Genomic DNA, 72,089 nt, shown 5'->3' with positions numbered 1-72,089 from the left:
ATTTGTCAGAAAGGGAAAAGTTCAGTCTCAGTGCCCAGTCAGGGTTTGAGCCCTTTACCAAAAACACGGTAAAACAATCAAGCCATAACACCAAACACCCCGAGGAGCATCTGGAAAACTCTCTGTAAGATACAAGACTGAGGAAAACAAAACTAACCTTGCACTTATGACTGTGTTTTGCCAATATAAGTAAATATAGGCAGAAAGAATCTAGGCACCTAGGAGGAAATCACTATAACGTTGAATGTTCAGGCTCATAATAAATACAGTGGGGTTTGAAGGCTGTATCAGATGCCTAGGTCCACACATGATACCCAGTGGTAAGCTGGTGTCTCATCCAGGTATTCTATATAGACATCATGCTGAGCAAATTGTCATCTATATACAAGGAAATCTGCAGGTTATAGGAAATACAGATTTTGAACCCTCTCTAGCATATCCTAATGTTCAACAAAAAGTGCTGGAAGGTTGTGTCCACTTGTTTAAGTAAACACAGCTGCAGTACAGGATGCTGTTAGGGAAAACCTGGCCACTATTCGGCCTACTCCCACCATACTCCCAGCACTCTGAGGGTACATCGCTGCCTACGGTTTCACAGAACTAGCAACTTCAGCATTACCTTCCAGAGTTGCAACTGCCAGTTTTGAGCTCAGCATCCCACATGCGTGGATTATTTTTTCTCTAGAGGCATTACTTTGCTTTAACAGAGTAATCTACATTGATGACGGTGTGCCTTTTTTTTTTTTTATTTCCCCACTCAGATCTGCGAGGTCCTTTTCGAGTTGCCTGCCGTTAGCGCAGCATTTAGCCACCCAAAGGAGCCAAAAGACTCATTAACTAGAAAGAAAATTTAAGGCTGCATAACAGAAAAATGTTGATGCTTATTAGTTAGGACACGTACTAGGGTAAGACCTGGGGTTTTTTTGGAATTCGTTTAAAGTCCTTCAGTACCTGGTTGAATGCAATCTGTTTCAATTTTAACAGAATTTGTAATAAAAATGTAGTCTCATTATCAGTGCACTGAGCCATTTACTTACTCCCACACACAAGTCAGATGCATGGCAAATCAGTTTGCAGAGATCATTTAATTAGTCATGAGTGCACCTAGGGCAGTGTATCCTAATTCTCATAGATTACCTATAGTTTCAAGTGTTTATTCAGAAGAAATGCATTTCAGAGGGTCAGAAGGGATCATTCATCAGCGGCTTAGAAATTGCTCCTCTGTCAGTTTTACATACAGCAAAAGGATACACAGTAATTTTCACACTTGCATCAGGTTTTACTATTTTTCTGATAATGAGCTATTTTTTTTTCCACAGGAAGAATAAATTCTCATTTAAAGGATTTCTGAACTAGTATATTCTTTCATATTGAATCTAGTACTGAACATCATTTTATGCAATCATCCTAGAATAAAAATATTTTTTTTCCTGACACTCAGAATTTGATTGCTTTTGAATGGCTACATTTTATTGCAGTACATAAGCTCTTCCTCTCCTCTAGGCTTGAGAAAGAAGACTAAGCTACATTAAATTTTGGACACTCCTGAAGTATCACACTATTACCCTGAACATAAAGAGAATCTAATTTTCAGCATTTTACTACAAGGATTTTACTATTTACAAGGATAGACATGTTTCCATGTGAATGAGAAAAATGAGGTAAAGGTCTTTCCCTTGTCTCTTCATCCAGGTATGTTGTGAATGACAGAAAGGCACGTTCTCACACTGTATGCTGGGAGCAGCCACGTGACTTGGGGTCCACCAACACAGGGCATCAAGTCACTTCAGTAAAGGTAGATGAGGGGCAGCACCACAGCTACAGGGAGACCCTCTGTGACCTCCTCCTCCTCCCACTTCCCTGCCACGGCTCTGCAAAGCCCCAGAGAACACATGAAGTTCCCAGTCTGCCTAACAGAGAAGGAAGAGGAGGAGAGGTGAGTTCCATGGCTGACCCACGCTCCAGCACTGTCTGCAGGAGAAAATTAGACTCTACTACAGCTTACACCTTACAGAGGGCATGATTTGCCCCAAGTCTTCCTTTGTATAACTGATGGGCATTGATTTTCACATCATGATTCATTTATTGCTTCTCTCTCTATAAACTAAAAGATGCAATAGTAATGACTGCAGTCTGTTCAGCAGCCAACTTCAGAGATGTGGTGTCCTGAAAGGCTGATACAGACAAAGACTCTTTGGCTTGGAATGTGTTTCAAATCTGCCCATCTCCCAGGAAACATTTATGACCTGCTTAACATACACTACTGTAAATTCAAGTATTTGTAAAGTCAAAAATATAGATATAGATTGGGTATAACTTACTCCTCCACTTCCCCACAAAAAGATTGCAAAATGACTGAGGGTTGAAATCTTCCTTTCTCAGTTAAAAAACATTATTCTGAAGCCCAAGATAAGCATGAATGTAAGCACTAACTATTCAGATTCCTGTCATTTCAGTGGCTGAAAACAGGAAAAAAAAAAAAAAGCTGAAATATGAACTCCTGATAATAGAAAAGCATTTGGAAGAGAGACAATGAAGAGGAACAAAAATTGAAACAGTACCAAAACCAGGACAGAAGTCATTGGGGCTCTTCCCTGAACTCACTGTCACTCTGCAGGACATATGTCATGACAAAGTCCCAAAGAATGAACAGTAATGCCAAGCCAAACTCTACCCTCATCTCGCCTGCAGATATATCACTGTTCTCAGTAAAACCTGACTTTGAACAGAGAACAGCATATACACGGACATGAGCCAGAATATAAATTGTTTGAAATGCGTTGTCTCTGCTGAAATATTTTGCATGACTTTTGGCTGAGAGAGCAGGACCTCCACAAATTTAAACAGAGAGTTAATAGCAAACTGCAACACTAACAACTGTGAGGTCTATCTGAGTATCTGCATAGCTCTGTGCCATATGCAAAGTCTGGGAACACTCTGAGAGGCAGACCCATCTATGGGTTGCTTGTCAGTGCTGATCAGTACTGCCGAGTGTAGAACTGCAGGTGCCAGGGATATCGAATGACCTCAACCTAAGAGCAGTGAGCTCTAATCTCCAAATAAATTTAAAGACTCCAATTTCCTACTGACTTAAAAAGTGATTCAAGAGTCTCTCCAGCTCCAGACTAGACTAGTAAGAAACGGCAAGACAGAAAAAATAGAGAATATTCCTTGCAGTAAGCACCAGCTCACCATTACCCTCTATCAGTCTGAAGATCCTGAGCAGCTTTAAACACCTTGTAGCAATTAGACAGACAATTTGTGGTAAAATGGGCATCTTCATTGGAACAAAACATACTTAACCAGCTAGATTCCAGCGTCTCACTTTCTGATTTATTTTTCTCCTCTTCGAACAACCCTAATAATGTAGATACTGTTTTCAAGGGTAAAAAAATTTAAAGTTGGCCCCAAAATTTAAAGAGTTTCCCCATTTTTTCATATTATTACTCCCTCTCCTAGACTCAGATTTTTTACCATTTCAAATTCTGCAGTTTGAACAGCTTTCCATAAAATTAATGGCAAGCCTTGCATTTTGCTTCACGTGACTGATTAGAAACAAATAGAGCCTAAGCTACAAAGGAAGAACTTTTCTTCTTCAGTTGACAGAAGGCAAGTTACTCTCAAACATGGATCTGCTGGTTTATAAATAATTTCCAGACAGTCAGTCAGTCAGTCACATTTAAGCCTCCCTAAAAGAGAATTGAGGGGAATAGACATGTTTGGACAAAATTGCTGTTCTGGATCATTTAACCATTAAATTGAACCAGAAATTCAATTATTTGGTTACACTGCATAGAAACACTGGGGCAGATATTTCCTATTGGAAAACAGGACACAATTATCCCTCTTGCATTTTTGTAATCACAGAATCATAGAATGATGACAATAGAGCATCACTTTGCCTGCAAGGGCAGGTATTATAACTGCATATGTTCTAATATTTTGGTAATTGTTTTAAAAATACCATTTATACTTGGTTTATTTCATATATTTATTTTATATTTGCATATTTTACTTGCTAAAGATTCACAATTAAACATTCATAATTGTAACTAATTTGTATTTTATTCAAAAGAATACAACACATATTAGAATCTAGCTGCTTGAAATTTCCTCCTGATGTCCATATTTTCCTGGAACAGCTTTAAAAAGTAGCTGTTTTCCTAGCTTTGGTGCTATTTTTAGGCATCTTTCTAGAGGTTAACTGTAACAGAGGAATACAGACAAGTTGGGTGCCCTGGGCTCACCTATGACCTTCTGTATTAATTACCTCCCGTTTGACCAGATTGAAAATACCTTTAGTGTTTTATTTGCACACTACTGGTGCCTCTAATATCAAACATAAAGCATAACAAGCAGGAAGGTGTCAGGAACACACCTTTGTGCCACTAGAGATACATATCCACCTATGCTGCATTGAGTATTGATATTTGTATTAATTTAGTTTCCTGCTGCTTTAACATACATAATGCAAAGACTAAGAAGTTGTTGTGCATCTGCATTCAAATAGGTACTTGTTATTTTATGCTATGCAACGGGACCAGTGACCAGCAAGTAATTGTGTTTGGCAGAAGGGTGACAGGGAGTGAAGATGATGACAAAGCCAAGAATGACATGAACGTAGCTGACTGAAGGTGTTGGCAGAGACTGACAAAAAATTTACTTGAGGTCCTCTATATTAAAAACATGGCTTAAATCAATACATTTAACATCACAAAGGAATGTGCTAAGCTGCCCTGAATCTTAGTGATTTCCACCTGAAAACCAGCCTGCTCAGTTTTTTGCCACTGAATAATTCCAATAATATGTGAAGTGGGAGGGAGAGGGGTACCAGGAAAAGTGGAGATTCTCAGTCTGGATACCCATGTCTACACAGCATCATGTCTACTCTTGCTCCCATACCAAACTGTCTTTATGCAGCAAGGTCATGTGCATGAACCACACAGAGAAAAATATCCACACAATTATGACTGACATGATCACACATTTAAAGATCAGTGTGTGGCTTCCAAGTTGCTTTGAAGATCTAAAGGAAAACAGAGAGCATAGATGCTTGTTTCCACAGGGCTATGCTCAGGCCTCTTCACTGATGTGGCCATCACTGTGACCCATTTTAAAACAGAGACACAGGGCACATCTCCAGCAAAGATCCTGAGGCTTCCCATTTCCTCACAGGATACCCCTGCCTTGTAAGGTACACCTTGGAGTAAAAAAAAGTCACTTCAAAAGAGAACACTGTCTCTCGGGTCATGTTTTACAAAATACTTTACACAGATGCACACATTCCCCGGGCTGTGAAGATTTTCTAACCTTTCAGGTTTTAAAGATTTCTATTAAACAACACTTAGGCGAGTGGGAATCCTACTTTCCAGTGGTAGTGCCAGTTTCCAGGGTGCCATGTTGCAATTTAATTGTGTCAAGTACTAGCTTAAATTTTAAAGCATGCTTTTAGCAGTTTGAACTGCATTTTCCACAGGACTCTTTCACTACAGATGCTCTGAGCTTGCTGTTACACAGTCAAAGAACCAGGTTTTGCGAACGTGTAAACATCACGATCAGATCATGACTGTCTGATATGATCACAGTTGCTGTACCATGTCTAGCAAAAATAGATTATGGAATGTCATAAGATTAGCAGAAATAATCTTACAATAACAGTATTTTTGGAGAGCTGACATAAACATTCAGAGCCGCTATCTACAGCTCCTCCAGCAAGCATAAGCGAGCATAAGCAAGCCAAGTTTTCCCTGAGGTTTTTTTTGTTGAGTGGATAACTCCAACCAGCCTTTTGTTAGCTTTGTTGAGTTCATTTTCTCTCACTCACCTTTATAATTATAGTAACGTTTTTATCTTAAATTTTTTTTATGCATTTGTTTAGGTGCCAGAATTCCACTTTTCTCTTGCTTTCTTTATACTTTCATTTAATTAAATCTTCCTTTATTGTTATATGTTTATTTTTAGCTTTTGTATTTTCATGGCAAGTACTCCCTCTGGCAAGGCTTACTGCAAGAATTACTGCACCATATTTCTTTCATAGCACTTCCGAGGTTTGTCTGTCCCCTTCCCATCTATGTGCTTCCTTTTAGAAATACACAAATCATGTTGAAAGTGCACTGAATAAATAATAAATAACAACCACAACAACACACACAACCACCACCATAATAAATAACAATAATAATAATGTCTATTCAGGAGAAACATCTCAGGAATCTGAGCCTCATTGCCTTTCTGCAACAATATATAAACAATAACTTTCCATTAGGATATCCATGTAGGAATACAAGGTTGTTGTTAATTACAGTCACCAAATATACAGCCCTAATGCTGGCAAAAGTGTCCAACAGAAAGAATACAGATGGGAACAAATAGAAAGGACTTGGGACTTCTACTCCATTCTTTTCACTGTTGCTGCCTATCCCACTCCTTAGCGGCCTCTCCTATTAGCTTCCATTTCTCTTCCCCTGTGTGCAGCACTGGCATCATCCATGTTCCTTAGGTATCACCCATTCAGATTTCCTTCTCTCCCTGGGCCTCCCATGCTGCTCACACCAGGCAATGTACCCCAAGCCAGAAAGCAATACCCTAAAGAAAGCAACCCAGAGGCAGGTTAGGAATGATCAGGATCTGCATCACGAACCCCCAAGCATGAAGAGCAGAACTCACAGTTAGAGTACACCTGAACATACTTCTGAAAAGCTCTTGTTATTCCTCAGTTCCCACAGCTGGGCATACTGCTCAGGAAGCTGCCACAGGTTCCATTCCCCATCTCCTGAATTTGCTTTCTAGCAACACTCTCCTTCCCAGGTTCCTGTCCCTCCTTTACATATGTAAATCCTCCAGCTACTACTGAGTGCAAATAGCCTCATAAAGCACATCCAGGTGATCTCACTTACCTATTTGTGCTGTTGCCAGGATGTAAGGGTCCTGCAGGTGAGGCAGCTGCTGGAAGATGTGTAAGCTTGGCCAGAGGGATTCACTAGGGTGATGCTAAGCATCAGCATGTCAACATTTTCACCAGGCTTTCTCAGCAGTACACTCAATTCAGCTTCTGACTTCACAAGTGCTGCTCTGCAAATTACACGTAGGGTTGGGTGATGACCCTTCTATCCCCCTTAGAGAAGCACTTTTAACCAGTTTTGTGTTTGCTAGCATTTTAGCAAGGATACACGCCACATTAATACAAGAGATGAGTTATACTACACCACAACCCTGTTAGATGCAGGAGTTAATGTTTTGGACACACATCTAGAGTATTTTCACTGTAGTAATAGAAGATTGGTCTCTAGTTTCCCTATTGTTTTCAGCAAGTTTCTTTGCTATAAGACTACAGAAACACCCAATTTTCCAGTGAATCAATATAAAGCTTGAATGAAGAAAAATAAGCAGTTCCTGATGCCCTACACAAACTCATTAGCAAATATATCTGTACAACTGTGTTCAAGGGAGTTTAGGTTTCCAAGGTCTACCTGTACCAACATTCCTTTGGTAAAACATTGACGCTAACTTCTCTGTGTGGTACTGCTGTCAAGATCAAGAGCTGAATATGAGTGAGCAGGGTGTCCCTGAGGGATCGTGCTGGTAGAAAGAGACCTTCAGGGCCAAGAGCGATTCTCCACACGCTGGGTACAGATATGGATGAGTGGGATCCCTCCTGGCTGCTCTCCAGGGGAGTAGTAATGGACCATCTGTGGCCTGTTGTTCCTACTGCCATTTAATGCAGCCTCCTTCATCAGCTGGCAAAGCAAATCTCAGCTAAAAATCAGCTTCCCAAAGGCAATGAAAGGGAGAGGAGTGGCATTTATCCCAGCTTGTAAGGCATCAAAAATAATACAAAAATACACATTTCCAAAGCTTTCTCACTTAGAAGAAATAAACTAAGCTAGTTCAAGAGCTTCAGTCAAAACAGACATTCTCCATCCATAATTGAATAAGGGATTTGGGTTTACTGAGCTGCCCAAAGTGCTTTGTTCCTCACCGGCTGAGCACCAGCCAGCAGCAGCACTTAGCCCTGTTTGAGCAGTCGCCTGGGAGAGTTGCAGGCCCTATGTGCTCTGTCAGCCTTGGTCTCTCGTCACGCAAGATTTTGTGTAATGGACCACATGCCATACAAGTGAAATATTTATCATAATCATATTTACAAGGTGCTTGGCTCCCAGGAGAGAATGAAGGCCTGAATACCATACCAGAAATTAAATAACATGTAGTGTAATTTGTTAGGGCTTTTTTTTTCAATTACATTAAAAAATTTGGAGCCAGACAAAAACCCTGGGTTGTTGGGGTCAGTGGTCACAAAAAATACTTGAACATTTCTGATGAGAGTCAGGAATAAAAGTAACTGAGCAGAAGCAACACTTATCAGCAGAAAGCCTTTCTCCTTGCATCAGGCTCACAAAACCCCATTGCACCTCTCCCTGCTACCAAACTGTTTGCTCTACCCCCATCTATCCCTGAGGTACAGCCACACCAGCAGCTGCATGCAGTCAGTTCACTGGAGGCAGCAGGGTATAGCTATAAATGTATAATGAATGCTTTTATGGCTCCCCAGCAGGCAGTGTGTGTGCCACTTGTGAGTCTATGCTGTGATCTTACATCCAGGGCATAATGTTGGTAGGCTAAGGGAGACAAGAAACTGCTATGGAGGGAGGGAGTGGGGTGATTCATGGGGTGAGGGCACAGCTGTTGGCACAGCAGTGGGAGGGCACCCAGCAACCCAAACTGCAAAAGCAGGTGCCTGAAAGTTCCTACTCCGTCTGGAACTTAAATGCTATGGAAAATGTGGAAAGACAACTTTTTTTGCTAGAGCTTTTGCTCATGTGCAGCTCTGGAGGTAGGTTGGGTGCTGGTCAGGGGAGGCACCCTGACGTCCAAGCTACAAGTGCAGTAGGGGATTGTGCTTGTCGGCTTCGTGAATCATTGTCTGTAAAAGGCAGTATGTTCTCATGTGTTTAGATGGAGGGAAAATGCAGGCTACGACTCCTTGTCTACAGCTGGTTGCCTCTTCCTCTAAAACACTTTCATACATACTTTACTCAAACACGTGGTCAGAGGGTTCAACAGATTATGCTTATGTTCAGGTACTTTCTTCGACTTGCCCTTTGAGTCTCAGTATTACTGTGTGTGTCTAGCCAGCCATGCTGGTAACAGTCCACTAAAGGAAACAGTTTTGGGGGTTCTGTACTTGCCCTGTTTGAGGTTTGTCTCCACACTTTTTCATGAAAACTCACATGAGCTGATATTGTGAGCCATAGTAGAGCCTGATACTGTTAGGGTCACCTTCATCTGGTCTAATGAACCTGCAGAACACTTAAGTGTTCAGGCTCTGATTTTTCTCCTAGAGATGGGCCATGTCAGTACTGGCAATACTATCAGAATTTGGGGCTCAGAGCATCTTTCAGGTCATACTGGGTCATTGCTGAGCTTTGTTCAACAACTATATTGCAGTATAAATATCTAAAATACCAGTTCCCATTCTCCTGAACAATCAAAGACTATGTGTGATAGGTGGGCAGGAGCAACACAGTCTAATGTGGCAGAAGCTGAAGGCTTTAGGAGGAACTTTGCACAGCCAAAATTTTGTAAGAAAAAAAGCAACATCTGCAGGGGACAATGCAGACCTGGCAAATAAGAGGGTGTGTTTTCTGATCTCTGATTTGGTTGGGACTCGGGGTTGAGAAACCACCTTTGCCTGACATGGAGGATCAAATCTAACCTCTTCCCATGGGACAATGGGAGGATCTCTTTAATGATTACCTGGGCAACAAATGTATCAAATGCTCTAATTTATTCCAGGTATGGCTGGACATGAATACAAGTGAAATCTCTGGGAAGTTCAGATGCTTAACATCTGAAAATCTTACTTTGTTTTACAGAGCTGGAGTTCAGGATTCATAAAGCAAGATAAATATGTCTTTCAGCTGCTAAGCTTTTGAGCATGGCCAAAACATCAACCTTTGCTTTTTCTCTTAAATATTCTTAATAGTATTCCAGGGAAATCTAAGCCTACAAGAGCAACAAATATATGTGTGCTAATTCTTGGCTGCCAGTTCTGCTAAAGATGAGTAAGACGCACTTATTGCCCATTGAGTGTTTTATTGTGGCAACAGTTTATTCATTTTTCAAAGGAATTAAATGTTTAAAATTATGAAAACAGAGCCTTGCCAGCAATGACTATATTACTGCTTATAGTAAATCTTGCTCTGGCACATGTGGCCAGCAGCTTGTTCAGAGGCATTTTCCCAAACATTGTCAGGTCAGAAAAGAGACATTCAGCCTCTAACAAAGAGTGAAATCTGTACAAAACCCCACTGGCCAGTCTTGTCCTTGCTGTTTTACCCCATCAGTGGCGAGATAATGGATGAACTCGGGATGTCATTGCAGCTCTGTGGCATAGCCCCTTGTACAAACCTGATGGCAAAGGTGCGCAGAAAATGGCAGCTGGGAACTGGGTCCTGTGGCATCCAGTGCAGAGGCTCTGAGATTGAGCTGCAGGCTGGCAGACTCCACTTCCTTCCCTTGTGGCAGTACTTCTAAGTAGTACAGTCTTGCCAGTTCACGTTTAGCATCCATGCCCATTTTATAATTGTACTTCTACATGTAGCTCAGATTGACAGCAAGAACTGCATATAGACATAAAACTCTCCCTTCTCTTTCTCTTCTGAGTGCTTTAACCAGTGCACAGGATTATTTAAAAAAAATAGTTGTGTGAGAAATGGTGAAAGTGAATCATAAAGAGAATAGTTTAAAGGATATTTGAGCTGCAAATCAGTAGAAAGGCTTTGTGAAACACTTAATGTGCACTTGCTAGGCTCAGCCTTCAACCATTAATCCTGTTGTTTCCTCCAGTAATTGCCCTCATATTATTTGAACATAACCTCTCTTTCTAGTAATATTTCATGATCCAAAAAACATAGTTTGTCCTTGAAAATTGGGGGTCATTATCAAGAGCCCTCACTTTGGATAGGTTATAAATGCATAGCTGTTCACAAAGAACATTTTTCCAATGCATCATTCCTACATTTTATTGATTCACATGAGGAATAGAAACTTTAAACAGAATGTCAATTTTGCTGCAGTGAAATTTAACAGCTTGATGCATTACCATCTGTTTAAGGGAAAATACATATCAAGCTGATGTCAGAGTTTAATGCTATAATAATACTTTAAATTGTAAGGCAATGCTGATGGCAGATTCATTCTTTGAGCAGATTGATCTCTTTTGGAGGTGCTGTATGACAGAAAGAATGGGCAGAATGATTTGGTCTCTTAAGTGGGAAAGACAGGAAATTTGGTGCATTAGCAGAAAGGAAACCAGAGGGAGGATGCTTGACAACACAGTCAGCAGAAGAGTCAAGGGGAAAATCAGCATATTGGATTTTCTGCTGAGAGCAAGATAGCAAGCAAGGACAGTAGCTGGTGGACTGTGAAATCCAATAGCCAGGAGCTGTTGATACAACCATACCACAGCTGCTGTTCAGCAACTGATGCTGCCTTCCTCATTTTTCTTGTGCTTTTGACTAAATCTCTATTGTGTGTTTTCTGGGATGGGGAGCCTTCTGTGAGAAGTCATCTTTACATTTTGCTTGTGCAGTATCCAGCAGCAGGTTCATAGTCACTAATATTTCCCCAAATGATAAATTTAATGATGTTTGCTTTTATTTTCTTACTGGTATTCATTTTGCTCACTCCACTGTTGCAAAATAAATCTTTCTGACTCCCATTTCAACTGGGGACAATATTCTCCTTCAGTGGTAGATGATCTAAGCAAGAGAAACATAACAACAAGGGTCTACTTGGGACCTTGTCAAATCTGGGAATTTTGGAAAGCTTTCTGCAGCAGTTACTTATTGGCCAAGTTAACTGCTGTGCATATTTTGCCTGCAGTTCTTGGTGACAGGATCTTTCTTGTACGCGCAGGGGAGAGTGGATAATACCCTGCCTGTGTCAAGAGCAATCCCCATGTCTCAAAGAAGCTCTTTGGGACGCAAGCAGTTATCCTATCCACCTTCAGGGGTTCATGACCAGCCTGTTAGGCTAGATGTTAAATCACCTCTGCACATCCTCATCACACTTCAGTACTGGAAGTTCTAATAAGCATAGAGGAAGTTTTTTTCCCAAAACGTCATTTATTTACCATGATTCTGCAGATGTGTCTTAAAAAAAGGCATATACAGAAACTTCCTTTGCTCTATTTTTTTTTCTTCTTATTTTTCCTTAATTATTTGGTTAGAAAGCAGCATATGGGAATGGGTGCTCAGTATGTTACACCGTATTAAAAGGTACAAAGGAAAATAGAAGTCAACCAGCGTATAATTGTTAATACTGATGCTCCACCTGGGCATTACAGCAGTTAAGTGTTGAGAGTTAATGATGCTTGTGTAGAATGTTATCCTCCTATCATTTGTTAGCATCAGGGACCAGACTATTCATGAAAAAGGATTAACATATAATGGGAGTATTTGATGCTTCTTTAAATGAAAAAGTACATGAAAAACTTTCAACTGTTTTAGTCTGAATATATCCAGAAATAAAAGCATCACAGAGAAAGAGTATTCATAAAAGAAATAGTAGTAAAAGAGAAAAATATCTTGCAATACTAAGGGCTTCTAGTAGCACTATTCCTCTGTTTGAGTGTAGGTGCTAAAATTATGTGCTATACTGAAAACTGCCTGAATGCAATCTGCTACTAAGAGCAGATTTCTCTGTGCCCCAGGCTGAAATAATAAGAGTTTTGCAACTACTTTACTATCCATTAGAGGTAAATCTAACCAGTGAAGGTTATTAACATCTTAGAAATCATCCTTTAAAAGCCAGTGAGTGGTTCAGTAGAAATTTGAGGGTGGAAATGCTGATGCCCTAAGAGGTGCTGGGGACTTGACCTTAGCTAATGGATGGTTACAGGGATGAACTGGCCTGGGTTGTGAAAGCTGATGGCTGCTTGGCTGCCATGACTCTGAGACAGTGAAACTTTCAATTGTGTAAGAAGCAGCAAGGTAAACAGAACCACAACCTTGGCCTTCAGGAGAGGAGATGATGGCTTGCTCAGGGATCTGTTTGTCAGGATCTCACAGGAAGCTGCCCTGGAAAGCAATAGGACCCAGGAGAGCTGGCTGACCTTCTTTAATATCCTTGTCAGAGCACAGGAAAAGTCCATTCTGATACGTGGGTAGTTGAGCAAGTGTGGCAGGCAGCCAGTGTGCATGAATGGGGCTCTCCTGCCTGAGTTCAGACAGTAATCAAGCACAGAGATGGAGTAAAATAGAGATGTTACTGGAGTGAGCATGGAAGCATTCACTAAAGACAAAGACCTGCAGGAGTTAAAGCTCATACAAGACTCCAAGGGTATAAAGAAGGGCTTCTGTAAGTACACTGGTACAGAAACAAATATGTGATCCTGCTGCTCAGGGGGCCAGGTGACTTAATGACACCTGGCTCATGGAAGAAGCTGAGGTGCTTGACGTATTTTGTTTGGTTTTTTTGGTTTTGGTGGTTTTTTCTTTTTTTACTGATGAGGTCAGCCCTCAGGCACTGAAGTACTGATGAGAAAGACAGAATAGGGGAGCACTTCAGTTAAGTGGACATAACTAAGTCCACAGAGCCAAGCAGGGTGTTCCCAAAGGAGTGGGAGAAGTGGGCTGATGGGAAGCTTTAAGGTCAACAAAGGCAAAGTAAGTCCTGCATCTAGGGCCAAATAACCTCAGGCCAACAGTACAGGCTGAGCCCCAATGGACAGAAAGCAGCTTTGAAGGAAAACACCTCAGGGTGCCAGAGGAGAAGAGGCAGCCATGGGCTCTCACAGCAAAGAATGCCAGTGGCATTGTGGGTTGTATCACTAACTGTATTCAGCAGGTTGATGGAAGTGATTGTTCCCCTCTGTTTGGCACGTGTGGGACTGCAGCTGGAGTGAGACTGCATCTTGAGCATCATGTTCAACTTTGGGCTCCCCAGTGCAAGAAAAATATGGACAAACTGGAGCCAGTCCAGGTTTCGATGTGCAGCCAAGGCTGCCATCAGCGTTCACAGCCCAAGAGTTTATCCCTGTTAGTGAGTCAAGTAACTCAGTTGAACACATAATGAACCAAACAAAACATAGCAGTCCATGGCATACAGGCCAGATAAGATGATATTTTGTGAATCTGAAAGAAAAAAAAAATACAACAGAGAACAGCATATAATTTTTCTTACCCAGAATGAGAGACCTGAAAATTTTTTATCATCAGCTTGCCCCTTTAGTGCACCAATGAAGCAACTTTAAAGGCCTGAATGAAATAATTTGGGAAAAAAATGAGAGATACTGATCATCTTCCCGGTTATGACTTGGAAACTACGTTCCTTAAATGAATGTTTGCACTGTGTGGCAGCAAGCAAGAGCGTAAGGGAGGTGGAGGAGATAGCTGTAGTGCTGTAGAAGCCCTGAGTTCAGCGGGATACTGAAGTTCCCTTGTACTTGTCATATTAACAGTGATGAAAGAATAGCTTGTGTTTGGAGACACTGCCTAGTTCACTTCCACGTATTAAAGCTTTAAATAAAGATTTGTATCCTAGGATATGTTAAAAACATTGAGGCTATTATAATAAAATATACTTTATTAAATACAAAATATTTTCCCTCTGTAATCAAAAAACATATAGACAGGATTTATACAGATACCTGTACATTTTTATAAATTAATGTACATATGTTCATATTTCTCAGCTCTATTTTTTCTATGACATTTGCATCATGATATAACATGTTCAAGTTTTCACAATGTAAAATTAGACAAAGCTTCTAAAATTTTACTGTAAAAGTTAAACACATCAACTGTTTTCCCCTGTCTACAGATCTTCAGCATCTTTTTCTAAATCAGAAGTTGTGAACTGACGTAAGTGCCTCCTCACTCCTCTGAAAGATGTCACCAACATCTTCTCACTTCTATTTTCTGTCAAAAACCTTCCACCCAGTCATCTAAAGGCTTAAAGCCAGTAAGAATGCAGTGTTCAGCTCAGGCACAATCACCCAACAAACTTTTTTTTAATCTCTGCCACTAATTCTACCACACTTTTCATTTGCATCCCTCAAGTACAGGACTGTCAGCATAGCGACCTGCCTTACTTCCTCCAGCTGGACACTGTGAAAATAAAGATCCAGATGGTTCGCTTGTCGCAGATTGCAATCCTTGTCTCAGACTTCCCAGATCTGTTGGACAGCAAACTCTGCTGCCTGCTACACATTTCATCCTCCCTACTATAGCTGGAATTTCTTAACAAACTAAACCTGAATTCAAGGCTCCAAGATCCAGAAGCCTAGAGGACCAACGATGCACACCACAGCTCCAGTCTAAAGGCCTGAATTCATTAAATATTTTTCTCCTAAAATGTGGGTGGGTAACCTTTGAGTTCACAGTCTGTTACATTCTGCCTGTGCTGCAATCCCACTACTTCTCCTGCTGCTATCTCTAATTTTACCCTACCTTTTAGGCTGACCAGTTAAACTGCTCTGGCTGGGCATTTTTTCAGCTTCTTGAAAGTTTCTGTGGGCAGTGGATTCTTTTCCTTTGAAGGCCAATACTGTTGATCTGATGCCACTACTGCTGGAAAAAATGCCTGGCCTGCCATAAGGAAATAGCCAGAGCCAGACCTGGAGGTTATGAGAGCCACATATTTGCTTATCTGCAATGTCTGGCTTATGCCAGATAAAAATCTGGATTTATTGATCTCTGCAAAAAGCTAATGTGCAGAATCCCTTAACTAATGTGCAGAATCCCTTAGCTGGGAACTTCTGTAATGCCATGCACTGCAACACTACAGTGTAGGAAACTCAGCATGGGTACTACTATAAAGAGAGTCTTCCTGAAAAAAACACCAAGGACCTTAGAACACAGCCAGACTCCAGGAGCTTGGAAAGAGCTGACTACAGGATTTGAGGTGCTTCTGAAAGCTCCAGCCTCTCTCCTGACCTCTCTCTCTTTTGACCAATGTCTTCCTCCTCCCAAATGACAGAAGATGAGCTTAGCATAAACCTGCAAGAACGCTGCCCTACTCAGAAGTTCAGCATCTGAGTGATGACTCTTGCCACAAACCTAAGTCTCACAGAAGCATCAGAAAGGCCACTACTGTCATTAGAGTTCACTGGAAGACATCAAGAGTGCATTACCTGCAGACTTTATATAATCAAAGGATGGGTGTCACTAAGGTTCCTGGCTTCTCTTGAAACTCTTCAGTGGAAAAAACTGTTCCAGCCACACATTTATCAGAGAACAGCCCAGTGACAGAAGGCTACAAACAAATAAAAGAATAAAATCCAGGTCCAGCATAATTGTCTTTTTGAGGAAGAAACAGAACTAAAAGCAAGAGCCAGAACCAGCAGAGTTCTGCTCAAAAATCCCAATATGCAATGGGGCTACCATGAGCAAGTTACATGAAAAGCAACCAGAAGTTGAACCATTCAAGGTAAAATAATGAACAGGACCTTATTGAATACTGAGACAGAACAGACACCCTTTTGATTTCATTTGTACGTACATACCAGCAATAAATTTCACCTGTACAGCACTTGGGTAATAGAAACCATTATGGCCAAAACAAATGCCTCTAAATCCTCAGTCGCTCTCATTAAAATGTAAAAAAAAAAACCAAGCAAGAAACATCAGGAAACTAAAAAAATTAATCTGTTTGTCAGTCTTTTCTATTTGTCTTTTCTTTTCTGAGGAGATGCCCCAGTTTTACATGAAATGCACACTTAAGGACTATCTCAGAGATTTATGAACAGGACAGAACTCTAGTGAAAAAGACAAGTCTACTTCTCATATGCTCCTTTTACTTCCCAAGGAGGCTGTCAGTCTAAACAGGAGTAAGATTTCATTTGAGAAAATATATCTATAAATTAAAGACCAGGGTTGTTTTTTTTTTACTTCTTGGTTGGTGATACTAGTTTTGTTTTGTTTTAAAGAATACACATTTGAGGAGCATATCTGATCTGGAGTGATTATTAAAGTTCAAATAAGAAAACACAAACAAAAGCAACAGCTTGAGTTTAGGCAGCAGGCAAACGAGATGTGAAGATCTCTAAAGCCACGTAGTCTTGCCATTGCTTCCAGAATAGTGAGGCAAATAGCCAAAAAAAAAATAAAAAAGAAAAAATGTATTAATTTACTACAGGAACCCACTCATTAGCAATGATGAAAATGTGTTTGGGGAGGATTTACTTGATCTTTTAAAAACAATCACAGAAGCCTTTAAATTAAGTTCAAAAAAAAAAAAATTTTCTGTCTCTAAGTTTGCCTCACAAGAGTACCACTGTTCTGCCCTTGCAATTCTTATGTAAGATTTTGTGTGAATATGTCTCTAAAACTGTTTTTTCCTGAAGGAAGCAGGAAATCTATGGAATGTATATGAAGATCTGAAAGGGAATTAACAGCTACAATCTTACTTAGTCCTATATCATTTCACATTATATGGATTCCAGTTTAATTCTTCTGTACCATCACATGGCTGACTGCTTTTGGCCCCATGAAAACCTGCTTCTGCTAGATGCAGTTTTAATTTAGAAGCTGTATTTATATTTCATAATGTAACATAATCTAACTTTATTTTCTCTGTAGCTTATGTCTTCATGTATGAAAATGACATCCTCCTACCATACTCCTTAGCGTTTTGTCTTTTACCATCACAGGAGAGCCAACATCTCCTTGCCCATCATCTCCACCCCACCGCCTCCTCCAAGCATTTCTTCAAGACTTAACTCCTCAAAAGTGTGGCCTAGTAACTTAAAAATAACCATTCTGCTACCTATGGGGTGAAAAAATTGCCAGAGTCCAGCCTTATTCATCTTGAATATACACTTTCACAAAAAAGATACCTAAGAGGTATGAAGTAGCATAGAATATAGCAAAACTACATCAAATGTGGAACTAGAAAAATTAGTACGTTTTCTAAAGCAGTGGAAAGAGACAAGTGATTTATTTAAACTGTAGAGATCAAATAAACTAAAAAGAAAGAATGTAACACCTACAATGGATCCAGTGAAAATCAACTGTTAATGAAATAGCGACTAGTCATTGTCAGAACTTTGTGGACTATGTTTTCTTCCACAAGGCAATAAACTTCTCAGTAATTCCCTGAATATGTGACTTTGCCAGGTGGCCTCCAGGGAGGACTCATTTCATTCCCATGGACAGACTGCAACTTCTTTTGCTTCTTCTCAAGCTCCTCTCTCCTCTCTTTGTTTTCCTAAGAATAAAAAGATATGTCAAAAAAAGCCCAAACCAAAACCAAACAAAAAAAAAAACCTACAAAAAACAACTCCACTAACAGAAAAGTTACAATTATTTTTATACCTTTCTTGTGTAAAATGAAAAGTAAACATGCAATAGAGATTTGCCTTTTGGAGCAGTGCCTCAGTCACAGACATTGCACAATGTAATAGAAACAGCTGCATACTGGGTGTCATTTACAATTAAGGTTTTGTGCCCCAACTAAACAAAAACCCAAGTGGATCAGGTACTGTATTGGTCTTGTATATAATTAGTTTCATATTAATTACTTACTGTCTTGAAGAGGATACCTAAATCACAATGCTACGTATGTTGTTCTCATGTAACATTGATGCAATATTGTAACTTTTTGTATTTATTAAATCACACTTGCCATGTACTAGAACAAACTAGGAATTAAACAATTTAATTTTAACCAAAGATCTATCTAACATATTATAAGCACTGCAAGGTTCTAATTCCATTTTCTATTGTTTCAGACAGCAATGGGCAATCAGGACGATAAAGGATAAGCAAGATATTTGCAACATTCTTTTTGTGTCTAAATAACTAATGAATTTCAGGAGACTTGCCATTCTATATAAAATAAGCATTCTTCTTTGCAAACGACTGCCATTTCACCATGGTGAGGACCAGCATCTAAGGGTGCATCCGCATTAGCAATTCAGTACACTGGTGAGCTATCTACAGGTGCAAATTTTCCTTATAATCACACTTGCAGATTTGTGGTGCATGTTGGTGCACGTTTCTGACTGACTTGAAGTAGTAGGTTGACATTTTAGACCATAGCATAACCTACTGTGCCCCACTTGCTGGGTGGCTAAGAGGTCCTTGAGCAGCTGGCTTCTGGACACATGAACAGACCAACAACTGGCATACACATCATAGGTAGCAAACACGCAGCGTGGATATGCCCGCTTAAAATCATCGTGCCAAATCCAACCTCGGTCCTTTCATCTGTTGCAGCCTATCAGCCAGTATTCTGAAGCATCATAAAAGTGCTGTATTAGTTTTGTATTTTCACATGTATGAACTGCATTGCAGTGAAAGTACTGCTCCTTGAAGACAGCTGTAAGATAACTGGTGCTCTCATATAACCCATGATCCCATCCTTCTGATGGACCCTATAAGTTCCCAAATTCTCAAGATGCTAGCAGTGTTTGCCTGTTATTCATACGTGAGAAGAGAAACAGTGAGGTGACTGTGGCTGAGAGAGCAGATTGGTAAATGGGTGTAGAAGCGTTACTGTAAAAAAGGGAGATTGAATGGAAGTTTATTCCTATTTTACACATATGCAGCAGTCAAACTACCAATGTGTACAAAATTTTTAAAAAGCATAACATGCACTGAAATATCAACCCTACGATTTTAATCTGTGCCCTTTAGCTCTCTGTCAGTGTAAATCTGAAGATCCAATTGTTAGGAACAGCTGGTCTAGCTAAACAGACAATTATTTCACGTTGTTACTAGGAAGGCTGATTAAAAGCAAGGCAAAGTTTGCGTGGAAAAGGAATGCCCTTTGCTAGAATAAGTGATTCAAAAGTTCATCACAGTTAGTTTAATTAAAAAAATTATCTCTCTGTACAAACTGTATCTTTCTGGATCACATGGAGTAATGGAGACAAACTGGGCTTGTAGCATTGTGAGATTCTGACTTTTCTCATCCTATACTTTTGCCTTCTTTCTCCATCCATAGAAATCTTCCTCAGATGAGCACAACTAGTGGCTTTGGGTCTTTAGAACAAATTCAAGATATTCTGAAATTCTTGAAGCGAACTGTTTAGTTCCCTAAGAGGAAAGCAGTCTGCATTATCAGGGGTATTTTTCAAAAAAGACAATAAGATATGTCAAGCAGTACAGATGAGCTTGTGAAGAATATGCTCTAATGGAACACATATATGATACATGCTCCTGTTTTGGAATTTTTGCATATATCCAGTCAATTTCTTTTTACAAAATCATAGAATCATAATCTATGAGGCTATGGGTACCCTCAGGACATGTAGGTGAAAACTCATTAAAAATAAGACCTATTGCAGCAGTATTGGCAATTATTTGAGCAATCATATGTTACAAAAAAAGTGCGTATTTAATGTTTGTCAAGCACTCTTTACTGAATACATGTGCACAATAGACTCCTGTATGAAAAGCCCAAATGAAAAATAAAGCAAACATTGACCCAGGAAGAGAACAAAAGTTGCTTTGGATTTTTTAATTGTGTCTCAGTGTTGAATGTTTGGGTTTGAAGATCCAGTTTTCATTAATGAATCCCAGTGCCAAGAAAAGAATCTCAAGCTAATTTAACTGGTTTTTAAAAGATTAAATTTGACATCAAGACTTACTGGCTTCTTCCCTGTCTTCAACACACACAAAGCTTTTTATGTTCTAGTCCTAATCACAGTGCACATTCTCACAAGATATAACTGATATAAATCTTCCATAAAATAATAAACAAGATGTTATTTGCACTAACAGAAGAACAGTAACAGAAACAGTGAAAGACTAAATCAATAACTGTAGCTCATCACACAGTAGATCAACTCAACTGCATGGCTTGATTTCTGTGGAAGTTTTCTACTTAATAGCCTAGTAAGATGAGCACATTTTTCACCCACCAAATTATGAGAAGATCACATTCTTTAGCAGTGTGACTGCCACATAATAATTGAATTTTAGGTATTAGAGAAGACGTACAACATTTAAGAACAGTAACAATAGCAGCCTTATTTCTAACATACTGCAGCACCAGGACATAAAAATTCCAATATAGAAAGTATTTTCAGAGAGATCTTATTAAATCATACAAAACGAATAACCCACATCAGCTGTTCCTAACCCAGAAAAGCAATAAATCCATGAGACTCATCCGGTACATCCTTTCTTAATGTTTTTAAACAGCTTTAGAATGCTAAAAATAGATGTTGTATATGCTCAACCTCAAGGTAAAATTTCAAACTTCCTCTAGGGCATTTAACCTTACTATGTTGATCTTTGAGAATCATTTGTGAGCAGCCTTACTTCTCATCAACTCATACTATGTTTATGTATAGCACAGAAAATGGACAACATAACATACCCAGGCTACTCACTTTTACCCACAGTAAACAGGTGTCAAATTGATATCTCAGAAATAAACGAAAACTAAACTGATCTGTTATTATAAACTTTCAATGTGATTCTTCTCCACATTTCACTCCTCAGAACAGGTGCATGTCAGTAACAAGTGTCAGACATTGGTATTATGCATTAAGTAAAAACTTATCATTTATCAGGCTAGATTGGTTTGAAGAGTTCTTGGTGAGTAGCAAGAGGCACACAGTAGGAAAGAAACAAAATAATCAGAAGCTTAAATTTCCCAGGCAATACTAAAGCATCTCAGCTCAAGATTATCCTTTTTGTGTTAATATTGTACAAGTGTTAATAACCTTTTTTAGGGCATTTATTTTCAGGCTTAAAAAGTAATCTTCTCTATGCAATTTATGTTATCAAACATTCACACAATGATCTCTAAAAGGAGAAGTAACAGAATTTCCATTAATACAAAAGCAGAAGGTTTCTTCTATTTAAGAAGAACTGCAAGTAGATTTTTATGTCTTTTTTACCCATGCATTATGGTCAACACTTAGTTCAGGAAACCCAAGGATGAATTTAAACACATTTATTTCTGTTGAATATCAATGAAAACATATTAGAATACTTCCCACTATAGTACTCCTATTTTTTTTCCTTTCGAACCAAAACCTCCTTAGTTGAAAGAATACACTTAAAAGGCCTCCACAATTCTGCCTTCAGATCTGATTCCTGTTTATCTATCCACAGGCAGAGATCATCTTAGTTCCCTTGACAACTTTAATTCCCAACGACAACTTCACAGTGTTTCCTTTCTGCAGTTCAGTAAAGGTGGGTATTTTTTCTATAACTGTACAAAGTGAGATGATATTCTGGTCAAACATGATGACAGAGCTATTGCCCAATATGTTTTCTGAAATAAAGGTGTCTAAGCTGAAAAAAACCAGCGCAAATTCTGAAAGTAAAAATGTAAAGATTGGGCATGAGACATCAGTCAATACCTGCACACAGACACTGAAAATGAGATCATTTTAGAGGTACCTCTGCCAACCAGTTCAGTATCTATCCCATTCTCCTGCACCTGCTTATTTTTCAAAGTGCTCCTCTCATGTAGGCACTTGTACATCCAGTTAGATCTGGCCATTCCTCCAACTACTAACGTTCATATTAATAATCCCATTGAAGTGGTGACCTCAGGAATTTATACACAATTTAAACAGGGGAGCCTGTGCTAGGTAGCATCTTTCATTCCCCCAAAAAAGGATAATTTTTTACCTTTGTACAGAGTCCAAGACAGCACAGTAACATTCAGGCTTTGATAGAACTACACTGATTAGGATAGTCCCAGTAAGCAGAGCATAGAGGACAGTGCATTAGTTACTGCTTAAAATGCAGCACTTCCTTCCTTGGCAACCAGGAATATTGACTAAGCAAGAAATAATCTAAGTTTGGACATTAATAATTTGACTAAACTGATCTGGAAATCACTTGACAAAGAGGACTAGAGAAAATAATTCTTACCAATGATTACAGAAATCAGAGGTATTACAACAGGGACCAGGTCAAAGACCTTAGAAGATCTAAACCTCAGACTAAAAAAGTTTGAAAACAGAGAAGATAAAACATGCAGGCTCTTGCTGTTTTATGCAACTGTGTATTTCTGAGTTAGCCAAGTAAAGGATGATTGTCCTTTTAAAACCTGTCTGACATCCGTACATCTGCCTGCCTCAATTCTCATTTCTCTGACTCCTCATTCCTCAAAAAAAAAAAAAAAAACAACTAAAAGATTTTTTTAGCCATTGACAGTACAAAGAAATTCCTGTAAGGACCTTAAGCCAGATGAGTTGCAAGATCTCACTCTTACAAATGACAATAGAGACCATATGTACAGGATGTGTGCCAGAAATCACATGGAAGAGAGAAAACAGAAGAAACACTCTCAAACTAAGAAAACCTTGAGAGTCAGTATGAGGAATGACTGTGTGACGAATTAAAATACAGGTTTTTCTTTAAATAGCAAGTCACATACCTTCAAAAAACCAATATATGCTAAGAATATTAGTGATCTCTCTTCTAGTTTGTCTTTCTGTAGCAAGGGAAAAAACCCTGCCTAACTGTTGGGACTAGAGTAATAGATTAGTTTACTGCTTAACTATTGGGACTAAAGGACACTGTTGTGGGAAAAATATAATTGGGAGCATCAGAGTTCCACCCTTTCTTGTAATAATAATTTTGAACATCATTACAAGTGCTTTTACCAGCTGTAGGTATATGTCTCCACTTTCAATACTCCCTTGAATGTACATGCACTCACTGTTGCAGCTGGGGATGCTGTTTGGCTTTGCAGGTTTTGTGCTGTGGTGAGTTGGCCCTTCAGAGATGGTTGCCTCCGACGTGAAATGGCAAAAAATGAAGAGTAACTATGAAACTGAAAACTCTGTAACATGTCCGTAGGGAGAATATATTTTCCATGTCTGCCAAATATCAAGTCCACCGTACTTTACCATCATTTTCCTCACGAATTCTGGAGGACAAGCTACGCAATGTTGCCACCGTCTGGCCTTTCTAATAACAGCACGAAACCCCACGAGTATCACAATACACAGCTGTTCACACTCATTACTACATTAAACTTTTTGGTTTTGACAAAGTGCAAAAAAAATCCCCAAACAAACATACCAGCCATCTTTCATATTCCTCCATAGCCTTTTCATTTTTTTCTTCCTTCTTTGCCTGTTGCATTTCTTGCTTTTTCCTCTCTAGCAATTTTTCTACTTTCTTCTTTTTTATATATTCTTCCTTCTTTTCATTCCTGTATAATGAGAGGGAAGAACAAGAGATCATCATGTAACAGACTAAATGCTGTTGCTGATTAACTAAATTGAGTCAAGAGATATTTTATACTTTTAATCAAAGTTTGAGAATATATATTTAAAACCTTCCCAGTCCATTTTGATATATCACCAAGGAATAAATGAACCTACTACTCTATCTGTTATGGCATCACCTTTTCTTTACTGCTTTTCCCTTATTCAGTATCACAAAATAACCCTTAGACTCTGAACTTCTGTAGGTTACTGTAAGTTGCACGTGGTCTGTGAAAACTCTTGGCTTATAAAACTAACACAGAATTTCTCCAGCAGATACATCTCATTTCTTTCCTTCCTGCGCACATCTGCATTCATACACTGTATTCCACAAAACTTAAAGATTTGCTTACCTTCCTGTGGCTTAGTAATGAAGCGTGAACCACATTAGACATTATACTCAGTGAATCTTACATCTCCATTGCAGTATCTCTGACTGGGCTTAGTTAGTAGCTTTTTGGGGAGGAAAGCAATTAAATTATTAAACTGAAAGGAGCTGTACAGATTACTTTCACTGTTATACTTATTCTCCGTTGGGACTGAAGAGTCTGATCCCAAGCATGCCATTGTCTTAGAACTACAAGCACATCGAGCACTCACAGAAGACCTATTACATTTATAAGTGAAGACTTTGGAAGCTATGATACAGCAAAACACAGTGGAGTAGTACCATTTTTCAACTGCTGATATGCTGACTCGCCTCTTCTCTGCAATCAGTTCCTCTTCTTTCTCCTTCCTGATTCTTTCAGATTCTTTTTCCTTTCTGCTTTGCTCTCTTAAATATTCCACTTTTTTTTCTTTCCATCTTTTGAATGCCTAAAGAAAACCACAGATTCATGAGAAATCTTACTCCTCACCTTTTTGTCAATACTCCCCTTACCTATTCTGTATTATATTTTTTTTGTAATTTCTACACATTCCAATTTCGTAATATTTGTTTGTAGCATTTCTTAGAAGTGGGTATCACTATGCCTAACAGGAATAAGTTATTTTGACAGCAAGTATTAGTTAAATGTATTTATATGGCGTTTATTTTATATTCAGTTAATAGACTCCAAATATAGAAGCATGTTTGTCTGCAAATGTAAACATTACGTATTTCTGGCAGAACAGAACCTAATATGAACTTACTTCAAAAATTAAGCATGTCTAGACTTAGATTCTAGTTAATTTCCATCTTTTTCTGGATTAATCAGAATTATTTTCTACAATCTCCTGAACCACATTTGATATACATTTTTATACATATTTCACATCACCACCTGTGCTGCTTCTGTTTTCTCTTTATTCTGTTCTGCTGGGGTTTTTTCCTCAAGCTTCTTTTTTTCACTTAACTTTTTTGCTTCTCTTGCTTTCTTTTCTTTCCAGGCTTCAAAACATGCAATCGATTCCTCTCTTCTAAGTGCTTCTTTCTAGATTGCAAATAAAAGTCTACATTTCAATACACTTCAGTATAAAATTATAATTGAGGTAGTACGCTTTAAACTAATTGTTAAGGGAGCAATAAAGAAACAGAAATTGATTTGACAACAACATTTCAAGTATTACTCACAATTAAATTTTAAATACATATGGTGGGGTTTTTTCTATGTTCATTTTTAATTTAGGTTAACTGAAACAAACTATTCCAGCAAAATATGTGCATAAGGATATGAAATACATGTTAAGTGCCTAGCAGTGAAACGTATTAAATACTTAAAAGTCAAGTCAAAGAATGTGTATAGTACTATTCAAAATACAGTCCTCTGGAGATAAGCATCTCTTGAGGGAGGAAATAAACCCCTTATGTTCTAACAGACAATATAAAACTTAGCACCTTAAGATTTGAGCATTCCAAGGTCTTTGTAAACAAACCTGAAAATTAATCTAAGAAGCACACTTTTAACACACCTTATGTAAACGTGTAGGGAAACATCAGACACACACTGTTTGCCACAACCATAACAAGCAGGACATATCATTTAGTGTTTCAAATCACCTCGTGCTCTTTGGAGACAACCAGACAGATGCCTTACAACAGCAGACTGATGCACTCAGGCAGAAAGCACAGGCAAGCACACTTCAAAGAATTATAGTCTGTTAACTTCTTTTTAACAAGACTGTAAACAAACCTTTTCAGTTTCGTTTCTGAGATTTTCGGCTTTCTCCTTTTCTGTTCTCTTTAATTCCATTAGAAAGAGCTTTTTCTTTTCCAACCAATTCTGTAAGAATCATTAAAGACTTTTCAAGTCCTTTTAAGGTGTAAATACAGAGCAGTACCAATACAATGAGTACCAAAATTACTCTTAATTCTTCCATGTGCTACTTAGATACTACCCCATGTGGAAGACTAAGCTGTTATCACATACATTGTGATAAAAAAAAAATCTAAGCTTCTAAAATCATAGCTACAAAATCTAAAAAACCTTAAATATCTTATAAAAAATCTTCATAGAAACACCAAAAAAATGTAAGCTTTAAACAAATTTTAAAAGAAGAACAAAATAAAGATTCTTATCACTTGGAATATAGGGATATTATTTACATTTGTTGACTGTCTTGCAAATTCCTATAATTTAAGAGAATAAAACCCTACTGGGAAGAGTGAGACTTCAAGCAACCATAAAAGGTTATGAGCCATCTGCAGAAACAGACTTAAATTTTCAATATTTAACTATATTATTTGGTATACAGCTTAGAGATACAAGTGTCCTAAATGAAGACTATTTTACCTTTAAAATTATAGGGACAATATAAATTTTAATCTGAGGGTCTAAAATTTGTTCTAGGACCATAACAAGTATTAAAAACACATACCAATATGAACAGCTTCTGGATTTAAAGTTGTTCTCAAACAGATTAGTAGCAAAAGTCTAATAATAAACTAATCGTTGAGAAATTCTACATGGAATTTACATAGATTTTTCTTCTGGAGAGAGTACTAGATTTGTTATCATTTTTCCTGAATGCCAGATGAATAGCACATACCAGAAAAAAAAGAGCAACTTTAAACTACACACTCATGTTAAAGATGAAGTAGAAATAAAGGAAAATATGTGCCTGAAAATAGACTGACACGATACATTATCAATCACAGTGCATCCCTTTCATATAGCTTTTGAGTTCATAATTTGAGGAAAAGTGATAGCCAACAGAATAAAAGGAGTATTACACCTGTAAGCCTATGCAAGGAATATAGTAAGAAATACTGATTTCAAGAAATATGAGGTGTTGACTCCTAGATCAGGACCCTTCTACGCACAATTTTGTTTGTTGGTTTGTTTGCTCGTTTTTAAGATTTACCTGAAAAACAGCTGCTCTTAAACTATCTGCTTTGTCAAATTCTGTTGTTTTCTTCTCCATGCATTTATTCTCCAACAGGTTTAATGTTCCCAGACATTGAGATAAAACAGGTGTAGCTGATGGAACAGCCTTCACCTTTGTCTTTAGGTGCACAGAAGATGGAGACCTATGAAAATACCAGGACACAAACACATTAATGACCTTTCCATTTACTGTGGCTGATACCAAGCAGCGTTCCCTTTATTTCAGTATATACCAAAAGTTACTGTGATTGATTTTTTATATGCACTTGACTGGGGACTGGGGAAAAGAAAAGGAAGAACCTCTTTTTTTTTCTGAGGGCTTTATTATTGCCAAAACAAGCCATTACACAACATATCCAGGCCAAGAAAGTTTACAAATTCCTTACACTTTCACCTAAAAAGCAGCTTAAAACCTATAAAGACTCCAGTAGCACATACACATCACAGACAGTGGCAAAAGATTTGGGAGTCTGATTGGATATAAACCTGAGTAAGGGTCATAATAACAGGCCTCATCCACTAAAAGGTATTTCACACATGGTCAGAGGTTGTCAGCAGTGAATACAGTGCTGACAGAAAATAAGAATGAAGCAGCATTGTCAGGGCCCTGCATGCATCTTACACTGTGCAGAGTGTGATACCTAAGAGTGTTTCTTTTACCTGTCAGATAAAGAAGCCTTTGAGTTTTGTAGAACTCTCTCCTTTGTTTCACTTGGCTTCTAAGAAACAGAGGAAAAGTAGAAGTTATAGAGTCTCTCAAGCAACAGAACTAGATCAGGATGAAACAGATTTTTACAAGCTAACAGGGATGTTGAGAGTTGGGCTTGACCCTTACAAATCCCTTCCAACCCAAGATATTCTATAGTTCTATGATGTTAGAAAAATAGGCAAGAAAGCCACCCTAATACAGAGGGGGTACAGTACAGGGTAAGAAAGTAAGGAGAAAAAACAACCAACCAACCAAATCCAAACCAAGCAACCAAACTTTCAGAATGCCTGTATAATTTTCAAATAGCACCTAGAAATGTTTATTTGTATTACATAAAAATATAGTCTATAGTTTAGAAATACAAAGAAATAAAAAGAACCCAGCTGGGTAGTGGGTTTCCCTGTTATTCTATCAACACTCTTTTAGCTCTTTGAATACTTAGCTTTAATAATTATATGTATCTACATATTTTCTTTCTTATGATAAAGCATAGAGTGCTTTGCAACCTATCCCTTACTCAGGTCACACCAGGGATTCCATCCTCTGCCAGCATGCACTGCTCACTGCAATTCAGTTAGCCTCACAATAGAGAGTTGTTATTTTCACTTGGACAAGGGTACTTTCTTAAGACTGGAAAACACGTCAACACCTTTACCTGGTTTAAACCATTTTTGTAAAAGGTGTTCCCTACATCTTCTATACAACTATATAGAATTTGTAAGAGCCTCAGTTCTAGATAAATCTCAGCTCAGAGATAAATTGTCAGCTCTACAGATAGCATTTTCACATTTAAGTTACCAACAGTAACCTTACAAAACTTTCCACCATGCTTCTAGGACATTGTTCCACACAATGGCAAAACACTTATGAGTAATACCTTGACAGAGCTCTTTGATGCATTCTTTGCCTCCCTATGTTCAGATTGATCATTCATTGATATCTCCTGCATTGTATCAATTATTATTTGCCCTTCTGCTATTTTCACTGTTCCATCTGAACTGTCAGCTGTTGGGTTCTCCAATTCCCTTGTCTTCTCATACACTGTGGTCATCATTTCTTCTATCACAGAAGGAGATTTTCTATCATTGTCCTCCAGTTTCAAGTCACTGGTGTTGACAGTCTTCTGATCTTGATCTAACGGGAGGAAAAAAGATTGAGAGGACACATTAACAAGAATTTCACTGTTTCTGAGTATTTTTATTTCTGTACAAAAAACACCTGTCCATGAAAGTTTTTACTAAATTTTATACCGTATTTTCTGTACACTTCCTTCTAAGAACTACATACTAATAAGAAGAGTATTCACTTGTATTTAAATGTAAGATTGGAGTAGAAACTGAAGCTTTAATTAATGTTAAAGAATGTGAGAGCATGACAAAGGCATAACTTCTCATCTGCCTTACCACCCAAACGCAGTTCTACTGCAGAAACCAAGAGTCATTGCAATCATAGTAAGAGATTTTCTGACATCTAGCAAACTACTAGTGAAGTCTGCACAACACTTTGGGTAACCAAAACTTTCATTGTATGATGTTTTTCAGGGGTGTGGGACACATGAGGAAATAACAGAAAGATTCTGCAGTGGGGATTTAAAAAAACATCACCATTAATGCAGAGATATAAATTTGTAAAACAATTGAGACACAAACCAAAAAAGGCTCTGGTGAAACCAAATTACTCTTGCACAATTTTCCGACAGAATTCTTAAAAGAAATAATTTTTTGAACGAGAAATGAACTCCAAATTACCTGAAGAAAGGAATATCAGTGCTCACAACCTAAGAAATTTAACCTAGATTTACAATGGTGAAGGTAAGTTCAAGGTGACAAGGAGAATTCTGAATTGAAAACCAATATGCCATTATCACTGCACTACTTTGATTCACATGAAGACAAGGAGTAATTCAACTTTTTTTCTGCCAGTGTAAAACTACACAAGCACAACAGCCAGGACAGAGAGGTGTTGCACTGCCCAACCCTGCATTCAAATATCCAGCACTTTGGTGCCATCATGTGGAAACACAAAAAGGAGCTGATATCATTAATCATGCTCTAGCAATTTCAAAGTTGTAATCTTCCATCACGGCTAATGACCAGCCACAAATTTATCTCAACATCAAACAGGACAAATTCCTCTCATACTAGGAATTAAGATATGAATCTGAAGATTAGAACGGAATTAGATAAGAATACGAATGGAATTGGATATGAAGTCTTTTGACATTTTATATTTGTAAAAGTTAATTAGCAGAATTCCAAGTTCTGCTTTGCTGATTAAAAATGCATTACCTAGTCTTATAACGAAACATTAAAGTTTGGGGTTTTTATCTGTTTGACTATACATCCAAAGTGTGTCAGTATCTTTAAAGTAAAAGATCATTTGAAGTTTTAACTTTGCAATTATGAGAATCTACTATTCTGACATTCTGTCACATTATAGCTTCATGATGCTTCAGTACATCAATTTCAACATTGTATTTGCAAACAGTGTTATCAAACTTTCCAGATCATGGAAAAGAGGTGGCTATTTAATGACTTCCCATGGAAGGATACATGGAGGCTGTGGACACTACGTGCATACGGCTTTCTGAGCTAGGCCCATACTGCAGAGCCAAGTCACTAGCCCTCCCACACCTTTCATGGACATGCACTGGTGAAGAGCTGAACTTCAAGGACCTAAACAGCTATTTTTCATCTTCCGAAAGGAAAACAGGAACCTCCTGCTATTTGGCCCACAGTTTTTCAGTTTACCCCCGGTAGATGGAGGTTATGTATTTTTAGAAGCTTTCGCCGCAAGCCAAAGCAGCTGATCATTAACACAGAAAATAACACAAACTAAAACACTTTAAAACAGTGTAACATGGCTAAGCAAGTAGCAGCAACAACATTCAAAGCTTTCTTTTCACCTGATGCTGAAGCATTTCTTTGTTTGTGCAGCCGTGGCTTTGCTGTTGGTTGCTTTTCCTCTTGACTTCTTTTTTTATGTAGTTCATGAATAGGCAAGTCATCACTTTCACTATTATCACAGGGTACTTCTTCAGCAGCTGAAAGCACTTCATTATTTTTTCTGTCATTACCCTCATTTGGACCTTCCAAACATTCTTCACCATCTTTTCTGTCATCTGGTACATTATCACCTTCTAAAACCATTATTTTCTTATGTTTCTTTTCATGAAAGGATAAAGTCAAGTCATCAGCAGCTTCATTTTCCAAATCTGCTAGTTTTTGTGAAGCATCATCATTCAAGAGAGGACTCCCAACAACAACGGATTTACCAGTGCTTGCAGCACCTGAATTACCTTCAGTAAGTTCTTCATCAATACCTGAAAAGGGCATATTATCAACTTGCATTTGAGATAAGTGGGAAAAAAATGCAACTCAGAAGCGATATCTTCTATAACTTAAAACTTATAACTTCTATAACTTATATCTTCATATAACATCCTCCTGACTTTAGTTTCTGAGCATTTCTCTTTCTGTGCCTCTTATCTCTGCAAAGCCACCAGACTACAGCCTTATTTTACTTCCTTTCCTGTCATCTGTTTCCGTGGACCCAACTCAAAGAAAAATATTCACTCAATTCTTTTCTGCCACACAATTCAAAACCCTTCTAAAAAACAGTGTCTCAATGCCACAAGAAGTGAAAGCAAGTCAACAACAAAGCTAGGCGTGTTTAGTATCAGAATCCATCCTCCCCTTCCCTTCCCTTTTGTCCCATCTAAAATCTACTAGAAGATACTCAAAGAAGTATCTGCTCCAACGCTAAGGTTCTCATGTTTAACAAAAATATTTTGATCTTCCTGTTGAGGTCTGTTATGGCTAACAGGCTTAATTACAGAGTTCAAATGCTTGAAGAAGGTAACAAAAGCATGATAGTAACTTATTTACTGCTGGGGGAGCTTTTTTCTAAATCTTGCCAGCAAAGGGAAATCAAAGCATCCCACAAACTGTTAAAAGATGTTTTAGGTGTGAATGAAAAACAGGACACAGAGGAAGTTCTTTTAAAATTCCTATTTTCCTTAACATGCAGTGTCATACCAGGAAGAAAAAGAGTTATTTGGCTGATCTTGTTAGACTAAATATAAAGTAGTAGTCGGTTCACCCTGGCTGGATGCCAGGCACCCACCAAAGCCTCTCTATCACACCCCTTCTCAGCTGGACAGGGGAGAGTAAATATAACAAAGGTTCACGGGTTAAGGACAGGGAGAGATCACTCATCAAACAACATTACAGGCAAAACAGACTCAGCTTGAGTATATTAATTGGATTTTTTACTAACAAAATCAGAGCAGGATAATGAGAAGTAAAACGAATCTTAGAAACACTTTTCCCCCACATGTCCCTCCTTCCTGAGTTCTACCTCCTCCCCCCACAAAGACACAGGGAGATGGGGAGCAGGAGTTACAGTCAGTTCATCACATGTTGTTCCTGCTGCTGGTCAGGGAGAGGAGTCCTTTCCCTGCTCCAGCGTAGGGTCCCTCCCACGGGAGACAGTTTTCCACGAACTCCTCCAGCGTGACTCCATCCCATAGGCAAGAGCTTTCCACCAACTGCTGCAATGTGAGTCACTTTTCCATGGGGTGCAGTCCATAAGGCACAGCCTGCTCCAGTATGGGTCCCCCACAGGGTCCTAAGTCCTACCAGCAAACCTGCTCCAGCGTGGTTTCCTCTCTCCATGGATCTGCAGGTCCCTGCCACGACCCTGCTCCAGCACAAGTTTCCCACGGATTCATAGCCCTCTCTCAGGCATTCACCCGCTCTGGTGTGGGTCTCCTCCATGGGCTGCAGGATCTCTGCATCCCCATGGTCCTCCATGGGCTGCAGGAGCACAGCCTGTTCACCATGGTCTTCACCATGGGCTGCAGGGGAATCTCACCTCTGTCATCTGAAGCACTTCCTCCTCCTCCCTCTCCACTGACCTTGGTGTCTGCATAGTTGTTCCTCTCACATATTCTCACTCTTCTCTGGTCACAATTACATCTGCACAATAACTTTTCTTTCCTTCTTAAACATGTTATCACAGAGGCATTACCACCATTTCTGACCGGTCCAGCCTTGGCCAGTGGCGGGTCTGTCTTGGAGCAGCCTGGCATTTGCTCTGCCGGACATGGAGGAAGCTTCTGGCAGCTTCTCACAGAAGCCACCCCTGAAGCCCCTCTGTGACAAAAACCTGGCCATGCAAACTCAATACAATTAGCAAACATCAAATGCATCCTGGCCCAAGAAAAACAGCTAGATCAAAGCTATTCATGGTTTGTGTACACTGCCAGGGAAGTATGCTCTGCAGTGTGTCCTGAAGCCATTATTCACTGATTGTCCAGACTGGGAAAAGAGGAAGTAAAAACCGGGGCTTTCTCTCCGCTCATGTTCACTTTCATTCTCAGTATGTGCGCTACTACAGGTGTCAAGTAAACAAGATGGCTATGGAGGAAAACTGGGCATCACAATGGCAGAAACCAGTACAGACTGTGTCTGGTCTAGCAGATTGGCACCACCACTGATTTCATTGGGAATTCTGCTCCTAACTTAGAAGAGGAGGACTCAGTGATTTAGAAGTTGTTAAAATATGAAATCTTGGAACATTACATCATATTGACTCACAAAGATTTGCCAGACTATAGCAATAGTTAAGAAGAGGAAGAACACAAGGGAAAACATTTAATTCTGTTTTACCATTTAACATGCCATCTTCATCACTCTCAAAGTCGTCCGAGTATTCATCTGTTTGCTCACTTGATGCATGAGCAGAAATTGCTTCCTGTAGCTCATTCTGAAATGGTTTCACAAATAAATTTTGCACAGAAGGGAAGATTTAATTGAAAAAGTTCATCACTAATTCCCCCCTCCCACACGTACATAAGTAAAACTAAGCAACAGAGTTAAGCCTGTTTAACTGATAATTATTGTGAAGGATAGTGCTTCCATTGTATCACCATTCCCCCAATATTTCTGTGCTAAAAAAAACAATCCCAAATCTCCATGTATTAATTTATATTTCTTCTTCATAAGAAACATATCTTGCAAATCCCTTTTCTATTTTTGGCAATTATGACTATCATCATGTGACACTTTCGCCCCCTTTTGTATGTTTTGATCAGCAAGAGCACAAAAGAAGAGTCTGTGAGAGCAGATGAGCACGGATCACCTCTTCACTGACTGTCGCAAGCAAGAGCCTGAAGCAGGTGACACGTTCAAAACAACAGAAGAACTTCACGTATTTTGGACTCTCTGGTGCAGGACATCCTGAACACGTCACGTTTAAGTGGGTTCTTAAAGCCACTGGCCTTACTTATAGATGAAAAATACATCAAGAAATGCAGCATCATCTCCAAACTCAAGACCCTGAGCCCAAACCACCGAAAGCTGGGGAGCGGGTGTTTTGACGCGGTTCTCAGGCGCTTCCCGAGGCACCTGCTGGTGGCCAGCGCTGTCTGGAGCGGGGCAGCCAGGCTGCTCCCGCCTCGGAGCCGTCGCTTCCCAGCCTGGGCACGGGGAGTCGCTCCTGGCGTCCACACAAAGGGAAGCCTACTTCCCCGCTTTCATTCTGACAGCAGAGCGCATTTTTGTGGGTGTGCTGGCTTTAACAGCGAGTCAGTGTATTACCCGTGACAGAAACCCGCTGGCAGGCCCCGCTCCCCGCAGCCCGTGCCCCCGCCGCCGCTCACCTGCACCACCCGGTCGGCCGCGCCTGCCCCCGACATGGCGGCGGCGTCTCGCTGCCGCCTCGCAGTGCCCGAGGCCGCCGTCCTGCCCTCCGAGAGCCCCGGCGAGAGCCCCGGGCCCGGCCCCGCCGCGGTCCCGCCCGTCGCCCGGCAACGGCCGCGCCGGCGAGTCCCTTCATTAATCGGTCACAGCCGTGTGTGGCCGCAGCGCCACTTCCTTACGCGGGCCACAGCCACGCTGCACCCGCGCCCTGCAGGGACCGGCTGAAGCTGACAGGGTTTACTGTCGATGCCCATGTCCTGCACATGGCCCTATTCCCACAAGGTGCACCTCCATACGTGCATGGCGCTCGGAACAGGGCTGACACAGGTTCATCAGCCCTGCTCTTGCAGTCAGTCAGGTCACTGGCCAAAAACTTCCCGCCTGGGATTTGAGCACTGTCCACAAGAAACATACTCGTTTCAGCGCTTTCTGGAATAAAGATCTCATAGCACCTGTGTGTTAATTTAAATGACATACATTGGCGTAAATCACCTGGTGCTTGCACCTCCTAATACTCCGACTTTTATTTCCCCAAAGGGTGGTTGTGCAATACACCTGGCAAGCCCCAGCCCCCAGGTGACCAGACACACTGCCAAGCAGCCCATGTCCCTGCAAAGCTGGCTGACCTGGAGGTCACCTGTCCCCTGCACTAGCCAGGAGGATGCACCTGGCTAGTGATGGAGGCACCTGAATCCCAGAGTTCTCTGGGAATACAGATCTCTTGCATCGAAGGAAAGCTGTCAACTTCATGATCGTTTGCATATATGGACATTTCTGTTCTTTCTCCAGGTTAAATGCTTCTGATCACTCCTTTTCTAAAATAAGACTAGTGCTCCAGTTGTCTTAGTGACAATATAAGAACTTCTGACATGTTCTCTCTACTGGTGGTATATTTGCATGTATTAATATCTTCCCCAAAATGCATTGCATTTTTGTAAGTTGTACAGAAGAAAATCTCTCTGACAGAAACAGGGAGAGAATATGTAGGACAGAGCCTAGAGCCTTAGGACTTGTTTTCCCCTTGTTTATTTATGTAGAGTTATATTTTAAAAGCAATGCAGTTATGCAAAGGCCACAACACACCTGGGGGAAAGAGGCCCTGAGTTTTAACAAGTAACCTTGGATTTAAACTAACAATTACCTGTCAGTGATTAATTGATATTTAGGTATCATCTGTGAGCAGCTCCTTGCTTTGTTCACCTCTATTTGTTTATGACCAAATAATGCTTGATCTGCTGATTATTCATGGCATTTGGCATTTGTTGAGAATTATGCTTGATGCATGTTTTTTTTTTCTATTTTATTAACATGTGAAAGCCTTAAAATTCAATCTGTGCTATTCCATCTCTCTGTGAAAGGTGAAACCAGACGTACTTGTTAAGAATTTAAAAAGGAATAAAGAAGAAATGAATATATTTTTTCTCTGTAATGATGTTAGTGTTTGCTGTTGAAGGCTAAATTGTGTCTCTTTTACAAACCACTGAGATGCACATTTATTCAATTCCATAAGGTGGCAGCAAAATATTTTAAAATTGAAAAATTGATTCTTTTTTTTCCAAATGTCCATTTTATTCTAGCTTCTTTTACCACTGATATATATGGGATTTTTAAAATTCATTTAGCCTTGCATACACTGTAGAAAAGGAAGGTTTGTCTTCAATTATTATGTTATTTATGTGAGTCAGACAGTGGGTCCTTATATCACCTGTATTATTAAATATTCAATGCACTGAGTTGCTTGTATGTAGGGGGGAAAAAGATCAATACTGTCAGCACTGAAGAACTCAAAATGTGTGAAGATGTTCTTGTCAAAACACATGAACGTCAGGTCTGCATCTTCTAGTCTTACCTGAGGCAAAAATGCCATCTAGACCCACTGAGGTGAATGGAACTTATGCTTAAATACGAATCTAGTGCTTTGAATATGAGACTTACGTAACAAAAAAAAGCAAAACAAAAACCTCCCCAAACCAAAAAACAAACAAACAAAACCCAAACCAAAAACAAACAAACAAACCCCCCAAAACATGGAGGTTTATTGAGGACAAAAGGTAGAAAATTTAAGGCAATGTATATCTGAATGTGAAGTTGCTCTTTCTCTTTTGAGTAGAGATGGAGCATAGAGAAAAAGAATCTAAATGATCCCAGCAATTATATTAATTTGGCTAAAATAAGCTTAAAGGTAACACTCAATTCTGCTGAGCAAATGTGTGTGAGTCCCCGCCATGCCCAGAGTCTTAAAAAAAAAGCTTTTTAAAACAAGCATCAGGATGCAGTGTGATTACCGTCTGCAGGAACCATGTTATATTCAGAAAGCAGTCAAATATGACTTTTTGGAAGGCTAGTTCATATGCGATAAACAACTTCCAAAAGTGGTTTATTTTATTAATATGGCTAGAGTTTGTAAAACAGGATCGGGGATTTCTTCTGAACAAATGACACATAGATTAAAAATTCTAAAATCATACACCATAAGTTACCTTAAGTCAAAATGTATAAAACCCCTTACTGGAGAGAAATGTTGTTCTGCTTGCTTTGGTACTCCTTCCCGTAGTCAAAAGTTACACTTGAAAGGAAATTTAATATCATGAAAAAATCTCTGAATTGGTGTTCATTTGTGTAAAAGGTGATGTTTCTGTTGATTGCCAGGGTCTCCACTCATAAGTGACTATTCCTGTTTTTGATATCAGTGGGAATTAGACATCTAGCTACAAGTGCATCTGGCTCTTGGATCTTGCATACATATTGGTTTAGCAGACTTAACAAGTAGCTTTGATTTTAAACGACAAGCTCTTCTATCTATGGGCCACCATCATAGACATTTTGAAGCACAAACATTAAAAATTAATGTGGTGGTGGTGAGAGCAGCATCACTGTATTGGGAAAACATTCAGAGCGCAGAAGAAGCTGGATGCCTTCCTCGATGAGCTTGCAGCCTACCATGCATATTGTCCCACCTCAGCTACTGGGAAGCCCAAAGGTGCCCAAACTAGTTTAGAATCCCTCTGGATTAACTGCAAAAACAGCCATCCACCACCACAGAGAAATGAACAACAGAACTCCTCACCTATGTAATTTTGAGTAAATTACATTCTTTCTCAGAGAACAATCTGTTCAAACCATGACATTGTCAGTCTAACTGGGAAGGATTTGATAATTCACCTTAATTAACATAATTCACATGGGTGGTCCATTGCCAGTATCCTGGGATTATTCCACAGCTGCTCCTGCAAGAGTTGAAGAACTTGGCTTGGTCCTTCTAAAAATATCTTTGTACCTCTCAGTCACTCCTGAAGAGACAGATTTAGGTATATTTCTTTACCATCTGATTTTATTTATCTTTTAAACAAAAAACAAGAGTTAAACTAATGCTCAGTTCGAAGAGCTAAGCAGGTAAGATTTGGGAAATACCAACCCCAAGGATGTTAATGTATACTTCCCTCCTTTTCCTTTTGCATTTGAACTATTATGCAGTGTTTAATTAAGCAAATGAATTTAAATATTTATTAATTTTATTTACATTTAAACATCTTTTTCAGGATAAAAAGATACATTTCTTCTTTGTTTATATTTCTTAAAACAAACTGCCATTATTCAGTGATTAACAAAGCAGCTTGGTCCCCAGTACATAAAGGGGTTATATTCCAATAGCTTACAAAGTAACTATGTTCTTAATCAAAATAACTATTTATTTATCCACATCTGGGATCACAAACTGTCAGATTGAAACATCGGCTTAAAATTTAGCTTGACATTTTCTTGATCATTCCTACAGAAATCCTCATGATATGAAAAACAAATATTTCTTGTTTTACTGGAACTATATTCAGCGTTTTCCTACCATGTTCCCAGAAGAGAGCAGCTAAGTTTGTTATAATGCATTCTTAATGCATTGAACATAATACTATCTATAAAATGTGGTGCCATGGAACTTAGATGGAAATCCCTTTTGTCGTCAAATTCATCCTCTCAGTTTTGCATCTTAATGCTGATTTTTAAGTAGTTAGAAAAGATGCTGTCAGGGTAAGGAGATATGCAAACTTCACTCAGTGGATTGGTGTTCTCAGGCATATTATGAGGAAAGTTGAATTTGATAAAATTAATACCTACAGAAGTAAACATGGATATTGTAGGAATAAACTGGAAAACTGGACCAAAAGAAGGGAGAAACTAAGATGAATAAATTCACAACTGTCATTTATATGGCAGCTTATGAAGAATACATCTATTCTTGACTGGTTAATGTCTTCCTGAGCATTAGATTTAGAAGTAGCAGATCAAGGTAGATATCCCAAAAGAGAAAAAAAAAAAAAGGAAAAAAAGTATCCTTGACTTTTTAAAGTTATTTTAAGCTTTGGGTTTTTTTTAAGCTGCCTTTTTTTGTTAATAGTACTTGATGTGATTTTAAGGAAAAGCATTGGAACACATTGGAATGAGACACAGCTGTCTCAGTGTGTCATAGAAACATAGAAACAGGCAACAAACTTTTCAAACAGACAAAGCTTGTATGTGTTGGTGACAGCAGATTAGACTTCCTGTACGGGGAGTCAGAAAATGCAAACCTTTTCATGTCAGGGGCTGTCATTTTGTGTACAAATGATTCAAGCTACTACTGTCCTTTGTATATGTCTAAATTCTTCTTTTAAAGTCTTGCAGATGTGAGCTCTGGATGAATAAATATCTTTGAAAGAAATCTCACAGACCTGCAACTGAATTAAACATGTCTCACTCTTGAAATATCTCTGTGTCTAATCTTGTATTAATGCTATCTGGGAAAGCCAACAGCTGCTAAGTGCTGAGCAGTAACTCAGGCCTTTAATACTATGACACATTTCACAGAGAGGGGAACAAGGCTTGTCAAATTATCACCTAGTTTGAGAAGTGTCAGGACTCCAGCTACTTCCACCTGCAGGATCACCAGAAAGGTGGATGCAGGACCCTGGGTTAAAGACTTGAACAGTGTCCCGCAGACTTCCAGCCCCAAGGGACAATCATTAAAATTAATCAGAGAAAATGGATGCAGTAAAAGGCCAAATTAAATTGCTTTGTGGTCAGAAATATTGACTTGCTAATTCTCACTGACAACAGTAATGTCTCCTCCTGCTCTTTACATCTGTATTCCTCCCTTGTCTCCTTTTAATTTTTAGTGCTGTTCCAGTTACACTAGGTCAGGAAGATTTAAAGGAGAATAGTGCTGCCAGGTCTGATTTTGCTACTGTTATCCTAATGAAGATAGAACTTTACTGTGCCAGTTGCTTCAGCAAGTAAGAGATGTATGATTACCTTACTTAAGTGTAGCAAAACAAAGGCCCATTGGAAGCACACTGAATGTATCACTTAATCTTTTTAAATTTAAAAATGACTATATAAGATAATATCTTTTTATATCTTTTAATATATTGGCTTGTCTATCTATATATCTGTAAGAACTTTACTTCTTCCATATCTGAGCACTTACTAGTCTTCAAGGGAGTTATCAGCTTTCCCTGCTACACTGCTGAGAGAATTATTATTGCCATTTTGTATATGTAGAGATAAGGAGCTGTGCTAGTGACAAAAAGGCATGCAAAAATTCTATGGTGTTCTAACTTATGCTCTTAACCAGTGAAGAAAATTCGGACATCAAGTGAGAACTTCTACCCATTAGAGGCAGTGCTGCAGAAGAGGGATCTGAAGAACATTGAGCCATTTCAGTGCTTGATAAAAGGTTTAAGCACTTGCTAAAAGCTTCTCTTTGTGGTTCTCCTTTTTCAGTAAAAGAGCTGCTGAAGAACATTTTTTTCTGCATACACTAGAGAACAAGGTATGTTCCTAAAATAACATAGCAGAGAAAGCTACAGTGTCAGACCCACTCCTGAAGAAATACATAGATGAGTGTAATATCTAGTTGCGCATTTCCTATTTTCTATTTAGCACATAACTGGAAAGATCACTGATTATCTTGTACATTGGAGCCCTGATTCCTTGGCTTCAGGTGCACTGTACTCAACTGCTCCTTTAAAAGAGAGCGGTGTTAAGGGAGGACACTTACATACCCTTTTCCTTTCTAGGCCAACCAACACAAGTCCACTGGTCACGGCCAGGGCTGCAGGCTGAGCTCTACAGTGGTAACACCAGAGAGACCTGCAAAATACAAGCTCCAGATTTTGTGCAGTTCCTATGGAGACCATGATATGTTAGGATATTTTCATTGTGGATTAAAGATTATGTTGACTTTCCCATTATTAATATTGTTGTGTACTTTTATGTCATCTCTGCAAGGGCTATGGAAAGAACATTTCATTCAGACTTGCTAAGAGAAAGCGTTGATTAATCCCAGCACTTGAAAACAAATAATCCAAGTTAGTAATCTGGAACATTAAATCACACTCTGTATTTGCAAAGGAAGCTTAACAGTTCATCTTTTCTTGTTCTTCATGTTTCCTTCCTTCCTTCCGTCTTGTGTGTTAGTTTATAGCCCCTGGAACTGATTTGAAATTTTGCAGCTGCTAAGATGACTTGGCTTCAGTTTAACAGCAAATGTCATCAGCCCGAATCTGGGCTTCCAGTGTTCTTTCTTTCCATTTCCTATTTCTTTTTCAAACCAATTACTCGTAATTTTAAGGGATTATCTAAAGCTACCCTAAGACTCGTTCTCTGTGCCAGGGCTCTTCAGCCTGTTTTGTCAGAGGAAAATCCTGAACAAAAGCTAATGGGCATGCCAGAAACACGTGAGGGGTGGGAGAGGGTCTGAGCGTCAAACCTCTCTCAAGAGGGGCTCTTGCAGAGTGCAGGAGGAAGTCAAAGAGAAAGAAGCTTCGTCTTAGCACAGAAGGCAGCTGGGCTGGACATGGTGGGGAGGAGACAGTGCAGAGGGGTGGAAGGGGGTAACTGACCTCTTTGTGTCAGAGTATTTTTGACTGTGTACTCTTCAGGAATGGGATAGTGCCTACTCGAAGTACATTTTCGTGCACGCGCAGATTCAGATTAGCTGGTGTAAATTGCATTTTCAGTTACATAGGTCCACCCAGGCTGTTTGGGGAAGTGGGAATGAGAGCTGTTTGGCTTCAGAACTGTAGGATCATGCTAACAGCTGTGCTGTTTCCATTTCTGAACTAAACCCAGTCAGCAGTGGTGCTGGTATCCCTTACCAGCAATACTTCATGCCATGAAGATATGTTCTAAATATGTCAGGTGCATGCAAACAGTTCTGGGCACAAGCCCACTGAAGTGTTGCAGTCAAAAATTAATACTTGAAAATGGTATTTTAAAACTGAATCTGGAAGACCATTTGTATCATGAACTTTCATCACCTATTTGAATTTCTTTCTTAGTTTCAATATTTGTATCTTTAAAGGGACAGTGGCTGATGCTGAGTCACAGAATCATAGAATCATATAATGATTTGGGTTGGAAGTGACCTTAAAGTGATCATCTAGTTCCAACTTCCCTACTGTGGACAAAGACACCTTCTGCTAGACCAGGCTACTCAGAGCTCCATCCAACCTAACCTTGAACACTTCTGGGCATGGGGCATCCACAACTTCTCTGGGCAACCCTTTCCTGAAGTTAAAACTTACTATTTAAAGCAAATAGTCTATAAATTACTTGCAACCTCACGAGTAGCCCATACATATGTGTGCACACATTTATGCTACAATTATCTCTCTAAGCACCTGCCTACTACCTATCTACTTAATCACTGACTCTCTGTGTTGACAACAAGAATACTTCATGAGAGGAGCCAGCATGATCCTTTTCATCTGTTGCCTATGAATTATCCATGGTGTAGCAACAGCATTTCCCACCAATGGCGTTTTTTGAAGCTTTATAGTTCTATAACGTTTGCAGGCTTTAGATGCAAAATTGACAGGTAGCATGAATAAAGCAGAATGTATTTAACCTGCTGCTGAGAATTTTTACCTGATAGTGGAGCTGTGAGCTATGAAAGCCATTTCATGACAAAATACAGCTGGGGACTCAACGCGCTTGCAACAAACGTGGGTAGAGCCCTTCCCAAATCTTTGTTCGCGAAGCCCAGCCATGTGACAGCTGGGGACTGCATTTTGTCTTGTATCAAAACTTTTTTTTTTTGTAGATTGATAATGGAAAGCAGATAAGACAGGGTAGTGATCCCATGCTGATCTTTTTATGCAGTGTTTCAAAGTTGAAATGTTTCATAAAAATTCTTTTTGCTAGTGATGGGAGAGACACATTTGTGTTGTAGAAAATTGGTAAATGGATTGTGCAGTGTCTTTCTTAGACAAAATCGTTATCTCCTTTTCTCTTCCTCTGTTTGTTTTTGTGGTTTTTTTTCTGAACACAGAGCTATTTACCTCATAATTCAAGCAAAATATGCCAACTGTATATTTAAATCATCTAGGGAAACACCATGAAACTCAGGCACTGCTAATAAGCTTAGTTCACTTCACACTGACAGATGCTGATGGCTTACTGCACAAGAGTACCCAGTACAGATCTAATGGGATTATCTCCCATTTTTCCAGTTTCCGTTTCTCATTTTCTCCCCAAAATCACCAAGAGATCCTTGGAAATCAGTAGGGATCTACCAAAACCAATCTATATTCTTCTTGTTCTAGTGTATTTGGCCAGCTGCTGAGGGAATGCCCTATATAAGTCCTGGGATTTTTCATCTTTTTCATGAAATCCAGTCCAGCTCATTGAAAAAAAAGGAGGAAAATCTCCGGCAATACGGTGTCCATTATACATGCTTAAGCAAACTGAATTCAGTGCAATAACAGGCAGTGGTTTTATATGTGCTAATCCCTGCACTCGAGATACTGAAAGTATTCAGCGGTGGCCTAATTCTGCACTACTGGTATTAGCATCAGGACTACAATGATCAGTGAAGGGGCAGTACTGAGGATTTTTCTGATTCTATGCTGTGGTATTATCTCAGTGAGAACACACTCTTCAGGTATTGAGTTGCTGTCTTTTATCTCTGCCTTAGTGCTGTGTAATGAATGGCTTTAGCCAGGGCTGGATTTAGCATAGTGAAGTTGTTAAGTGAGCACAGAAAGGTGCTAAGTGAGCCTACAGAAAGGAGTCAAATGGTGACCTTACACAATTCAGCACCTCCTCTGTTAGCTGTTGTAACTGGCTTTAATCTTACCTAATACAGACGAAAACACTGATGGAATCTGGATTGCAGAGACTTCCCTACCTGTTGTAGAAATCCTGTCAATAACTCTGCATTTATATGTATTTAGCAGCTGACCTCTGCTAAAGTAGAAGCTAACTGGCTAGAGAAAGCTATTCTGTGTTACAGTCAAATGCAACATGTAGGCAAAAAAAATCCAGAAAGGTATTTAAACATTTAAATCAATGAAGTATGATACCTAAGTATGATTGCGAGTGGGGTGGTTGTGTTTTCTCGGTTTGACTTGGGGCTAAATGCATTGGTTTGAAAAAAGCTGGGGTAATCCTGCAATGCCTTTTATTGAGAATCCTCCCTCAAGGTTATTGTGCCACTCCCATTCGTCAAAGTGGGGAAAGAAAAACTAACTGGCCTCGGTTTTATTTTTGGGTGATGCCTTTCCCTCACCATAGTAATAGTGCTGGTGTCATTACAGAGGATTTCACTTATTCAAAGTGTGATATTGCCATTAGTGAATGACTCTTACAAACCACCAACTGAATTAACAGCAAGTGAAAATTAACTGCCTTTTAAGTTAGGGAAAATGAGACTTACAGCAGAGTCCATGTGATGAACATTTAAATATAGACTGTGTAGTACAGTGCTTAGCCTCAGAAATACTCTCCACACAGATTTGGATTTTTTTGTTGTTGTACTGTTTTTTCATTTCTGCCTGAAAATGCTTACTGCTGACCAACAGAAGAAAACGCAGTTTGACATCCATGTTTCCAAGTGGAGGAACCATGCAAGCTAATGACCATGTGATTGTTTAATCTTTCAATTTGAATGTTCAATCAACCTGGCTTACATATATGGAGGTGGCTGTACCATTTCTATGCTACAGGTTCTTGGGTGTGCAGTGGATGTGTAGGTTTTTGTCACAGTTTTGTTACATGGAAATTTTAATCTTATCTTCTGGGGAAATTTTTATTTGGAAGAATATTAACACGTTTTTCCCTCTGTTTCTCTCTCTCATACACACACATGCACACACATAATCTTGTGTATACTGGTATATTTTTTTTTTATGATCCGTATGTATACTGGTTACCAGATGTCCATTATATTACATGCATAATATACATAATATAATAAATACACCAGCCTCTGTATTTGAGATTATATTTTCAGTACTGAAATCCTTCGCTGGGCTTTTGCAGTTTTATGTACTGAGCTAATACTCTCCTTCTAATGCATTCTCCTATGTGTGGTGATTTAGCCCCATGGCTATAAATTCTTGTGAAGTGGACATTTGTTTTGGATTACATCTTCTTGTCCTAAGGTAAGCACTTATTACATTTGGTATAGTTTTGTTGTAACAGAAGAGTCTACGCTAACAGACCCATAGTTGTTAATTTGCAGATGTGAGAATTCAGCAGTGCAAAGCTTGATTTATTTGCTTGCCCAGTGCTATGTTCTGTAATTAACTTTGGCTTCCTTTCACATGGGACAAAAAACATATGTTCTGTGGGGAATCATCCAAGAGTGTTGAACTTGGATGTAGTACTTAAATCCCTTTTTATTTATTTTTTCTCCACTACCCTTTATTACTTCACAACTCTCACTTACTTAGAAAGATTTAAAATGTTAGAATATATTTTAAGGGTAGTGATTTGTACTTAGAAACCAGGTGTCAGATATCCAGATTCTTTCTCCTTTCTTTTAATGGAGTGAGAAAAGACATAATGATGTGTTAAAGGTTCTTGTGATGTCTACAGTCTCTAAAGTTATACCGAGGCAATTATGAAATGTACAGCCTATTAAGGAGGACTGGTGGAATATACACATAGTTCAAATATTCAAATTTTCGGCAGACAGAAATGCTGTCCCAGGCTGAGGATAATTAAGTCTAAATTATTTGGACCCTTCTGTCCTTAATTTTACAGCAAATGCCTACCTAAACATTCTTTTCTTCTTTAACCTTCATATCAGAGTGTTTCTCAAGTTATCCCCTGAAAGCAGAGATCTGAGTTATTGGAGGAAACATCTAAGCACTGTTGTGTCATTTTTCTGTGAGATTTAGAAAAGGCTTTGTTAAAAAAAGTTAAGTTTCAGAAGTGATAAGCACTTAAAACAAAATGGAGGGATCGTTTTATCAATTTCTCAAATAACCTGCAATTAAAGGAAGACAAGTTCATCCTGTCTGCTGACTGTCACACTACTGGTAATTGGCTGTGATCCGCAGAGAAACCATGTTTATGCGAGTCATAATTACTTCAGTGTTTTCTGTTCTACACTGAAACAGTGGATCAGAACTGCATTGCTTCTGGAAGACAAGGTGCAGCTGATGCACAGAAACTCTACCTGCATTGAATAATAAGACTGTTCTTAGTAACTGGCAAAGTCTGAAAATATGTTGTCTTTTTGCCTTTTGGCGAGTTTAGGTATCTGCCCCTACAGAACAGGATGTCAGAGTGTATTACTGAGATTAGTGAACCTAAAAGCAGATCATTTGCCTTTACAGACAGATCTGTCCACTGTTGCCACCTTCTTCCATGCAGGGTTTTAGGTCTTTTGGCCAGCCATATCCTTCCCAAGACCTTTTTCTTACTAAGCTTTTCTTTTCTTCTGGGAACTGAACTTCAGAGAGATTAAAGAGGTCACGGCCCTTCAGAATTAATCAGAGACATTTGACTAGATGCTGCTGCCTTTCCAAATTCATGAAAAGTTTTAACATTCGTGTTGTTCTAAAAATCAAATCCCTAAACACATTCTACAGCTCTTCCATTAATGAAACACACACACACACAAACCCCTTCTCAAAGGGGTTTGAGAAGATAAATTTTTGTTAACTGAGTTTTTGATCAAGGTTGCTGTGCAGTATATTCATAACTTGTATTTCTCTCCAGAAAGGCCTTCTCAAGAAATACAAGCTGGGCTTGGAAGGACGGAACACATCACTCTTTAAAAACCTCCAAAGAGGCAAAACAACTGTCTTTCTGGATTGAGAGTGCAAGAAATGGAGCCACTTATTCCATCCCTTTAACATTAAAAGTTTTCTTTAATTCCATTCTATTTATGCTGGTAAAAGTGAATATTGGATCTTGGACTGGTTTTCCACTTTGATCTTTAAAGTGGACTCACGTGGGTTTTAAGGGACTACAGATGTAAGTTGTGATCCAGGTATTCTTACAAATTCTAGTATTTCACTCATTGCACACTCTTCACCACTGTCCGTGTCGTTTAGTGCAGTTGAGGTAATAAAATTTCATGTTTATCAGTTATATCAAAGGTCCATCTACTTCAACATCCAGTCTGTCATTGATTGCACCAAAAGAACATGGCAAGTCTCTTCTGAAAGTTTTCTCACCCTGTGTCTCTGTGTTGCTCAGAAGGTTCCTGAGTAACAGCTTTCTATTTATATTCAATAGCCTGCAGTGGATTCTTCTGCTGATGATCTGTGTGTGGAGTGACTCTTGCCCCACACCTCCACACTGATCTTTTGAATGTTGCTATATATGATGAGTCCATTTGCACTAGGAGTGGAGCTAGCCATGATGGCAGGTTTAGGAGAACAGAGACACTTCTTACTGCTACCCACAAGGGTAGGTAAACAAGGGTAAATTTAGTCCTTAAAATTATAATTAAACACACTGTGATTTAAACACATTTCCCATTAATTCTCTGGTACATCTGGAACTTAATTTTACTATTTCAATGTTAAAAATACATAGTTGAATTTCATCAGCTCTCCAGCAAACAAGTTGCAAACAGAAGGGTCCTGCACAGACCTGAAAACTCAGGACACTAAAGTCAATGCTTTTCTTTTTCAAATATGTTCGAGACTTTTCCTATAAAGTGTTTTTATTTCAATGTGACCACAAACCACAAACAGAATTGAAATGTAAGACTGCATATAAACATGGAAAACAGAAATGTTTTTTGTTCCAGACATAAATTCCGCTATTTACTTCAGATAAAGACAACTCCATGTTTCACTTCCTCCATGGTGATCTGTTCTTACATATTTTGCTTTAATCCAAGAATAATAACATGTAAACCTTCTCACATAGAATGCAGGGAGACAAACATCTAATGGCTGTGAGATCCTTACTGAACATTTTTAATCCCTGATCAGAGGTAAATCACTAAATCACAGTAGTGACAAATGCTGATATTTTATTTTCATACACTGGAAACTTTTAGCTTTTTTTTTTTGCATGTTGTAAATATCAAAACATTTTGTATACTCAGAACACTAAGGAGTTAGAGATGCATGACAGCTTTGCTCTCTCATTCATTCTGGTGAAACAACATTTAAAACTTCATATGAACAACAAGCTTATCATCTGACCTCAAGTCCTTTTCTAAGAGCTAAATACAATCACTTACACCAGTTATCCAAACAACTGTTCATCAATTTGCAAATAAACAATAGCAATGAGATTATCAATGCAAATATAAAGTACCCTGTGTCTATACTGCCATCTTAAAAATGTTGCATTGGAAAGGTTTTCATGTTAGCTGTTTCACCAGAAATCATTCTAGGTCATTCATATTAATGTTGTTATCGCTTCTTTATTAGCTGATGTGTTTTACTGTAATTCATTAATTTCCAGAGTTCCATCTTGTAAGCTATGCACAAAATATAGCTCTAATCAGCACTTAAATGTCTTTATGATTTTTAAAGAACGTGGACCCCAAAAGCTCAGTGTTAAGAGTCCCAAACGTTCCTATGTATTTACACTAAGTTTTTAGGCCTTATATTACATGATGCTTTTGTTAAGCTGCTTGGCCTTGTCCATACTAAAGTCTCCTTGAACACATTCAGCAGTCTAAATTAGGGGATGTTTAAGTGTTAAAAGTTGAGAACGAATATCAAATATCATCTCTCCTCTGTGAGAAGGGACAATAATAGGTCTTAACAGAGGTGATAAAAGCAAGCTGCAAAACTTAGAATCATTCAAGTAAACACTCTTGTGTGCTTTAAATGGTATTTGAAAGAGTGTTTAGTAATTGATGTAACTTTTAATTATCAAAGGACAATCACTATTGTGGTCACCATGTTATTTTCTATTTTGACCTGATCTAACATCAACCTGGCCTAATGTGGAAGCTGGATCCTCTTTGGAGCAGGTGATTGGACTATAGGACCTCTGCAAGTCCCTTCTAATCTTAATTATTGCATTATACTACCCATTTTGATTTTGTGTTAATATGATGACATCAATTCCATTAAGGCTTTTCATGATGCAGAGTTGTCTGAAATCAAAGTTGAAGTCAGAAGCAAGTATTATTGCTACGATAAAAGAGGACTTCTTTTTCTCCACTAACTCTTTTGTTCTGCTACAAAATAGGGACATTTCTCTTATCTGTTCACTTTGAAGGTGATCTTGTGAATGTTAGCAGAAAATCTATGAAGAAATTAACACTGACATGAACAAGAATGACAGGGGAATCTGACCTGACAGATTTTTGCAATTATAGTTCATTTTTGTTGATAAGTATGTGCAAACCAACTCTATTTCCTACATGTGTGGCCATTATTGGTAAGTATTCATTGAATAATTTTTTCAGAGAAAATCAGATTGTAGACGGTTAACAAACTATGCATATTGAATGCTCGCTATTTATAGTGTATGAGTGGTCACTCAAATAAGAGGAGAAAAATTCTGCTCCCCAGAAGAATGCACCTGTATTTTCTCTGTGCTATAGCTAATGGTGGAAATTAGCTATTAACAAGTAACTAAATACTTCCAGAATTAACATTATCCTGATAATTCATGTAAAATCTGAGGGAGTGTGTAACATTTTCAGAAATATTTCACTGACAACAAATAATAGCATTCTCTCAAATAATGGCCAACTGAAATCTTTGTTTGCATTTACAGAGTATTGCCTGATTACTTTTTGATTTATTTGACCAGCTCTTCAGGCATTCCTAATAGCATTTCACAGAAAATATTATCAACATTTCTTTGTTCATTTAGGCTCAGGCCTATGAGCTCAACATCTGCAGCTCTTTATAGTAAAACTATTTAATACTGTTGTCCTCCAAAAAGATACACAGTTTATATCATGGCTGCAACGGGTGTCTGTACTTTAATCTTCGTGTTGGGTTCACCTAGAATAAGTGAAGGACAAACATAAGCATGTCAGACAAGAACAGTTTATGAGAAACACAAAACCTTTAAGAACATTGCACTCACTTGAGAGAACATTATAAAAGAAAAAAAAAATCCGGTATACAAAATACTGTTGATATAATTGCAAGCAGAAATGTTTTAAGCACATTTAAGTGCCAGTTTCCAAGAAGATCTGTTTATATCAACATTACCCGTTCCTTTTTTTGACTTGTATTTGACTTGATTCTTCTTTGTGGATTTTGCTGCTTGCTGCAGATTACACTAAGAAGGCAATGAGGGTCAAAGTTTAAGAACTTTCTCAGTTACTTTTCTCTCCCCCTAATGTTTTGCACACAATATGATTGTGAAGTTTGATGTTGCCTTTATACTTGAACCAAGAGACTCCATGTTTTTTTCCCCAAGGCATTAGTTTTCAGAGTCCTGCTACTGTTTCATTTCTTTACTTTTTTCCCCCAGGCTACTATTTATAATTCTCCTTTTTATGGAGAAAAATATAGGAGCAGAGATGTGACTTTCTGAGTATAGAAGTAATACAGAAGAGAAGCCTGTCCTTCCTCCCAAGGTTAAGGGTGAACCAAATTCTCCAACTGTGAGTGAGTCTACGTGTCTGTGCAGGTTTTGGAGGAGAAGACGAGGATTTCAGGGAGGGGATCAGGACTGGAGATGGTAATGTGACTTTTTTTTCTCATGATAAAATAAGAATGCAGAAAGGATACATGCCCAGTTGCATGCTCTTTGCTCCCACACTCTACATGTGAGAGAAACCCATTGAAAGCTCAGATCTGTGCCTCAATGGACAAATAAAACACCATGATATTTTTTTTTGAATGCTCAGCCGCTGATGAATATACTTGTTAATATTTTTGAGTGTATCTAAGAGCCATGTGTGTAGAACATAATCCAAGGAAACACAAAATCATTTTTTGCAGAGCTCATTGCACTCTGATGTGTGCACAAGGTATAAAATCTACTTAGTTTCTTGCATTAATAAATAAAAAGTGTGCTTGATTTTTAATAGCTGCATGATAAACTAAATAGCATTATCTGATCTGGCATAGCTCCTGATCTGTGAGAAGTGGCATTAGTGTACAGATGCTTGAGCATTTTTTAATATTAGTTTGGTTTTTTCCTGAAAGGTTGCTATGGACATTTTGAAAAAAAAGAAAAAAGAAAATAGAAGAAAAGAAAATCGATTTATTTCCAATAAAAAATTGGGAGCACAGGTGTGGAGTGACTGGTTTAATGGCAAAAGTATCAGTTTCATAGCATCTGTATCAACATATGTGAAAGTGGACCAGCTGGAAAAAGTTAAATCAGCATGAATCATACATCCAAAAGGTCACTGATCTAAAAATATACATCCCAAGAAAAAGATAGAAGTATGCAGTCTAAAATTGCCAAGTAAAAATTAAAATCCTTCTAAACAATCTAAACTTAGGACATTAATTAATTTGAAAGTAATGTGGGAAGAGGCAAAAAGCCACCCTGTGATGTCACTTTCATTATATGGAATACAGCTAAGGAGATAAAAGAAGATCATGCAGAGCCCAGGAGGAGATTAAGCCTCTTATCTCTCTGTGGGAGGGGGGAGAGCATAAATACAGGTAGTATTTTGTGTACAGAGAAGAGGCAGGAACCCTGAATGACTGAGTTTTAATGTGCACTTCTATCACTTAAGTGTACTTACGCATAACAGGAGATATGGATACAAGTGCTGAGGATCATAAAGTCCTGTGGTAAAATCTCATTACATCATCAAGCACTGGCAGAAGCATGTTTGCAAAGACTAACATGCCACTTGCTGGCCAAATAAAGATTGGACATATAGACACATGCATTGTCCCATAGGACACATGCATTTCTAGGACTTTTCCTGGAAAATATAACTCATTTAATTTTATCAGTAAACAACCCTCTTATTCTTTCCTTAGCCATCCAATGGGTCAGATGGGCTCACACTAAGCTGTTGTCAATAATATAGTGTCATTAAATTCAAGGGAATAAGACTGATTTGCACTATAGCAGGCCCAGAATATTTACAGAACGCTTTGATTTTTCTCCTGTCTATCAGTTGCCTTGGTTCTATTTTAAAACCTCATGTGAGTGCATCTCCCTCTCTCCACCTCTCTTTTCTTTGAATCTCGTAATATCACATTGTGGGGGCACCTTTTGTGTAACATCACTTCCTAATTTTGAAGTTTGTTATGGGCTTAATGAGTTCCTCTTATTTCTTGGAGTGTCCATTTCTGCTTGACGTCAGATGGTATCCTTCTTTTTCTGGTGAGTTTATTGACTTCGTTATTTTGCTTGTATTTATTTCTTCAACTGTTTTCAAAGAGAGGTAGGGGGCACATAGAAGGAAGAACTATTTCCATAAAAACTCTTTGAGGTGAGAGAGATTAAGGGACTTTGCACCGTTTTCTAAAGATGGATAAATTCCAAGTGTATTTAATTTCCCGTGGCAGTCCTTTTCACTGCCTCATCTCCTTAACTGTGAACTATCAACACAGTTGTAAATCCAAGATTAGACTGGTTGGTGAGTCACTGCATCAGCAAGCAGGAAGCAAAATAGAAGCAGAAGGTCAAGCAGAGGACTGTTGTGTTAAAAAGAGGGAGGAAGATGATGGGAGTATGCCGTGACACTGAGAAGAAGGAGAGAAGTTGAAAATAACATTATTTTGAGATTATCAAAGGCTCAATTTAGCAGCAATTTCAGTGAGGTTGTGGTATACATTTACATATTTGGTGGAGACTGAGAAGATACGTTCAGATAAAGAAGGGTTGAGTAATAAAAGATAACACAAATATTTGCCCTGTCAATCTATAGGAACAAAACTGTGTTTTAAGAAATAAAGCCAATTATCCTAATTATGTACAAGCATATGTGTTATTGTTACTGCTTTTTGATACAGCTATCATTGGCAGGATTCCTCCCTCAAGTGAATTTCTGAGCAATATTGTCAAACTGGCACGTTTTGTTGTGGGCATTATCATGTAAAACAAATAAAAATGTTGATTTCTTGATTGTTTACGGTATTTACTGCACAGTTTCTAAAGCATGGGAGACCAGTGTGATTGTTTTTCTATCATATTTAGTTTTCTCAAAAATAAACACTTGAATTATTCATGTCTTCGTGACACAAAATGTCTTTCCAATACAAAGCATAGCAATAGATCAGTCGAGATCTGCAGCACGATAAATAATTCCTTTTTCTGCTTCTCCATTAGGACTTTGATTTTTTTTTTACAGTAATTTTTATAACAATTTCTCAAATTTATCTTGCACTGTAAAGTTCTTGGCCAAAGTTCTTACTGGTTCAACCAGCTTTCTGTCTGCAAAGTAAAAATGCCTCTTCAAGTGACATAATTCTTCATCCAGCAAGGGCAAGAAACAAGAAATAATCAGCACTTCCAGGTGAAGATGTTCGATGAAGAAAAGCAAAGGATAATCTAGTGCTTCTCTTCAAATTTACCAGTTCTGGCTACCAAAAAAGTTCCAGCCATGTTTGGATTGTCACTGCCAAAAGTGAGAAAGGACACTATTTCTGACCAAAAAGAAGGATTCCTGGCAGCACCCAGTAATTACGAGTTTATTCAGGAGAGGGAAAGGGTTGTTTTTCATTCAGATACCCAGGAGGACTTCAAAACATCTAGATCTGGGCTGGTGTACAAAATCTGTGGCAGGAACCCACACTCAAGTCGTGAAGAAGGTAACTACAGTCAACAGTCAGTGCTCATCTCCACCTACTTCCCTTTTAGTAGTCCGGTGCCACTATGTCTCCAGTGACCTTGGCAGTCACAAACTTTCTCTTGTCACAAACACCTCTCACAAAGGCTCTCAGGAATGCCTTCATGTTTGTGATGTCTCAACTTGTGGAACAGTCCCAAAGCAGATGTAACCCTTTTCAAATTTTCACCAAGATGGTTTTATTTTGTCCTCACTTGTTATTTTATTCAGTGTACATTTTTGCCTTTTTCAAAGTCAGAGTCCCCTACTAATCGACCTTGATTAGAAAATCAGAAGCAGGGCAGCTTACATCCCCAGTGCTTGTCAGGTGTAATTAGTAGGGAGTGGGAGCACGTGATACAAGGTCTGAACTTGCGTGAGTCCAAGGAGAAGCATAAAGGGTTAGTGTGTAACATGGCTAAAGAAAAGCAGAAGGTACAAGATAAATATTAGAAGGATGGTGAAAGCTGTAGGAGGTCTAGGAAGTGTGTAACAGGACTTCCATGAATAAGACAAATAACTAGAAAGAAACATCCACTAGACTGTGGAAAAAAATACAGGATTTGTCAGAAAACACTTCACACACATATTAGTGTAAAAAAAAGTATTAATGTTCAAATTCATGAGCTCTGAAGTGTATTGCTATTTGCACATTGTTTATCACAATTTAACTTTGTTTTCACATCATGAACTGGCTAATGAATATGACATTCCTATTTATACATATTTGCAGGCTCTTACCATCCCCTCTGCCCTGCTTGTAACAGGCATTTATGAGTTATGAAAAATCCAAAGCCAAGCCAATTATGCAAACAACCAGCAATAAGCAGCATGCTGTGCAATTATGGCTGACTGTTAAAGGAATCTTTATAGACTTGTTGAGCTCTTCTAAGTGTGCCAGGTTATTCAAATCCCCTTACTGCTGGGGATCAGGCCCAGCCAACACGGGTTTATGAAAGGCAGGTCCTCCTGCTTGACCAACTTGATCTTTTCTATGACAGTGTGACCAACTTGATGAATGAGGGAAAGGCTGTGGATATTGTCTACTCAGATTTTAGTAAGGCCTTTGACATCATTTCTGACAGAATTCTCCTGGAGAAACTAGCTGCTCATGGCTTGGACAAGTTCACTGTTCTCTGGGCAAAAAAATGGATGGATGGTTGGCCTAGAGAGTGGTGGTGCATGGAGTTACACCCAGTTGTTGACTGGTCACAAGTGGTGTTCTCTAGAGCTCAGTGTTGGGACCAGTCCTGTTTAATATCTTTATCAACGACTTGGACAAAGGGATTGAGTGCCCCCTCAGTCAGTTCAGAGGCAACAGACACGCAAGTTGGGTGGGAATGTTGATCTGCTGGAGGGCAGGAGGGGATCTGGAGAGACTGGATCAATGGGCCAAGGCTAATTGTATGAGCTTCAACAAGGCCAAGTGCCGGGTCCTGCGTTTGGGTCATGACAACCCCATGCAGTGCTGCAGCCTTGGAAAGTGGAGTAGCTGGAAAGCTGCCTGGTGGAAAAGGACCTGGGGATACTGGTTGACAGCAGCTGAACATGAGCCAACAGTGTGCCCCGGTGGCCAAGAGGTCCAATGGATCCTGGCTTGTATCAGCAATAGTGTGGCCAGCAGGGCCAGGGCAGGGATTGTCCCTTTGTGCTCAGCACTGGTGAGGCCCCACCTCGAATCCTGTGTCCAGTTTTGGGTCCCTCACTACAAGAAAGACATTGAGGTGCTGGAGTGTGTCTAGAGAAGTGCAATGGAGCTGATGAAGGGTCTGGAGCACAAGTCTTATAAGGAGTGGCTGAGGGAGCTGGGGTTGTTTAGCCTGGGGAAAAGGAGTCTCAGGGGTTTATCTTTTCACTCTCTGCAACTACCTGAAAGGAAATTGCAGCCAGGTGGGGTAGGCCTCTTCTCCCAGGTAACAAGAGACAGGACAAGAGAAAATGGCCTGAAGTTGTGTAGAGGTGGTTTAGATTGGATATTAGGAAACATTGAAACCACTGAAAGGTTGGTCAGACACTGGAATAGACTGTTCAGGGAAGTGGTGGAAGTGTTCAAAAGGTGTGTGGATGGGGCACTTGGGGACATGATTTAGTGGTTAACATGGTGATGCTAAGTTAATGGTTGGCCTTGATGATTTCAGAGGTCTTTTACAACATGAACAATTCTGTGATTCTGTGATTCCAAGACTATGAGGTCCCATGTGGCCATGAAACAGTAAATAGTGAGCAATTTCTTGCCGTCTCCTTCAGTATAAAATACAAAGCATACGATTGACTTATTCAACTGTTCAAAGAAAACTCATTAATTCAGTTCCATAGGCAATTTTCCAAAAGTTGTAGAACTTCTTACCACAGCATGTTGTGGATACTAACATTTTACGGGTTTTAAAAAAGCAACAGCACAAATTACTGGAAATGCAATTAATTAAAGACAATGAAATACAATGTGAAAGCCTCTGACCTAGGAAGTCCTGAAGCTGGGAGGGTGTTCTAGAGAAGAACCAGCTTCAATAGAAAGTCTGTATAACATCTGTTTTGCCCAAATGGACTTTTAAGGGGAGAACACTTGGCACTGGCAAAGGCAGTTCAGCAAGTATGCATCTGTCCTTTCGTTGCAGCATGTACAAATTGTAATCAGCACAAAGTTTTGCCAGAAGAACTTTCTGGTGTAGACATGACCTCAGTCCTCTACAGCAAGGAACACAGGCTAATATTTGTGCAACAGAACTATGTGTGCAAAAATCTCTCTTGCAACCCTACAGGAATGTGAAGCTGAATAACCAGTTCGATGGTGAGCTGACTGTTCATACAATCCTAAGAACTGTGCATATGCACAAACTATAACCCAGCTATAAATTTCACTTTCTAGCACATAGTATTCTGAAATTTTGGAGGAAGTTTCATTTACTTTTTTATTTCTATCTTTATTTTCCTCCTCAAGAAAGGGATAGTTTTTCTCTGCCTTCAGTAACACTCTGGTCATTTTATAAAAAGGTATCACATGTTCACACTGCTTTTAGTATTTATGATAAAAAGCTATGATACTATTTCATTGTGCAGTTTATTATGAAGATTTCTGTTTTTCAAGGAATGGTGTAGTTACAAACAAAATTTCCTCCTTTTTGTGCTAGAAGAACTGTGTTCTGCATTCATTCCGTTGGGCAGCAGTTTCCCATGAGTCATAGGTACTGCCTCATGCACATAGTACGAAGTCTTTTTATCTGATTAAACAAGATTAAAGTGGAAAAACTTTTAATCAACATGAGTACTAAATTTAAACGGAGAAAGTACTTTGTGATCAGCAGAGATATCACGTCTCCCCCTGTGATTAGAAGAAGTGACACGTCTTTGCCACTAGCTGACTTGTGTGTGTTTCACTTGTGTTGCCAACAGCAAGTTTCGTGTGCTGATCCTGATGAGTCGCGACATATATTGTTAATTTTTCTGACATGAATTTTTCTTTTGCACAGACGTTGTGTGTAGCATTATTAAAGTACCAGCCAAATACATCACTGTATCACTGTTTTCAAGGAAAGTTGTTCCATAGAAAATATATTGAAAAGCAGCTTCATATTAAGAATGTGGTTTCAGCTCTATATTAGGATGAGCATCTCATTAAAATTATTTTGGGGTAGCTTTGGAATGTGCAATAGGGTAACATACACGGAAATGACACACTGAAAATCAATTTATGAAAACAGAGGACTGGTATCAGAGTGATATAAATGCATACCAGACAAATGACTTTGTTTTTTATTACACAAAGCTAGAGATGAAGTCAAAATAGTGAAGACATGCATTTTAGAAAGTGAGGGAGCAGTTTAAGCAGGCAGTAGGAGGCCTTCAGTCTGCTGGTGTATGATCAAACAATTTTAATCAGAAACCCATCTCCTTCAGCATGTAGAATTGAAATTCCAGTTCAAAAAAATACAGAAAAAAATATAATCAGTAAGGCTATTTAGGGAATTGTGTGTAAAATGATGGCTTTGCATTTTCCCACTGAAAGGAACATATAGTGTCTTGAGACAATGTTGGGTCTTACTTTCTTACTGCAGCCTTAGAGTGGTGCTTGGAGGTGGTTTTCCTGACTGGAAGAACTTTCTCTTGAAAGCTACTGTTTCTATTATGCTTTCAGTATTCCTGCTTGATACCCATACAAGATGTGGCTATCCTGGCTAGCTAAAAGAATGGAAAGCGAAGACGTTTTTCGTTTATGTAATCTATAACATCAGAGAATACTCTCTCCAGCACATACCTTGTGGGTAGTCAGTGTACGTCTCTGAAGAAAAACAAAAGAATTCAAAGTATTACAATACTTATTAAAATTACACTTTGCAAAGTGTAGTCTTTTTTTTTTTTTTTTTAAACACATACCCTTTGCTTTCTTTCTGTAGACCTAGAAATAACTGGCCTGGATTTCAGTTTGGGTTACATATGAATGCACAAAAAATAGTCTGGCTTTATCCAACTACCATTTTTGCTATAATTGCTCCTGTTTTTCACGGTTGCTTTACATTGATTTCTGTACTTCAAAGGTTTTCTCTTGCTCTTCTGTGCAATAACATATGGAATTAAAACCTCAAAGAAAACACTGAGTAAGGAAAGATGCTATGACTATAAATCCCAACATTCAGATTTCTGCGTAGATGGACATCTGGCTTTGTATATCTTATTTAGACCCAGGATGCTGAGATGCTATTCATGTCACGGACAGCTAATACATGAACAATAGATTCAAAATAATAGTATAAATAACTCCCCTCCCTAAGCAGACATAAAGATAAACACACACCCCAGCTGGAATATGTCTGAATAAAATCTCTTTTCTAAATACTTTTAGAAATCCTCTAAATACATCAGCTATTTGTAATACATGCTTTCTTAGAGATTCATGAGTTTATAAGTCAACTGTTTGTATCACATGGAAACAAAGAGGTATTCCTTTTTTCTTCTTCTCAATTGCATACTGTAGTTCATAATCTTTTGGAGAAACACAGCAAATATCATCAGGAGGGAAATTAACACTAGACACAACTAATCCCAACCATGCAGGAACATCCTGTTGTTCCCTGCTATAATTATTGGTGTTTTTATTCTCCCTTAAACATTTTTACATCAAATTAGTGGAAATACCACACACCAGTTTACATTTAATCTAGCTGTTTGCTCATGGTACTCGAGGTGTAATTTACAGTAGCAGTTGGGTAGTTTAGGAAATATCAATTTGATAATGGAAAAAAACCTGTTTTTTTTAAATTTTGGGGCCAGCTCCATTTGGAGAATATGGAGAAAGAGGGGAGAGCCCCAAGGCAGTGTAACCAAGAGATGACTAGGCCAGTCAGCTGAGAAATGACACAGTCTCAAACCACTCCTCTGCTTGACACAAATAAAAAATTTGAACTTCATAGAATTTCAGAAGAACATGAACTAAGTCTAAAGACTAGAATATGCTCTTGTCAAAATTTGAACCTAGATGTGAGGAAATGTACAAGTGAAATTTTTTTCTAGACCAACAGACTTCCATAAAATGCTTTGAGATTGACAGAACAGGAATGTTGACACAGACTTTTTTTCCCCCAGGTTTGTTGTTTTCTTTTGTTTGGCTTTGTTTGGGTTTTGTCTTGCTTAGTTTTGCTTGTTTGTTTTTAAAGAAAGACTTTAGATTATTTAAAATGTAAGTGATATGTCTTGGCTTGACTTTTGTCTTTGTTGCTATTGGGTTTATAGCATTAGACAAAATGAATTAGATTATTTCTCACAGCTCTGTACCTCTTTATAAAGGTCAGTGTTTAGCTACAGAAAATGTTGGAAAGAAGATACATGTGGCATTTGGTGCTATCGATCTGTTTATAATGTATCATAGTGGCCTCCAGGACTTTAATTTCCTTACTAGCCCACTTTCAGGGCTGCTGTCAAGGTAGGAAAGAATGTTTTATGTCTTCCATGGCTTTCTCTGTCCTTACCTTCAACCTGCATTTCAACACTTCACAAAGTCCTTTTATTTTTGGACTCAGGTTTTCTGTATTCAGGAGAGTAGTTAGTTAGTCCGTAGCCCTTTTTATTTCATCTCCTATGCCTCAAAGAATTTAGCACTGTATCAAATACATTATTATCCAGTACACACTTACTGTGAAGAAATGAGATACTGAAAATAATGTAAAAATTAAATATTCATTGACTTGAAGGTTAATTTGACTAGGAGTGCATGTGTGTAGGAGGAGTATGCTTGCAAGCTCTATAGTAAGTACGTTTTCAAATTATATAAGTGGCAGGCTGATTTCAGAGCAGTAACATTTCATCTGACCAACAATGGAAATGGAAATGAATATATGAAAAAAAATTCTTGCAAATGTACTGTCTCACTTATGCTAATGGAACAAATCCGTTCAATCCATGGAGCAAATCCATAACAATGGAGTTAATCCATATTTAGATATCTGGGATCAGGGTGAGGGTTCTACTGATTTGGTCCTTAGCACCTACACTTGGTGTTCCTAAATACTTGGGATAAAAGGCTGAATTTTTGGTTGTTTAACTTCCATGGTAAAGCTGAGAGTGCTGGTTGTAAGAAAGCATTCAGAAGTTATTCATATTGCCTCCCATTTGGAATTTGCTCTGTGGAGTAGAAAGGTGCTTTTGTGGGAAATGTAAAACAATATTCGGAACGTGAATTAATAATGAAAAACTTCTTAGAGTTTTGCAATACATGGAGACTCCAAATGCAGGAATGGGAGTGAAAAGCAGAAGCATAGTAGCATGTGTTGACAGATGGATAAAAAGAGAAGTGGCTTCCAAAGCAAAAAAATCTGAAAGCCCTGAGATCCAAGAGGATTAAGTAAGCCTTTAAATTTTGGTCTCAATTCCACTTGAGAACCTAGCAAGTTAGAAATTAGGATACAGTTAGTAGTTTTCACAGCCTGTTCTTGAGTTTGTGGGCGATTAGTAATTGGTTTTAATTATATCATTACTATTGGTCTAAGGGAGTTCGAATTTTTTTCAATTCCTCTGCACTATCTTTTAGCACGTTTACAGAATGTAGTCAGAAAGAAGACTAAAGTAGATCTTCTAATGCTGAAATGTAATGGTTACTTTCAGTTTGGAGCTCCCCCTTTCATTTATCATTCTGCCTACCTAGGACAGAATTTGATTTGTTTTAAAAGGCCATTGCATTTTATAGACCATGTGATCTTGTGTTCATCTCACAGGCTTGTATTTTCACCACTGACACATCTGACACACAACCCACTCATCACTAGAAGCTACTTCTTACTTTAAAATATTGTTTTCCTAGTATGTGTAAGGTGTTGGCCCCACTTCTCCTCACAGATTACTGAAGGCTGTTGAATACCTTCTTTGTACATCACCCGGTTTTGTGGTGCTTGGGTTAATTAGTGGCTGATGTTCTGTCACTACATAGTTCTCTCATGTTTTCCATTTGGAGTGTCCCTATACATGCTTCTGAAGTGTCCTGTAAAAAAAATGAACCCCCCCCCCAAACAAACAAACAAATCGGAGCAAAAATTCAGCCATTTGAAAACTATTTCTCACTCATCATATAAGTTCAGTCTTTGTATTAGGTTCCCTCTAAAGTAAACATTTGAGTTGAGCTTAATGAAATATCATCTAAAGTTTCTGCCAAAATATTAACAGTGATGTTTTCTTCTGCCTTCCTCTCGGTGTCTGAATCTGTTTTCTTGTATGCAGATGCATACCTGTACCTTTATCTCTATGAACATGCAGGGCATTCTTTTACAAGTGACTCTTTAACAAGAATTTAAAAAGTAGAAATGAATTAAAATTATAATTAACTTAAATAAATTAAAATGAAAATTAACATGAAGAGCAAATAAGCTTCACTTGAACTGGAGAAGAACTCTGCATGCTTTCATTTGCTTCAGTTGTATTCCTCTCAGGATAAAGTATGACTTTTCCCCATCCCTTTCAACTCTTGTTTTACTATTCAGTGCAGGAAAACTTAGTGTTAGTTTCAGGACCTAATGTTCCTAGTCTGGAAAAAAACATGAAAAAAGCTGAGGATAACAGAGAAATGAAGACTATTCTGAAGGGCGAAAGCCAAGAGAATTATCAATGTTTTAAGGAACTAAGTAATAAACACATAGTTACAAGGGCAGTTATCATAGGACAGGGGTAATGGGTTTAAACTGAAGGACTGTAGGTTTAGATCAGATATAAGGAAGAAATTCTTCACTGTGAGGGTAGTGAGGCACTGGAATAGGTTGCCAAGAGAGCTTGTGACTGCTCCATCCCTAGAATTCTTTAGGGCTGGATTGGATGGGACTCTGAGCAACTTGATCTAGTGAAAGGTGTCCCTGGTCATGGCAGGAGGTTTGGAACTAGAGGATCTTTAAGGTCGCTTCCAACCCAAACCAGCCTAGGAATCTATGATTCTATGAAATGGAGATAGAATCCATTTTAAAATTAAAATATATAAGGCTTGCTGTAGGTAGTTGAATTAACAAGCAACCTGTTTATGGCATTGTAGAAGAATGTAAGACAAGACTGACTTTCTGAAGTATGTCAACAGAAACTCTGTTTCAGAAAAAGAAGTTGTTTCATTAAAGGAGGAGCTGGGGGCTGTGTGGAGTTGGACATGCTATCACACTGAAGCTGCTGCACTGTTTCCCATTGCAGAAGTGAGGCAAGTGTTGCTGGCAGCCATACCAAGCTCCGTTGCAGGGATTGCACGTGCATCATTTATCTCAGTGTCCTGGCACAGCCAGGAGGTAGTTAGTTCTCACTTCATGGGAAGTCCAAGTTATGTCTAGAATTAATATACAAACCTGATAGAATATAAACACATTTATCACTTGCCCTTTGAATTCATATTCAACCACTTAGGTGGGGAACAGAATATTATGTGAAACTTTAAAAGAGCAAAGGAAATAGGGGAAACACATCAGCTTTGCTGCTTTTGGACAGAGGTACAGCAATTGCGTGAAGAAAGGTTAAAACTGACACAAATAAGGGCAACATAAATGGTGCCTGGTTTGCTTAGAAGGAGTATAAGTGAAATGCAGAGATTAAATGGTGCCCAAGCAAACAAGAGGACAATAGATCATGCTTTAATGTTGGGTAACAGTGAAGGGAAAATGAGAGATCATTATATTTTTAACATCTGGTACTTTTGTCTTTTAATTTTGTCTTTGAATTTTCTAATATAACTTTCCAAGCATCATTTGAAAACACAGTGTATCTGCCTCTTTGCTGCTTTGAATCTCTTGGCTATGCTATTTAAAAAGGTACATTACCTTCCTCTGTCATTGTGGTTTGTTGTGACACAACCGGTCCGTGATAAATCCTCTTGCACTGATGCAGTATCTGCAGCCAAATACTCTATTGTCTATGTTCCACTGAGTGAAGAGGTAAAAAAAATGTTAGGCCTGTCTCTTCCACTGCCAATTATCTCAATATCAATTTAAAGCAGATTTCTTGTCTCCATTATAAAACATTATTCTAGAGAAGAACATTGGTATTGCATTGAAAGGTTAAGGTTTTGTTTTTTTCTAAGTGGTGGAATAGAATGGAGGAATGATCTTTACCCCTGAGATGTAGATTAGGGACTTAATAGTTCTATTTAGAGTAAACAACGGTCCTATACGTGATATGCATTAATGGACATACCCCCCTCAAATGGCTCGTGAGTGGGTAACAAATCCACACCAAAACTGGTTTTCGTGTGCCTTTTTTCTCATTACACTATTACTGATGGAAGTATAACCTTGTTAGCCTATAACTAAAACACATTTCCTATATGCAAGTTTCAAAAACTCTTTTCCATACCTGCCGTGAACACCCTTTAGAAGTTGTATGAAAGGACAGTTTTAGATTGATTCCAAGTTAACATGCAAAAAATTTTGTGACGTGAAGCTGAATAATCCAAAAAAAACCCAAACCCCAACACAACTCTCTTTAACACCCCCAATAACAGAAAAGCAGAAACAAATTTGCAAATTTCATCAAGTATTTTGTATTTATATTTGGCTTTTCAAGACTGATCCAGCTATGCTTTCCCAGACATACCAACCAACAGGTAAATACATCTGAAGAGATTTTCTTCCTAAAGGCTGAACAGTTTATGCTGTGTAAAACCTCTGACATGCATTCAGCGCTTTTGCTCATTATTTTTTATTGCATGTCCTTTTCGTGTTAGAATTTTAGTTGAAATTGCCTGGTTTATCAGCAGGGTATATTATATGAAACTGAACAAGAAAGAATTTCCTTTCTTGTAGAAAGGGAAATAATGTAGAATATAGTCTGTATTATGCATTTGCTTTGATTAGACACCAGAGATGTTCACGTACATTTTCAAAGCTAAATGGCATTAAAAAGAGTGATGGCACCAGTAGTCAGTGAGGATACAGAAGAAATGGATGGAAAGGTTTCCAATGAGAAGGAGAGAAAAAAGGGCTTTTTTTTTTTATGAGTCTAAGTGAGAGAAATTCTCTTCTCAGAAGAAGAGGGAAAACTAAAGCAGAGATTTTTTTTCTGGCAAATATCTTTTTAAATTTGTGGTCTGGCTAAAGAAATATGCCTTCTAAGAAGTAATTAATATCTTTTATTAACATCATGTCTCAGAACAAGACAGTAATTTTGTTTGAAATTCTCTGCCAGTAGCTAAATTAGCATAATTGAATTGAGAAAGGTGAAAGCCATAATTTGCATGCTTTATTCAGGTAGTCATTTAAATTATAGAAAAGTGATAGAGGGACTTACATTTTCCTCTGTCACAGAATAATCATGTGTCAAAAAAGTATGAAAAACTTGAAAAGAAATGCCTGTGAATTAACAATCTAGAGTTCTTTCCCTGAAGATAAAACGTACTAGATATAATTTATAGACTACTACTGGCACAGATTAATAAATACTGGCAAAAGGTGGTAAAAGTTCCAACCCTTCATATATTTTTTATTTTCGGTGATGAAATTGTCTTTAAAAGCCTTTCTGAGTTAAAATGCAAAGACGAACTTTCTAAGTATCTAAAAACCGGGAAATTTACAACTCCCACATTTCTTTAAAAATTATGAACTTCTATTTCAATAAATTGAAAATTAAATTGGATGTGGAATTCCAAAATTTAGGGCTTGCTATATCCCATTGGACTGATTTGTTTATTTTTTTACATTTGGTTTGCAGAAATGCTCTTTTAAGATCTTTTGGAAATGCTTGAAAAAAGAAAATTCAAGTGAAAACTAAAATGGCAATAAAACCCAGGAATAGATAAAGATTAAAAGATTAAAAACTCAGAAAATTTTATTACTGGGGTTTTACCGAGTTGAGTCTTATTTAGACATAGAATTTTTCTGTGCAACAACTTTGTATCATACATAAAATGAGTGAGAGTTTGCCTAAAGCTTTAAAACCCTGAAGAATTTCATGAAACTATGTCTTGTTGATTTTTTAAAGCATTAATGTTTTCTCATCTCTTGAAATAAATAAATAAATAAATAATAATAATTTAAAAAACCCAACAACAACCAAAAAGCACCTGCAAGAATCAATGCAGGTGAATTTCCTTGTGATTAATTTGCTTGTTTGTGGTTGTGTCAAAAATTCATGTTTACAGTAGATTGAACAATATGGAGAAATTGTCCTAGTTTTACTTTCTCCACATGGGCAGTGTTACAATTCTACCCCTACCACTATACACCAGAAATCAATTTTGGTACCAAGTAAGAAAAAGACAGAACTGTTAAAGAAATCTTTCATAACCCTTCCAAGTATATGGCGTGACGTGGGATTATCATTATCCTCACTTTGTTTTACATAGGTAATAATCTCACAGTTGTCAGAACAGTATTCAGGTGAGTTAAAAATCCATTTTAAATGAAGAACAATAATAGCAATTTTATACAATAATAGCAATCTCTGTTAAGGTTTGGCTGATATGATATGAATTTAGTGCTATCAGATGTACACTGAGTTTGGAAATACTGTATGGAGTTCAGACTTTGTCTCTAGTTAGGGATTCCAGACACAAGATAGGAACAAAGAGAGTGAGGTTGAGAAATAATTTCTGCTTATTCCTTCTGAAGTGGGATTATAGTCAAAAAGAGGTCTGTAAAAGCTGAGCCTCAGGCAGCTCTTCCAGCCTTATCCAGATAGTCAGGCCAGGCCTTCCTGAGCAGCGGCACTGGCAATAATGAAGCATCTCTGTTCAAAGATGGCTTGAAATCTGCAGTAAAGCAAACTTACAGCACAGTGTTATAGAATATAAAAACTTTCACTTTCTCAGTAACTTTCTCAGTCTGGAATATGTTTGCTACCCAGCTAAAGGGAAAACTATCAAACAATGATTGTAACAGTAAAACTGAAGAGACTGTTGGATTCCATGTCAGTGTATCATCATCTACATATGATTTTGTATTGAGTATAATATTATCGTTGTTGTTGTAATTATTATTACCACCATCAGGCTTTTTTTTCGTCAAGAGTAATATTAATTCCGAATAGTAAAAAATTCCTCTTAGATAATGGTACAAATTGAATGCTGTAGGTGAACAGTAAGAAGCAAAATCATCCCTTTACTGATACAGTGAGAGAGAGGAGAGAGAAAGGACCATGAGAATAAGATATGAGAAGACTATCCTCTTTCTTTGTAGAAAGAATAGACTTGTAGTAAAAGCTACACCATCAAACTCCAATTAAGAATGAGCCTTTTACAAAGAAAATAGGAGGAAGAAGATACAGCCACAATAAAAATGAAACAATTTTGAGGATACCTAACAGCAGTCTTTTTTTCATGGCTGTCGTGGTTTCTTCCTTCCTCAGAAGGGAGGACAATTCTGTGCACTAGGAATCTGGTAAGCATGCATAAAATGATATTGCTAGCAAGAAACAGACCGGGGACTATGAACCATTTTAATGTCATATGCCATTATGCAGGAAAGGATAACATGATGTAATCAATGACAGACAGGAAGGAAGAGAGAAAATTTTTTATATTTCTGATTCTGGGATTTATTAATGCTGAAATAAGGAAAACATACTGGATGTCACAGGCAGAATTTTTTGATAATATGCTTTTTTTACTTGAAGTTGTGAATTTTTCAAAACTAATTTTTTTTTCCACTGAAACCAATACAGACTGATTTTCTACTCGCAATAATACCCGATCACATCACTAGGAAATTCCATAATCTACTGTCACCCTTTTAACCATCTCAGAATAGAGCTCCTAACATGGCCAGCATCCTCATCAGTGAGCTCATTGTTTCTCATTCTGCTGCTGCAGGCTCTGCTGTAATTAACTGGATGGGCCACAGCACACAGATTTACCTGGATTGAGACAGCTGTAATGCAGCTACCAGTGCTGGGAACAGAGCAAGTGTGGGGTTTGAGGGGAGCCCACCAGGCACCTTGTAGACCTCTCCATCTAACTAAAACCAGGTTACATGAGCTATGTCTGTGCTAGTAACTAGAACAAGCTGTGCCTCTGTGCTGGCCCCAAGGCCAAGTGTCACAACATAGCTCACGTCTGCACAGCCACATTCTCTTCGTTTCCCAAAATAGAGAGGCCTGGACTTCAGTGCCAACTGGGAGCCATTGCTGACCTTTGCTGTCCCCACCGTATTCCCTGGGAGAGCACTAATTGGCATTGGCTACAACTGGGCTCGGGGACATGACCACAACTGGAGTGTACTGGGCAATCAATCGCCAGTGCTGGGGTCCGTGGACTCATCGCCACTAAGTAATGTCTGTAGTCATGGCCGTGCACAATAATACCCAAACAAGCTGGACTAAAGCCGTCCTAGATGTGCTTCACCCAAGCTTTCCTCAGAGGCTGAATCTAGGTACAGCCTAGAGCATGAGCAAGAAACTAGCGGAGGTAAAAATAGTATTCACATTGGATCCTGACTGTAAACAATATAAAACCAGTTTTTGCACTTCTCTGTCCTGCTGTGTTTGTTATACAGGAAGGGAAAGTCTAAATAATTTCTCTGTGTTTATGAATTCCCAATGTGCATTAACATTCAGTGCAATAAACTGGAAAATGCCAAGTACTGTTTTAAAGCTTCTTTTTCCAGAAATGTAGTGCTTCATATTCTTTTCTTTGCAGGCTCTATAGCCACAGAAAGAATGATGAAGACTGCAGGATCCATAATGTACTTAATTTAGACTTTGCAGGCTTTTGCAAGTAGATGTCTAAAATCTTATTATTTTAAAGAGAGTTATTTTAGTTTTTTACTTTAGGGTAAAAGAGTCTTCATATTAAGAGAATATTTTCTGTAATATTTTCTGTAGGGTTTTTTTCCCTACAAGTTAATGGTAACATGCAATGTTTTTAGTTTCCTGGAGCTGTAGAAAAGCAACCTTTTTTACTTCTAGAGGTTTATAAAAGGATCTGATTCATTCTACATAAATCAATGATTTGATAAAAATAATAGCATATTCTTTACCTGCATCACTGAGAATCATTACACTGCTTACGTGGGAACAGACTAGAGTTTATACTAAGAATCCCCCAGAATCCAGAGATAAACAGAAATTTGGATGTGGTGACCAGTATCTTGACAACAGTGAGTGGACATTGAGTAGGACGAACATAAAAGGAGGGAAGTTGAATGCCACCAATTCTTTTAAGCTGAGAAGCTGATAAGAAAAAAACCCTGGCATTTATCCTTAGGAACTCTTTGGATGCAGGCAATCACCATTCCCAGAGGAGTGGAACAAATTCACACACTATAGTGTTTGCTATGATTGGGGCTGGAATATGTTCAGAAATATTACATTTTGAGGAGCTGGTGGTTACTAATACTGTAGCTTCCCAGGTAGGGGTAGGAACAGTGCTCCAGTTGAACCCAAATTATATTATATCATGGCATCAAGGAGCCAGTGGGCTTTGATTTTCTATATATAGTATTAAAACTCCAGTTTGAGGGAGTGAACTAGTGGCCAAAGCATCACGGAACATCCTCCCTTATTCCCTTACCCAAGTTATGTGCTGTCCTCTTTGCTAGTTCCTTTTTACATCCATGCTGCCAAATTCTCCTGCTAAGGTTACGCCCACCCGAGCACATTTAGTGCAGTCAGTGCAGTTTCTCAGGCTTGACAGCAGGGTAATGGAGTCAGTCTGAATTATCTCAAAAATAACATGATGGAGTCAAGGAAAAGCCAAAGCTCAGAAATGCTGCTGTTGTATTCTAGGAGAAGAGGCAGAAATAATTTGCTTTTCTTCTAATAGCATAGGGCAACTTTTTCCACCAGTCCTCTACTGTCTTTACTTCTCCTGTATTTGAATAGCTAAGATTTAGGAGGGAGGCAGATAGTGAATTTGGATACTCGCACCCAATGTGGGTTTTGTCTCACCAGTATGACTTAAAAAAACATTGACAAGTTTTAATTTCTGTATACTACCCAGTGCTTTGCAGAATTTGAAGCTTCACAGACTGAGGCATCCATAGATATGAACTGCCACTCTATACATTCATGAACTGGTAGGCTTTTCTCTTTCGAGTTAGTGGGAAGGATTACATCCCAAGAACACAAATTGTTGAGAATTGCTAAGTGTTTCTGAAGCATCAGAGCAATTTTACATTGTTTCTGCTAATGGCACAACCCGGTGTCCACTGAAGTGGGAGAGAGAAGCATGTGAAGCAGAGATACTCAGGGCCAAGCCACAGATATGAACATATCATAGTCTGATTTATCATGTTTAGCAAAAACATTCATTTTCCACATTAGCAGCATCGACTAACCAGTATGCAGGGCCCAGAGAACTATTTACATTACATCAACCACAATTGCTAAGAACCTTTGGAAATGTGCTGCAGTACTTTTCCCTAATGTCAGTAAATCCTTGAGAATAGATGACCCAGATATGAAAGATAATTTGAGCGTGTCACTCACATACTAGTCTACACAGGTATGCCAGAAGCCAAACACCTTTGAAGGTTTCCTGTTTAGAGCAATTTAAATATACCCAGTGCCTGGGTATATTTATATAAAACTGCCTAAACTACATTGAAATTCAAAAAAACAACAAAAGTGCCTGGGAAAAAATGAGCTTCCTATGAATAAAGGATAGAATTATCTAAAGGATCCAGGTCAATCTAAACTTTTAAGTTATAGTTAAAATGCTGATTGCTTACCATAATAGGGCAGCTGTGCCAAGAAAACAGGAACAAATCTGATCTGTGTGATAGCCACTTATAAGGGTATTAAGAGTGTATGTGTAATATGAAGTTATGAGAGTTTATGTTTAAAAACAAAATTGTCCTTGTGAAATTTGCAGGCTCTCCAAACACACTGTGCTCCAAAACCATATGAACAGTGAATAATTTAAAGTACAAAAAACATACATTATCAATAGCCTGAGGCAAAAAAAAAAATCCTTCTTCCTCCTTTTTTCATAGTCAGAGACACAGTTGTTGAAAATGCCCTCCTATTAAAAAAAATAAATTAAAAAAGAGGTAAAATAGCTCAGATATCTAAAATGTATCTTTTTTATATTTGCCAAGCCTGTCGACAGAACTCCCTGTAGATACCATCACTGATGACTGAGGCATGTATCCCTATTGCAGGAAATTTCTGTAAAAAATGATTATGAGGATGTTAAGCATGTGTAGGTTATATATAGCTGTTCAAACACTTTAGCTACCAACTTCGCTAAAAATCCTGCTTCAGGCACTTCCACACTGCATTAATATTACAATATAATCTTGGAAACTTCTTTTTAATGAACCAGCTAGCTTTCTTGAAACCAAACCAAATCCTTATAGGCTTATGTGTCTTCTTAATATATAACTTCCCAGCTTCATGGTAGAAAAATATCACTGTGATGGTTTCCTGCTGAATGGTCACATTATTACAGACATTGAACTGAAGAAAGTAACTCTGCAAATTACAATAATTATGCCTGGGGACAACAGGAACACCACATGGAGGGTCAGGGGACCCAGGTCTTAGTACTGTGAGACTGGGACATGACCAAGCCATGAGACAGACTCTGTATGCTCCTATTTTCCAAATTCTTACCTTCTCACAAATAGTGTTATAGCTACTGTCTTGACATTATAATTTGAAATAGGTTTATTCCCACTTTCACTGATGACCCAGTAAGAATGACTTGAAAAGTGATGTACTTGGACCAAATAATTTCCTGAATAGTCAGTGGGAATGATTTATATTTAAAAAAATCTTAGTGAAAGCCCTAACTAGATCAGCAATCCTTTCTGACCTCTGGAAGGCTTTGGAATTTTATCCAACTCTCTGAATTGGGTGCCTGTTATGAAGTTGTATCTTCCTGCTTCAAGGAAATTATGTTTATTTCACATTGTTACATTCAACAAACCCACTAAGTATGGTTTGCACATTTTCAAAGAAGGCCACAGATTTTTAAGTATCATAAATACTCTTTGAAATACAACAGAATACAGATGACAGAGATAACTGTTGTAATTCAGACTGTATTTCATCCTCTCTGCAAGGGCGCCAACAGTGGAATTTCAAATGCGCTCAAAGGACTGCTAAGCATGAGTCTCATTAATATTTTTTATTTTGTTGTGGTGAAAATGTCACCCCATACTTAGAAGACTAATCCTTAATCCTTCAATTTGAGCACTTCTACAGGACTGGCACCATCCAGGCCTTTGAGGAGCCTGAGGCAAGAGTCACTGTCCATGTATTGGTGCCCTTGTGGTAGACCTTAGAAGCCATTTCATAGTGCACTGCAATACTATGCAATAATACAGGACCAGAATAAGTGCAGGACACCTCATCCATCACTCATCAAGTGACTACAGCCATTGTTGAAAGTGCCAACAAACCAGTGAAAACAGTATGATTTATAGATTGCACCAAAGCAGCTTCTAATTCTGTACTCTGTCTGGATTGTAATAGGCAGAATTTAGTAAGTCTCTATCTCAAGAATAAGCTTGAATGCTAAAGTAATTGTCAATGTACTTATCCATAATAAAGTAAATAGGAAGCTTTAATGAGTATTGAGAACAAAAAACATTCCTAGGAAATCAACAGAAACTAAGTGAGAGGATTTTTTACTGATGGAGTTTAAATAATTATTAGTGTCCAGAACATGGAGCTGTTCTCTGAAACACTTAATAGGATAAACTACTGTCAAACAATTACACAGTACTCTCGGCACTGAGAAACATATATGGTATTTTCAGGTAGCTAGTTAGTGTAGGAGAGCAAATGAGCAATAAACTACGGAAGACAACCAGTTCATCTGCAAGAATACAGAAAGATAAATAGCCTT

At 38.4% G+C, this 72,089-nt stretch overlaps 1 protein-coding gene across 1 annotated transcript; it reads right to left on the bottom strand.

Moving 5' to 3' along the window:
* Positions 1 to 17,921: 17,921 nt before the first annotated feature.
* MAP9 (microtubule associated protein 9) lies at positions 17,922 to 35,052 on the bottom strand. The gene is made up of 11 exons (XM_032686577.1): positions 34,869 to 35,052; positions 33,877 to 33,973; positions 31,110 to 31,526; positions 29,082 to 29,338; positions 28,156 to 28,214; positions 27,473 to 27,638; positions 26,302 to 26,391; positions 25,453 to 25,602; positions 24,861 to 25,006; positions 24,003 to 24,135; positions 17,922 to 18,210 (listed from the first exon to the last, which is right to left on the bottom strand). Exons 1-11 carry the CDS (start codon positions 34,902 to 34,904, stop codon positions 18,088 to 18,090), a joined length of 1,674 nt encoding a protein of 557 aa, XP_032542468.1. The 5' UTR covers positions 34,905 to 35,052; the 3' UTR covers positions 17,922 to 18,087.
* Positions 35,053 to 72,089: the final 37,037 nt, after the last annotated feature.

Source organism: Chiroxiphia lanceolata, chromosome 4 (assembly GCF_009829145.1).
Source record: "Chiroxiphia lanceolata isolate bChiLan1 chromosome 4, bChiLan1.pri, whole genome shotgun sequence".
Taxonomy (NCBI): Eukaryota; Metazoa; Chordata; class Aves; order Passeriformes; family Pipridae; genus Chiroxiphia; species Chiroxiphia lanceolata.
The sequence above is the reverse complement of the archived record's forward strand: the minus strand, read 5'-3'. Positions and strand labels throughout refer to the sequence as shown.

Excerpts from the sequence above, each read along its gene's own strand:
- MAP9 (XM_032686577.1), bottom strand. The coding sequence starts at position 34,904 with ATGTCGGGGGCAGGCGCGGCCGACCGGGTGGTGCAG. Across the intron at positions 33,974-34,868 it reads CGGCCGACCGGGTGGTGCAG|AATGAGCTACAGGAAGCAAT; the intron begins GTGAGCGGCGGC and ends AAACCATTTCAG. Across the intron at positions 31,527-33,876 it reads TGAAGATGGCATGTTAAATG|GTATTGATGAAGAACTTACT; the intron begins GTAAAACAGAAT and ends TGCCCTTTTCAG.